Raw genomic sequence first — 72,089 nt, 5'->3', positions numbered from 1 at the left:
GAGCCCTAATCTACCCGCCACTCAGTCCCTGCCTACTTGCACGGCCCGTCCAAGGCGACAACGTACAACTGGGCGACGGTCCCTACGTTCAATATGTGCACAACAGACAAACAGACAAGGGTACACAGAAGCTAAGGGAAATGGGGCAGTTGCCCACGGCAACACCGTGAGCAACAAGAGTAGTGAACGAGCCGAGTCAAACCAGGAGTGTATGAGGTACCAAACGCAGAGCAGAATCGTAGTCAGTAAAGCCAGGGTCGATATGAAGCAGAGGTCAGTAGTATTAGCAGGAACAGCAGAGCCAGGAAACAAGAGAGAATCACAGGCAAAGACAAGAAGCAAATTAAGGTATAAATAGACCGAGGGCGGGAGCTAGAACCGTCTGGCCAGGCTGTGATAGGTTCTCCCACTCCTCAGCCTACCAGCCTTAGTGGTAGCAGATCGAGTCACTCTATCAGACCTAGGAGCAGATGCAGACTGATTAACCACGGGCGTCGACACAGAAGCTGTGTCAGGCAGATCCTTTAGAGCCAGGGTCAATATGAAGCAGAGGTCAATAGGTAAAGCAGGAACAGCAGAGCCAGGAAGCAAGAGAATCACAGGCAAAGGACAAGCAGCAAATGAAGGTATAAGTAGACCAAGGGTGGGAGCTAGGACCGTCTGGCCAGGCTGTGATAGGTTCTCCCACTCCTCAGCCTACCAGCCTGAGTGGTAGCAGAACGAGTCACTCTAGCAGACCTAGGCACAGATGCAGGCTGATTAACCACGGGCGTTGACACAGAAGCTGTGTCTGGCAAATCCTTTACAGCCAGCCTGTGGGAGTCAAAAGTTCTGGCAGGAACAAATGTGTGTTTTTTAGGTGTCAGGCGGTAGGCCTTACACCTGAAAATCTAGAGAGCTGTGAGGTTTAAGGCCCTATTACACCGGCCGATTTTGGCCAGTGCAGCGAGCGCTGATCATCGAGACAACTCGTTAATCGGCGCTCCTTTGCTCCTGTCACAAGGAGCTATGGATGAGGACGAGCGGTCGTTACTCCGATCGCTCTTCCCCATACATTATTATCATGTCAGCAGAACGTCTCCCTGTTTACACAGGGAGATGTGCTGCCGACAACGTTAATATTTTACTTTTTTAAAACGATACGACTAGCAGATGAACAAGCGTTTGCTCGTTCATCTGCTGATCGATGCCCTGTTTACACAGGGCAATTATCGGCAAGGAGTGTTCTATCACAGCTTGTCTGCTCGATAATCTCCCAGTGTAAAACCCCCTTTAGTTAGCAGCCAGACGGATTTACTTTATCTACTTGAGAAGAATAATGCTGGTTGATGTCAATTGAACAAGAAAATCCTTTGTGTTGGAGTGAACTTCTTGGTGTGGTGAATCTGTCAAACACAGGAGCTAATTTTCCCTAAATTGCCTAAGATATATATAAACTGGAACATAACATATTCACACATAATGAAATGATTGTTTAAGGAGTTTAACCCCTTAATGACCGCCTATACGTGTTTTCACGGCGGTCATTGAGGGTACTTATGCCAGAGCGCCGCCTTTTCACGGCGGTGCTATGGCATAAGGTAGCGCCCCCAGGAGGCACTTAAACTCTGTGGATTCAGCTACAGACACAAAAATAGGGGACACTTGATTGCAGTTATTCGCCGAATAACGGCGATCACTGTAAAAACAGCGGTGGTCAGTTTTCTCTCTTCTCTCATAGAATATATTCTGTGAGAGAAGAGAGAAATGGTAAAAATAAGGGCCAGCACCCCCTATTACACCCCTGATCAACCCCCGTGCGCCCCCCATAGATGATAATCAAAATGGCACACGCATGGCCGTTAGCAAATTGACAATGCTGCCTGTGGCAGCAAATGGCAAATAGTAACAGGCAGGGACCAATCTGAGTGGTCCCTGCTGACATAGTCACTGGGATATACCTATCACAGTGATCTATGTTATATTTTTAAAATACAGCCAGGACATGGGCTGTGTCTTCCTCTCCCCTCACTGTAGTTGATCTGTGAGAGGAGAGAGAGACACTATAACCAAATCCTGAGCTGTAATTGTGAAGTGAATTCAAAAATTACACAAACATCAAGTCTGTGCCCCCTGATCACCCCGTTTGTGCCCCCTGATCACCCCGTATGTGCCCCCTCATCCCCTGTGTGAGCACAAGTGATCCGTACGTTTTCTGGCAGCATCCGGTAATTTTTCCTGCACTGCTTTTCATAATCTATTTATCTACCTAGTGATAGGCAGGATATCCTTTTTTTTCTTTCTTTCTTAGTTTAAAAAAAAAATAAATAATTTTTTAAAATATTAAAAAAAATAAAATAAAAAAAAAAGTTACAGGTTAACGGTTACAATTCAACCTAAATAATGGATCGGAGAATGTTTACTGCGGAGCCAGCGTACACCTTGCTCTGCTCTGGCAGTTCAGGTAGTGACTCTGCTTCAGAGGTAGAACTTTTTTCAGACAGTGACGACTCTAGTTCTACCTCTGGATCCCACAGCCACTGGCGTAGCTATAGGGGTCACAGCGGTCACAATTGTGACCGGGCCCCGAAGCCAGGGGGGCCCACAGCCCCCCGCACCACATCAATAAAAAGTTACTATAGTAACTCGGGCCGCGGGCCCCTGTTACTATAGTAACAGACAGTACTTACTTTCCTGGTTCCGGATCGCAGCGGAGGTCCTGACGTCAAGCGCTGTGCGCAGCGCATGACGTCACAGCGCTATGCGCCGCGCACAACATCGAGAGGACAGAACTTCCGCCGCGGCTGAAGAAGAAGGTAAGATTAGCCCTGACTGGCGGGGTCCGACTCCCGGGACCCGCCAATCAGCTGTTTTGAAGGGGCCGCAGCACTCATACGAGAGCTGCGGCCCCTTCATTCCGGTCACACTGTGAATCGGTGTCGGCGATTCACAGTGTGAGCGAGTAGTGAAATGAAGGGGAAGCAGCTCTCGTACGAGTGCTGCGGCCCCTTCAAAAACAGCTGATTGGCAGGTCCTGGGAGACGGACCCCGACACATCAGCTATTGATGGCCTATCCTGAGGATAGGCCATCAATGTTTAGGGACTGCACAACCCCTTTAAGCCTACGATGTAGCAGGCTTAGAGGGCCCATTAGACAGGATTGTGTTATCCTGTCTGCTGGGCCCTGTATCTAAGCCTATCACATGGTAGGCTTAGATACATGGCCCATGTGTGATCCTGTCTGATGGGCCCTGTATGTAAGCCTACCACACTGTAGATTTAGATACAGGGCCCCAGCACACAGTAATCTTATACTGTATAAGATTACTGTCTGCTGGACCCTGTATCTAAGCCTACCTTGTGGTAGGCATATATACAGGGCCCATCAGACAGGATCGCATATGGGCCCTGTATCTAAGCCTAACACATGTGTTACTAATCGTTTTTTTTTGTGTGTTTTCTTACAGGTTTGGTCGTTGGACTACGTCGGATTCCAGGACTACTTCGATGACAGCTTTTTTTTTTATTATCAATAAAATGGTTAATGAGGGTTGTGTGGGTTTTTTTTTTTTATTTCAATAAAATATTTTTTCTATGTCTTTGTGGGTTTTTTTAAACTTTAATACTACCGCCTTAGTAATGGCCGCAGGCTGATTGACAGCGTCCATTGCTAAGGCGGGGCTTAGTGTTAGCCGGTGCAGAGGCTAACACTAACCCCCATTATTACCCCGGTACCCACCGCCACCAGGGGTGCTGGGAAGAGCCGGGTACCATCCAGTACTTGACCATCTGCAGTGATGGGCGGCCGCAGGCTGGAATTATCAGGAGGGGAAAGGCCAAAAACAGTGGCCCTTCCCACCCTGGTAATGCTAGGCTGCTGCTGCTTTATTGTTTCTGGCCGGTTATGAAAAATGGGGGGAACCCCACGTCATTTAAAAAAAATAAAATAAAAAATAATTGGAAAGAACGATGTCGGGTCCCCCCCCCAATTTTCATAACCAGCCAGATACAACACAGCAACAGCAGGCAGCATTACCAGGGTGGTAGGTGCCACTGTTTTTGGCCTTCCCCAGCCTAGTACTACCAGCCTGCGGCCGCCCCGGTGCCTGACCTTCACTACAGATGGTCGGGTACTGGTTCGTACCCGGCTCTTCCCAGTACCCCTGGTGGCGGTGGGTACCGGGGTAATAATGGGGGTTAGTGTTGGCCTTTGCACCAGCTAACATTAAGCCCCGCCTTAGTAATGGAGGTTGTCAATCAACCAGCGGCCACTACTAAGGCGGTAATAATAAAGCTTAAAAAGATACAAGCACATAGAAAAAATATTTTATTGAAATAAAAAAACACAACCCTCATTAACCATTTTAATGAGAATAAAAAAACGCCGTCATTGAAGTCCTCGTATCCGAAGTCCAACAACCGAACCTGTAAAAAAACACAAACACACAAAAATAATCAGTAACACATAAAGAAACAAAATTATTATTCTTACCTTTCCTGGGTCCAGCGCTGGAGCCGCAATGTCAGCGTGCTGCGTCCTGTATCTAATCTTATCATGTGTGATACTGTCTGCTGGGCCCTATATCTAATCCAATCATGTGTGATACTGTCTGCTGAGCCACTGTATCTAATCCTATCATGTGTGATACTGCCTTCTGAGCCACTGTATCTAATCCTATCATGTGTGATACTGTCTGCTGAGCCACTGTATCTAATCCTATCATGTGTGATACTGTCCGCTGGGCCCTATCTCTAATCCTATCATGTGTGATACTGTCTGCTGAGTCATTGTATCTAATCCTATCATGTGTGATACTGTCTGCTCAGCCACTGTATCTAATCCTATCATGTGTGATACTGTCTGCTCAGCCACTGTATCTAATTCTATCATGTGTGATACTGTCTGCTGAGCCAATGTATCTAATCCTATCCATAGTTTATAGGGTCGTAGTGCTATAGATATGCTTTCTCCTATACACACACATATTTTTTTTGGGTGGACACATATGTATTGGGGATATTTCCCCTGACATTTTAAGCCCTTAGTGACGCCCCCGGCTGCTAGTGCTGCATTGTTGGGTCACTTAGGAGACCCAGTGATGCAGCTGAAAGCTGCGGACCGTCGGCCATGAGAAGTTTGCGGGGGGGGGCCCAATAAGAACTTTTGCATTGGGGCCCATGAGCCTTTAGCTACGCCCCTGCCCACAGCCCTATGGTGGTGGAGTCAGTCGTCGCTGTCGAATCCCCAGGTGCAGGGTCTAGTGGTGCAGGGGCTAGTGGTGCAGTCCCTCCCGTGTTCTGGGATCCTGCAATTTCATTTTCCCCCCAGGTACCGCAACTGTCAGCAACCCCAGGAAAATATGTGGATGTTGCTAATTATACCCCTTTGGACTTTTGCCCACATATTTGTCAGTGACCAAGTTCTGGAGTTAATTGTCCAACAGACAAATATATATGCAAGACAATTCATTGCACATAAACCCACATCCATGTACTCATCATGGAACCCCACTAGTGTCCCTGAGCTTAATCTTTTTTTAGGCCTAATGCTAAATATGGGGTTGGTCAAAAAATCAACTGTCCGCTTCTACTGGGCATCAAGAGCTGTCCACGTTACCCCTGTATTTGCATCAGTTATGTCCCGACACCGATACGAATCTATAATGCGCTTCATGTATTATACAGATAACTCCCAAGTCCCCCAAAGAAATGACCCAGGCTACAATCGCCTTAATAAATTGAGACCATTAATTTCCCTCCTACAAGAATCTTTCCTCAAATCCTACACCCCAGATAAAAATTTATCGGTGGATGAATCCCTAATGAGCTTCAAAGGCCGTCTTTCATTCCGCAGTTCATCCCCTCCAAACGTGCCAAATATGGCGTTAAATTATATAAAGTATGCGAGAGCACCACAGGGTACACCTGCGGGTTCTTGATCTATGAAGGTAAAGACCGCCAAATTAATCCCCCAGGCTGCCCAGACACAATTGGCACATCCGGAAAAACTGTGTGGGACCTAATGGTGCCATTCCTGCACCAAGGGTACCACATCTACACTGATAACTTTTATAGCAGTGTCCTCTTTTTTAAATCCCTCCATGCTGCAAATACAGGGGCCTGCGGGACAGTCCGTAAAAACAGGGTGGGACTCCCAAAGCAATTGGTGTCCAGATGTGTGGAAAGGGGGGCGTCATTCGCACTGGCAAGCGAGCAGTTACTTGCAGTAAAGTGGAATGACAAGAAGGACGTCTATTTGCTGTCCACTCTGCATCCAGACACCACGTGTTAGGGATCTGCCAGGTACTTCATCTAGGTATACTCCTGGGATTAATCAATCCACACCTGAGGCCAGACCTGTTCGACTGACACCATCTCCCACCAACCAGGGTGGCAGGCTCAGGAGTGGGAGAGCCTATCGCGGCCTGGTCTGTCGGAGTTAGCTCCGCCCCCTGTCCTTTATTACCTGCCCTGTTCTCTCCCTCAGTGCTTGTAATTCTTTTGGATTCCTGGCCCCACTGCTGCTTGCTCCAGCCTGCTTCTGCCGCGCTTCTGCCTTGCTGCAGTTCTGCTTGACCTGTTTTGCTTTGCCCCTGGCTTGCTTCTGTCTCCGTGCCCGCTCGGGTGTACTCACTTCGTCCTGGTCCTGACTGTTCGTTTGCCGCTCCGTTTCCTCGTGGCGTTCCGTGGCTACTGCCCCTTCCCTTGCGTGTTCCCTGTTTGTTTTCCTGTGCACTTAGACAGCGTAGGGACCGCCGCCCAGTTGTACCTCGTCGCCTAGGGCGGGTCGTTGCAAGTAGGCAGGGACAGGGCGGTGGGTAGATTAGGGCTCACTTTCCCTTCACCTCCTTCCTGCCATTACATAATTACAAGCCCTTACCTAGTCTACCATTTCTCCTACGCTGACGCTATCATGGACCCCCTTGAGACCCTGACCCAGCAGATGCAGGGCCTCTCCCTACAGGTCCAGGCCCTGGCCCAAAGGGTCAATCAGGGTGACGCTGCTCTAGTAGTACCCCTCACCTCACCTCTAGAACCCGACCTCAAGTTACCTGACCGGTTCTCAGGGGACCGTAAGACGTTTCTCTCCTTCCGGGAGAGTTGCAGACTGTATTTCCGCCTAAAGCCCCACTCCTCAGGTTCCGAGAACCAGCGGGTGGGTATCATCATATCCCGACTCCAGGAAGGGCCCCAAGAGTGGGCCTTCTCCTTGGCTCCTGACGCCCCTGAACTTTCCTCTGTTGATCGTTTTTTCTCTGCCCTCGGACTCATTTACGACGAGACTGACAGGACTGCTTTAGCCGAGAGTCAGCTGGTGACCTTACGTCAGGGTAGGAGACCGGTTGAGGAATACTGTTCTGATTTTAGGAAGTGGTGCGTAGCTTCTCAGTGGAACGATCCGGCCCTAAGGTGCCAGTTTAGGTTAGGATTATCTGACGCCCTGAAGGATCTGCTGGTTAGCTACCCCTCGTCTGACTCCCTTGACCAGGTTATGGCCCTAGCAGTACGACTTGACCGACGTCTCAGGGAACGTCAGCTAGAACGCTTCAGTGTGCTCCCCTCTGACTTTTCTGCGATCCCCCCCGAGGTCACGTCTCCTCGCCCCTCCACGGAGGACTCGGAGGTACCTATGCAACTCGGGGCCTCCATGTCCCCTCGACAACGTAGGGAGTTTCGCAGAATGAATGGTCTCTGCTTCTACTGTGGGGACGACAAGTATCTACTGAACACCTGTCCCAGGCGCAAGAATAAGAAGCCGGAAAACTTCCGCGCCTAAGTGATCATCGGGGAGGTCACTTGGGCGCACAGGTATTTCCCGTTAATGTGAAACGCAATAAAATTTTGCTTCCCTTTCAGGTCTCGTTTGCTGGCCGGTCTGCCACGGGCAGTGCTTTCGTGGATTCTGGCTCATCTGCTAATATCATGTCTGTGGAATTTGCTATGTCTCTAAAGATGCCTTGTATTGATTTACCTTATCCTATCCCTGTAGTAGGAATCGACTCAACTCCCCTTGCTAATGGTTATTTTACTCAGCATACTCCTGTTTTTGAACTCCTGGTTGGCTCCATGCATGTGGAGCAGTGCTCTGTACTGGTGATGCAGGGATTATCGTCTGATCTGGTTTTAGGCCTTCCCTGGTTGCAGTTGCATAATCCCACGTTTGATTGGAATACTGGGGATCTCACCAAATGGGGTAATGAATGTCTTATGTCATGTCTTTCTGTTAACTCTATTTCTCCCCGGGAGGAGGTAAACACGCTTCCTGAGTTTGTTCAGGACTTCGCCGATGTGTTTTCTAAGGAGGCCTCCGAGGTGTTGCCCCCCCATAGAGATTACGATTGCGCTATCGATTTGGTGCCTGGTGCCAAGCTTCCTAAGGGTAGGATATTTAATCTTTCATGTCCTGAACGTGAAGCTATGAGGGTGTATATCCAAGAATGCCTGGCCAAGGGTTTCATTCGCCCCTCGACTTCTCCTGTAGGTGCTGGCTTCTTCTTTGTGGGGAAGAAGGATGGTGGTCTTAGGCCGTGCATTGATTATCGTAACCTGAATAAGGTCACCGTAAGGAACCAGTACCCACTTCCTTTGATTCTGGATCTTTTTAATCAGGTTCAGGGAGCCCAATGGTTTTCTAAGTTCGATCTACGGGGGGCATATAACCTTATCCGCATCAAAGAGGGGGATGAGTGGAAAACTGCGTTCAACACACCCGAGGGTCATTTCGAATACCTGGTCATGCCCTTTGGGTTGTGTAATGCCCCTGCTGTCTTCCAGAATTTTATTAATGAAATCCTGAGAGAGTACCTGGGTAATTTTCTTGTTGTGTACCTTGATGACATACTGGTGTTTTCCAAGGACTGGTCCTCCCACGTGGAGCATGTCAGGAAGGTGCTCCAGGTCCTTCGGGAGAATAATCTGTTTGCTAAGACTGAAAAATGTGTCTTTGGGGTACAGGAGATACCATTTTTAGGGCAAATCCTCACTCCTCATGAATTCCGCATGGACCCTGCCAAGGTTCAGGCTGTGGCGGAATGGGTCCAACCGGCCTCCCTTAAGGCGTTACAGTGTTTTTTAGGGTTCGCCAACTATTACAGGAGATTTATTGCCAACTTCTCGGTCGTCGCTAAGCCTCTTACGGACCTTACCCGCAAGGGTGCTGATGTCCTCCATTGGCCCCCTGAGGCCGTCCAGGCCTTTGAGACTCTCAAGAAGTGCTTTATCTCGGCCCCCGTGCTGATTCAGCCCAACCAAGAGGAGCCATCTATTGTGGAGGTTGACGCTTCCGAGGTTGGAGTGGGGACCGTTTTGTCCCAGGGTACCAGCTCCCTCACCCATCTCCGCCCCTGTGCTTACTTCTCTAGGAAGTTTTCGCCCACGGAGAGTAACTATGATATTGGCAACCGCGAACTTCTAGCCATTAAATGGGCTTTTGAGGAGTGGCGGCACTTCCTGGAGGGGGCCAGACACCAGGTAACGGTCCTTACGGATCACAAGAATCTGGTTTTCCTAGAATCGGCCCGGAGGCTTAATCCTAGACAAGCTCGGTGGGCACTATTCTTTACCAGATTTAATTTCTTGGTTACCTATAGGGCTGGGTCCAAGAATATTAAGGCTGATGCTCTGTCACGTAGTTTCATGGCCAATCCTCCTTCCGAGAAGGATCCTGCTTGTATTTTACCCCCTGGTATAATCGTCTCTGCCACGGATTCTGATTTAGCTTCTGATATCGCGGCTGATCAGGGTGCAGCCCCCGGGAACGTCCCTGGGGACAAACTGTTTGTTCCCCTGCAATACCGGCTGAGGGTACTCAGGGAAAACCATGACTCCGCTCTATCTGGTCATCCTGGCATCTTGGGCACCAAACACCTCATTACCAGAAACTATTGGTGGCCTGGGTTGCCTAAAGACGTTAGGGCTTACGTCGCCGCTTGTGAGGTTTGCGCTAGGTCCAAAACCCCTAGGTCCCGACCTGCGGGCCTACTACGTTCCTTGCCCATTCCCCAGAGACCTTGGACCCATATCTCCATGGATTTTATCACCGATTTGCCTCCATCTCAGGGCAAGTCGGTGGTGTGGGTGGTAGTCGACCGCTTCAGCAAGATGTGCCACTTTGTGCCCCTTAAGAAGCTACCTAACGCCAAGACGTTAGCTTCTTTGTTTGTGAAACACATCCTGCGTCTCCATGGGGCCCCAGTCAATATCGTTTCTGACAGAGGGGTACAATTTGTTTCCTTATTTTGGAGAGCTTTTTGTAAAAAGTTGGAGATTGATCTGTCCTTCTCCTCCGCCTTCCATCCCGAAACTAATGGCCAAACGGAAAGGACCAACCAATCCCTGGAACAATATTTAAAGTGTTTCATCTCTGACTGTCAATTCGATTGGGTCTCATTCCATCCCCTTGCTGAATTTTCCCTGAATAACCGGGTCAGTAACTCGGGGGTCTCCCCGTTTTTCTGTAATTTCGGGTTTAACCCAAGGTTCTCCTCCGTCTCCCCTGGTTGTTCCAATAATCCTGAGGTAGAGGATGTTCATCGGGAACTGTGCACTGTCTGGGCCCAGGTTCAGAAGAACCTAGAGGCGTCCCAGAGCGCACAAAAGATTCAGGCGGATAGTAGACGTTCTGCTAACCCCCGGTTTGTCGTTGGGGATTTGGTCTGGTTGTCGTCCAGGAACTTGCGCCTTAAGGTCCCGTCCAGGAAGTTTGCTCCCCGATTTATTGGACCTTATAAGATCATTGAAGTCCTCAACCCTGTATCCTTCCGTCTGGAGCTCCCCCCATCCTTTCGCATACATGACGTCTTCCATGCCTCCCTCCTTAAACGCTGCTCCCCGTCCTGGTCCCCCTCGAGGATACCTCCTGTTCCCGTTCTCACCCCTGAGGGGGTGGAATTCGAGGTGGCCAAGATTATGGACAGTAGGATGGTCCAGGGCTCCCTCCAGTACCTGGTCCATTGGAGAGGATACGGGCCGGAGGAGAGGACTTGGGTACCTGCCCGTGATGTTCACGCTGGGGTATTGATCAGGAGGTTCCACCTTCTCTTCCCCACTAAACCGGGTCCCCTTAGTAAGGGTCCGGTGGCCCCTCATAAAAGGGGGAGTACTGTTAGGGATCTGCCAGGTACTTCATCTAGGTATACTCCTGGGATTAATCAATCCACACCTGAGGCCAGACTTGTTCGACTGACACCATCTCCCACCAACCAGGGTGGCAGGCTCAGGAGTGGGAGAGCCTATCGCGGCCTGGTCTGTCGGAGTTAGCTCCGCCCCCTGTCCTTTATTACCTGCCCTGTTCTCTCCCTCAGTGCTTGTAATTCTTTTGGATTCCTGGCCCCACTGCTGCTTGCTCCAGCCTGCTTCTGCCGCGCTTCTGCCTTGCTGCAGTTCTGCTTGACCTGTTTTGCTTTGCCCCTGGCTTGCTTCTGTCTCCGTGCCCGCTCGGGTGTACTCACTTCGTCCTGGTCCTGACTGCTCCGTTTCCTCGTGGCGTTCCGTGGCTACTGCCCCTTCCCTTGCGTGTTCCCTGTTTGTTTTCCTGTGCACTTAGACAGCGTAGGGACCGCCGCCCAGTTGTACCTCGTCGCTTAGGGCGGGTCGTTGCAAGTAGGCAGGGACAGGGCGGTGGGTAGATTAGGGCTCACTTTCCCTTCACCTCCTTCCTGCCATTACACCACGGTGGCAGTTAGAGAGAGGAGGGCCACCGTGGAAAAGCATTAAGCCTGTCTGTGTGACAGACTACAATAAATTCATGGGGGTGTAGATCTGTCGGACCAGGTGCTTCAACCGTATTTGGTGAAGCGGAAGACAAGGGCCTGGTACAAAAAGGTAGCAATCTACCTAATTCAGATTGCTACATATAATGGGTTTGTTCTTTATAAAAAATCCCAAGGGACGCTCAGCTTCCTTCAGTTCCAGGAGGAGGTTATTGAGCGTCTCCTATTTTACTCCAATACCCCTGCATAACCCTACGAGTCTGAGGCTATGCGAAGACTTGCAGAGCGCCACTTTCTTCACCCCGTCCCTTCCACCGAGACGCAAAGATATCCCCAAAAAAGGTGCCGGGTTTGCAGTAAGCATGGAAGGAGGAGGGATAGTCGCTTCTACTGCCCGACGTGCCCATCTCAACCAGGACTCTGCAACTACCCTTGTTTTGAAACGTACCACACAGTTTACAATTATTAATTTTATTTAGGGAATGCCAAAATGGGGGAGGCTTTTGTTTTTTTTAGGAAGTCAATTTTAATTTATATTTTTATTTTAGTTTGTAGGCTTTCCAAGAGGGGAGGAATTATTTTGGGAGAGGTAGTAGAGTTAATTTTTTCAGAAAATATTTTACCTCTTTCATATTTTTGATCATTTTGTTTCTTTTGACTGTTTTTATGACTATGTTTTGCCGAACAAAGCTGTTATTTTTATTAATATTTCTGTATTGGAATACGGGCATGATCTTTTTTTTTAATTTGCAGGATCACTAATAATCGAGCTGTTCCTAATCAATACACTATGGGCTTTACTACATTCGGGGTTTTGCAGGACCTTTTGCACCCGACAATGCTTCTGGAAATACTGATATCATTTTGGGGATTAGTGATCCTTTACTGTTACTATAGATGGTTTTGGACACTGCCCCTTTAAATATACTTTAACCGATTGGTTGTTTTGTGCACATAGCGGTTCCTACCTTGCCGGGTAGGGGCCTGTTATGGAGTACCGCGTCACTTGGCACGTTCGTCCCTCATATTGGGATTGATGGAGCTAAAGAGACGTTGTTCAACCAGTCACTGAAAAAAACAAAAACCTTGTCATGACAGCCCTGCAGGTGTTCTTCTATCTAGTGAACAGACTCGAGATTGCAACATAGTTAGATGAATTTTCTTCCATTTTTTTTACAATATTGCTCATCACTCCAGTACAGTTTATTTTTTCCTCTCTGACTGATTTTATATTAGGACAGAATTCTGTCCACAATGACATCATAATGGCACAGGTGAGGGACAACGGCTTCTTCAGCAAGACATAGTCATAAGTACAGGCAAATACGTCTATAGCGACATGTATCCGTTATGAATACACGACTTCACTTCCCTTTTGTATGCCGCACAAATTTATTAATGTGGCATATTTCTAACAAAATAACCTTCTACCACGTCTCCTCTATTTCATGTGGAAATGTAAGAAGAATTTGAAGAAAACATTATATACCCATAGTGTCTGAAATAATACCCATTATTTCCTCCTTTAAAAATGTTTTGGTCAGCATGCCCACTACACCACTACATGAATACCTTTAGGGCTCTGATTTTTAAAATGGGGTCATTTATAGGTGTTTTTTTGTTTTTGTTCAGGCAGCTCAATGTCTCTAAATGCATGATGTGGGGCCTAATAAGCAGATTGGGGCAACAATGGGGGTATTTTTGAAAACAGGAGAAACAGGGTGATAGATTTTGGGGTGTGCTTCTGCATTCTCATGTTCTCTTTAACTGGTTCCCGACCGCTGGCTGTATATTTACGGCCTCCGGTCAGGGTCCTTAAAACCCGAGCCATAGACTTTTTACGGCTCGGGTTTTAACTTGCTGCCCGCGCGATCGGGCAGCTGAATGTCGGGTCTCCGGCTGTCAGTGACTGCCGGGGACCCTGAGGAGAGGATAGAAGCAGCTTTCACTGCTTCTGTCTTCTCCGATGTGTTTTTACACAGCGTTCAATGAACGCTGTGTATAGGAATAGAGACAGCAGCAGCGGCGCTGTCTCTATTCCTCCCGGTGATCATGTGACAGGTCACATGATCGCCGGGTGCCGTTAGTGACAGACTGCTGCTGGGTCTTACAAGACCCAGCACAGCCCTATTAGTGACAATCGTCACTATGAGAGGGCTGATTTCCCCTGTAACTGGGGTTGCTGTGCAGCCCCAGTTACAGTGGAAAAGATGGTGTAAAAGAAAGAAAAAAAATATATAAAGTTCCCCAAAGGTCTTTTTTGACCTTTTGGGGGACAGACCATAGTAATAAAAAAATAATAAAGTAAAGTGCAAAAAAAATGTAAATAATAAATACACATAAAATACCCACCCCCAAATAAAAACCGTTCCCCCCCCGCCAATCATTGTTGTAACGCTAGCGCTGACCCAATTACCCTAATATAGACATGTAATATATTAAAATTTACGGTAGACAATGACGATCACAAATAAAAGGTCTATTTTAGGTTAAAACTATGTTATTACCCAAAAAAAATAGCTGAAACGTAAAAAAGCTTATTTTTTTACTATTATTTTCAAACTTTATGAATAAAAATTCTAAAATAGCAAAAAAGGTGTGTATAAAAACGATAAAAAATGAAACCTGCATTGTCTACGGAAAAAACGTCGCAAAAATCACGTCGTTAGCCCAACAAATAAAAACGTTATAGCCATTTAACTAACACGTGCTAAAAATGGCTAAACGGTGTCTGGTCCTGAAGGCGCAAAATAGCACGGTCCTGAACTGGTTAAAATGAAATCAGTCTTCAAAGTGATACTTTTATGAAAAAAGTGACATTTTATTTTTTTCACCTGCTATGCATTCAATTTAGCAAAAACCTGTGGGGTCAAAATACTCACTACACCCATAGATAAATACCTTAAGGGGTCTAGTTTTCTAAATGGGGTAGTTTATGGGGAGTTTCTATCGTTCTGGCAGCTCAAAACCTCTCCAAATGTACAGTGGGGCATAAAAAATGTTCAAGTAAAATATGAGTCCTGAAATCCTTCGGTTGTTCCTTTCCTTTTGGGCCCTGCCGTGTCTCCAGGCAGCGCATTTTTGAAAACAGGAGAAACAGGGTGATAGATTTTGGGGTGTGTTTCTTCATTCTCATGTTCGCTTTACAAAGAAATCTGTCTTTAAAATGTGAAAAAAAAATTTAATTATATTTTTTTACGCCTGCTTTGCATGAATTCTTACAAAAAAAAAACCCGTGGGGTCAAAATACTTACAACACCCCTTAATAAATACCTTAAGGGGAGTAGTTTTCAAAATAGGGTCACTTATGGGGGTTTCCATCATTCTGACACCTATGAGCCTCTGAAAACCTGGCTTGGTGCCGGAAAACAAAATGTACTTCAAAATGTATAAAATTATTATTACATTTGTAAGTCTTCTAAAAAATGTTTTTCAAAAGTGCTACAAAAATAGAGTAAAAAGATGGAAATATATATTTAATTAAAAAAAATTGTACAGTATGTATGTACATATGGGACATATTGCAGTTTAAAATAAGGAAAAATGTTAATTTTTACAAAATTTCTTCAATTTTTCTATTTTTTAATTAATTTCCGCAAATCGTATCAGTCTACTTTTACCACTAAAATAAAGTACAACATGTGACAAAAAAACAATGTCAGAATTACTTGGATATTCAAAACTTTTGCAGAGTTATTCTCTGATAAAGTCCGACATACCAGATTTGACAAGTCTGGCTTGATCATTAAGCTTTAAACAAGCTTGGTCATTAAGGGGTTAAAGTATCTCTTATGTAAAAACTTATTTATAAAGACCATGACCAAGTCTAACCGTAATTAACTATTTTCCTAGCTTCCACCAACAACTAACAGCTCTTGAGATGAATTTTGCAGAACAGGTCAGGATAGATAAAATACTAAAATCAGCACTGCAAGTTTCATCAAAGTTTAATTAACATGGTATCTGAATGGAGGCAGATCTAAGTGCTAGACATATTCATCTGTACAGAGGACGTACATATCATGCAGGCAGACTACACAATTCATTGTCTCAATTGTGCAGGCTATAAGGACATATACACTGTACTAATACCTCAGGATTTCACAAGCAAATTCTATACTGCCTAGCCATATACCCAGCTGGGATTTAAAACCACAGAGGAATCGGAGCAGTGCTCAAGCCATGGGCCTCTATTTCATAACCGTTGATCAGCTCACATCTCCCTATTAACCTCTTGTGCAGTCCGCTGAAAGAAATCCAGCAAAGGGGTCATCATATTATCCATATTATACTGAAAAGACCTCCTAAAGCATACTTTAACCCCTTCATGACTGAGCCTGAAAATGCCTTAAAGAGGTGCTGTCACCACATTATAAGTGACCTATCTCCTACATAAGGAGATGGGCGCTGTAATGTAGGTGACAGTAATGCTTTTTATTTAGAAAAACAATCTATTTTCACCACATTAGGAGTGATTTTAGCTTTATGCTAATTCGTTTCTTAATGCCCAAGTGGGCGTTTTTACTTTAGAACAAGTGGGCGTTGTACAGCGGAGTGTATGACGCTGACCAATCAGCGTCATGCACTCCTCTCCATTCATTTACACAGCGCATAGTGACACTGGGTTGTTCACGATGTGCTGTCTTATACTGACATATTAACGTTACTGAAGTGTTTAGACTGTGACTAGACATTCCTTCCAGACAGGACGGGATGTCTATTCACAATCCCTGCACTTTGTTAACGTTTGTTTGGTACTTACAGCAGAGCAAAGCGTAATCTCGCTGTAACATGTCATTTACAGCGAGATCTCGCGAGATTACGCTTGCTCTGCTGTAAGTACCAAACAAACGTTAACGAAGTGCAGGGATTGTGAATAGACATCCCGTCCTGGCTGGAAGGAATGTCTAGTCACTGTCTAAACACTTCAGTAACGTTAATATGTCAGTATAAGACAGCACATCGTGAACAACCCAGTGTCACTATGCGCTGTCTAAATAAATGGAGAGAAGTGCATGACGCTGATTGGTCAGCGTCATACACTCCTCTGTACAACGCCCACTTGGTCTAAAGTAAAAACACCCACTTGGGCATTAAGAAACTAATTAGCATAAAGCTAAAATCGCTCCTAATGTGGTGAAAATAGATTGTTTTTCTAAATAAAAAGCTCTGCTGTCACCTGCATTATAGCGCCCATCTCCTTATGTAGGAGATAGGTCACTTATAATGTGGTGACAGAGTCTCTTTAATGACCAGCTGAATTTTTCAGTTTTTGCCTCTCTGCCTTTCAGCAGCCATAACTTTTTTATTTTTTCATTGACGTGGCTGTATGAGGCCTTGTTTTATGCGGGAGAAATAATATATTTTTTTTCGCAGTTTGGGGGTAGAAAAAAAATATTTTTTGTTTTTATGTACTGTAGGGGCAATAAAATATATTTTATGCAAAATATTGACCTTTTTTTGGGGCTTTTTGTAATAATTTTTTTTAATCCCATTAACCCCTAGGCGCACTGTAACACAACTGTATGTCCTGGTGGCCAGTGTCTTAGCGCACTAGGACGTACAGTTACTGCGCGGTTCCCAGTGCACACTGTTGGCAACATTGTTGCCGATAAGCGTCTCATTTCCGCTGATTTCGGCAGTTAACCGCTTAAATTCGGCGATCGATGGCAATCGCCACATTTTAGGGGTTTCTAGCACATCAGCAGACCTCACAATGAAAGCAATGCAAGCAATGGCCTCCGTGTCTGCCATGTACGAAAGCCTATCAGGACCAGCCTCCTGATAGGATTCCCGTCAGAGTGACAGGAAGTCACTGTGTCGTTCCCGATGCACACTGTCGGTGACAGTGTGGATCGGGAACCGGGAGGTCAGCTGTCCACGACAGCTGACATCCCACTGTTGCCGATCAGCGGCTCATCGCCGCTGATTTCGGTAATTTACCCCTTAAATGCGGTGCTCGATTGCGATCGCCGCGTTTAGGTGGTTTGCAGCACATCAGCAGCTCCCATGCAATTGTGGGGGTTGCTGATGCTTGTGATGGCATCCGAAGGCCAGACAACGGCCTCCGGGTCTGCCATGTATGGAAGCCTATGAGGACCAGCATCTGACAGTTGGAATACATGACACTAGTAGGTAGTGTAATGTATTCTAGCAGCGATCAGAGCTGCAGGTAAAAAAAAGTGTAAAAAGTTAAAAAAATTTTAAATGTTTTACAAAAATGTAAAAATAAGCCTCTTATAGGAAAAAAATGAAAATTTTAAAAAACAGTACACATATTTGGTATCACCGCGTTCGTAACAACCCAAACTATAAAACTATAATGTTATTTTTGCCGCACGGTAAACACCACAAAAAAAATAAACGAAAAACAATGCCAGAATCACTATTGTTTGGTTACCACCCCTCCCAAAATATAGAATAAAATGTGATAAAAAAGTCACATGTACCCCAAAATAGTACCAATAAAAATTACAACTCGTCCTGAAAAAAACAAGCCCTTACACCGCTTTTATGACTGAAAAATAGAAAAGTTATGGCTCTCTGAATTTAGTGACACAGAAAATTAATAATTTAATTATTTTATAAACAAGTAATTTTATTGTGCAAACGCTGCAAAACATAAAAAAACGATATACATATGGTATAGTCGTAATCCTACCGACCCGCAGAATAATGTAAAACTGTAATTTTTAGCGTATAATGAACACCGTAAGAAATAAAGAATTTAAAACGCCAAAATCACTGTTTTGTGGTCACCTTAGCGCTAAATAAAATGTAATAAAAAGTGATCAAAAAGTTGTATGTAACAAAAAATAGTACCAATAACAACTACAGCTCGTCACACCAAAAATAAGCCCTCACACCGCTCAATCGACTAAAAAATAAAAAAGTTATGGCTCTCAGAATGTGTTGATACAAAACATTTTTGTTTTTTTTAACTAAGAGTTTTTTCTTTGTAAAAGTAGTAAGATATATAAAAAACTATATACATTTGGTATCACCGTAATTGTATTGACCCACAGAATAAAGTTGAGTTGTCGTTTTTACCGCACGGTGAAAGCGGTAAAAACGAAACCCAAAAAACAATGGAGGAATCTCAGTTTTTTCCAATTTCACCCCGCAAAGAATTTTATTTTCGGTTTCCCAGTACATTGTATGGTACTTTAAATGGTGTCAATAGAAACTACAACTCTTCCCGCAAAAAATAAGCCCTCACACCGCTCTATTGATGGAAAAATAAAAACGCTATGGCGTTTGGAAGGCAGAGAGTGAAAAACTAAAATCGAAAAGCAAAAAAGGATCAGTCCTGCAAAGGGTTAATTAATTTCTATTAAAAAAAACAATTATTACCACATATGGGGTATTGCCGTACTCGGGAGAGATTGCGTTACAAACGTTTGGGTGCTTTTTCCTCCTTGATCCCTTGTGAAAGTGAAAAAATTCAACATTTTAGTGGACAAAAATGTTGATATTCATTTTCACAGCCTAATTCCACTAAATTCTGCAAAAAAACCTGTGTGGTCTAAATGCTCACTATACCCCTAGAAAAATTCCTTGAGTGGTGTAGTTTCCCAAATGGGGTCACTATTGGGGTGTTTCCACAGTTTTGGTCCCTCCAGGGCGTTGCATACGCGACATGGCACTGAAAACCAATCCAGCAAAATCTGCGCTCTAAAATCCAAATGGCACTCCTTCTCTTCTGAGCCCTGCGGTGGGTCCAAACATCAGTTTATTACCACATATGGGGTATTTCCGTAATCGGGAGAAGATGCTTTACAATTCTTGGGTTGCATTTTCTTCTTTATTCGTTGTAAATATTAAAAATTTCTATGTTTTTTCAGACTAACTCCAATAAATACAGCAAAATACCTGTGGGGTCCAAATGCTAACTATACCCATAGATAAATTCCTTGAGGGGTGTAGTCTCCAAAATCGGGTCACTTTTGGGGAGTTTCCACTGTTTTGGCAGCACAAGACCTCTTCAAACCTGACATGGTGCCTAAAATAAAATCTAATAAACAAGACATCAAAATCCTGTAGGTGCTCCTTTTAATTCTGAGGCCGATGTTTCGGTCCATTAGGATACTAGGACCACATGTGGGATATTTCTAAAAACGGCAGAACCTGGGCAATAAATGTTGATTGCGTTTCTCTGGTAAAACCTTCTTTGTCACAGAAAAAAATGTATTACAAATGAATTTCGTAAAAAAAAAACAGATTTGTAAATTTCCCCTCTACTTTGCTGTATTTCCTGTGAAACGCCTAAAGGGTTAAGAAACTTTCTGAATGCTGTTTCCAATACTTTGAGGGGTGCGGTTTTTAAAATGGGGTGATTGATTGGAAGATTCTAATATATAAGGCCCTCAAAACCACTTCAGAACTAAACTGGTACCTGTAAAAATAGCCTTTTGAATTTTTTTTGAAAATGTGAGAAATTGCTGCTAAAGTTCTAAGCCCTGTTACGTCCTAGAAAAATAAAAGGACGTTCAAAAAAATTATGCAAAAGTAGAAATATGGGAAATGTTAACTAGTGACTATTTTGTGTGGTATTACTATCTGTCTTACAAGCAGATACATTTAAATTTAGAAAAATGCACATTTTTGCAAATTTTCTCTCAATTTTGGTGTTTTTCACTAATAAATATTGAATTTATCGAGCAAATTTTTCCACTATCATAAAGTACAATATATCACGAGAAAACAATCTCAGCATCGCTTGGATAGGTAAAAGCATTCCCAAGTTATTACCACATAAATTGACACATGTCAGATTTGAAAAAATTGGCTGTGCCACAAGGCCAAAACAGGCTGCGTCCTAAATGGGTTAAAGAGAACCTTTCACCTACCCATACATGTGCAGCTGAGTGAATACCTATATAGAACCAGACCTAACTATAAACGTTATGGTAAACGTCCACACATATCAAAAAAGAACAGACAATAAATACCTATAACTGTATGTGAGGACAAATTAGTAACACCCCGTAGGGGAAAAAATAAACACCAAATAACTCAAGAAATTTTGCAAAAAATATATATCCTTTATTACAATAAATACAAGAACATGATGGCCATCAAGACCTAAAAACCACAAACAATTAAAATACGCTAAGTGGACAACACAGGGCTACTCAAAAGAATGGCATATATATAATAGAAAATATACCATAAAGGGTCATTGTAACAGTCAGGCCATAATCTTATATAGTGTAACAAATAACAGGCCCCTGGAGCTCAATCGCCAGAAGAATATACTGAAACAGAAAAATAAAGACCCTTATCAGAGATGATATGCAAATAGGGCTGAATAGCCAACACCGAATGAACAGTGTGAATATGGTTGTATAGATACCAGGATATCACCCAGAAATTTCAATAGGTCCCAGGAGCCATACCAACCAGTGTTTTGCATATCAGGCCAAAACAATGAATGTCCACCGCAAGAGCCCCGACGCGCGTTTCGCGGTAGCTTTTTCAAGGGGTGCTAGCTAGTGAGATGAACTACACTAATATTTGTACTAAGTTAAGGAAGAGGTGTGTTTGTAAGCAACGAATGGCAGCACAAATCACCGATACACAACACCTGAAGTGTGTCAGGTGTCATGTATTGACGAGTCGAGCCTGCACATGATTACCTAAATGTGGATTGGTAGGCAGCGTGACCGACGTCATTGGCAATATCAGGTACGTCCGAGAGGTGAGAGGTGCGCATGCGCATACGCGTCATATTAAGATCATCCCAGAATGAAGGAGATCATCACATATAGATGACACATCGTACAGTGGGGGCCATCTTAAGTCTGGGCAAAGATAAGGGATGCGGCTATGCAGACGGCCAAATCTCAAGATGCCGGAAGCAAACGTCAAAACATGTATGTAGAAATAAGTAATGACAATAAAGAGTTTAGGTTGAAGGATGAAGGTAGATTGCACATCAAAATACAATAAGACCGTAATATCTACACAGACAGATCATATATAGTATCACAATATCAATTCATATATACATCCATGTTAAATTGATCACAGGTCCAATCATCCATTATACACAATACATAATACATAATATTGGAAAGAGGGGGCAATTTGCATAAATATAATAATAAAAAAATATATATAATAAATAAAAAAATATAAATATACAAAATAACAAATTTCTTTATTTTACATATAAACATATAAACAAATATAAAGAGATAATATAATAATAAAAGTAAAAGTGAACAACACGTGCAGAGTGAAGTGATAAATAAAAGAAAGTAAATAAAGTGAACCACACGTGACAAATAATACCTTTAAAGATCTATACTACTGTTCATTAGTGTTTAAATACATACAAATAAATATAGGTATATTCCCAAAATGTGATACCAAAAAGTATATACACATAGTAATAATAATGTGTAAATGTAAGTGAATATATTTAATAAGTGTGACCAAAGTGTATATGACAAAAAATATATATGTAAATAATAAATATATATATTTTTATAATAGTGAAAATAAATGTGTGGAATTAGTATAAAGATTAGTGTATGAACTATAAATAGGTGTTTGTATATATATAAAATATAACAAATATAATCAACAACATGAAAAAACTCCATATATAGAGATTTTATATGTATGATATGTATACCTGGATGTGCAATGTATGCAAAAAAATTATATATATATATATAAAATATATATATATCCATATATAATAAATAAAAATAATAAAAATAAAGAATAAAAATAAGCACCCCATGAAAAAGCCTCCGGATAATCAAAATTAGAGATGTTCAGAAGGCAATTGATGAACGAAGTCCAAAGAGATCTTAGTTCGGAAATATAGCATATGATGCTAAGTGTTCACTTCAGCACAACAACAACATCTCACAACGAACATACATGTAGCCCCTAAAGGGAAACAAAAATAAAGATAGTAAACATAATATAAAATGCTACCGAGTATACATGCAGGCACACTGCACAAATGCTTAAACAGAAAACCACACCAAGTATCATCGCAATAGTATGATCAACCAAACTAGCAGAATGTATGCAGGTTAAAAAGTTAAAAGATTAATGATGCTATAGGACCCAAAATATAATGAAAATTACAGAAAAGAAGCAAAGGACATTTTCTCATTGAGACCCAGAGGCGAGCTTGTCTTTAGTTTCGTAATCCATTTACATTCGATCCGTTCTAGGTTTCGGAAAGTATCTCCTCCACGTGAACCAACAATGATCTTGTCTATGCCATGAACCCTCAAATCCTGCCACTTGTTGTTATGGAAATCCCGAAATTCCCAAGTTATTACCACATAAATTGACACATGTCAGATTTGAAAAAATTGGCTGTGCCACAAGGCCAAAACAGGCTGCGTCCTAAATGGGTTAAAGAGAACCTTTCACCTACCCATACATGTGCAGCTGAGTGCAGGATGTAATAGGCAGGGCTTCACAAACACTGTCTCACTTTAAAAAAAATGTCCTATTTTCCTCCGTTATTTACATATCGGTGCCGTTATATTTGGCGCCTGATATGTAAATAAGCCCCTGAACTGTCAATGGGGCATTTCTATCTAACTATTTGGCAAGGGGGCGTGATGTCTTCGCTTTGACACTGTCCGATCAGCTACAGACAGTGTCAGGGGGGCTTGCGCTGTGTTCCCTCCCGCGAGAACACACACAGACTGAGAGAGCGCTCTCTGCAGAACCACCAGTCTGTGTGTGTTCTCGCGGGAGGGAACACAGCGCAAGCCGCCCTGACACTGTCCGTAGCTGATCGGACAGTGTCAGAGTGAAGACATCATGCCCCCTTGCCATTAAGTTAGATAGAAACGCCCCATTGACAGTTCAGGGGCTTATTTACAAATTGGGCGCCAAATGTAACAGCACCGATATGTAAATAACGGAGGAAGTTATAAAAATTATTTCAAGTGAGACAGTGTTTGTGAAAACCTGCCCATTACATGCTGCACTTAGATGCACATGTATGGGCAGGTGAAAGGTTCTCTTTAAGGGATAACTTTATTTTTTACTTGTAATGTATTAGCATACTCCTGTGTGCTAATACATCATACTATGTCCCTATGACACATGCTGCTGTTAGGGCAGCACATAGTGTGCCCAAACAGCAGGCAAACTAAACAGACAGCCCTGGGGTCAATTCTAGGTCTCCAGGGCTGACTGCAGATCAATTCCCCGGTCTTTGATCACGTCACCGGGTTTCCAATGACGAGATCAAAGAGGGGAGTTCCCTTTGATCTTGCCGCGGTCACATACTGCTGTGATCAAAGGGTTAAACAGCTGGGGTTGGAATGTTTTCCGACCCCAGCTGTATTTAGCAGGCTGCTCTAAGATCAGGAGCTGTAAGTTACAGCTCCTGCTTAGAGGATGAGCGCTCATCAGTCTCTTCTACAGCGACGCCAAAAGACGTCGCTGTAGACTAAGCATCTGCACGGCCTGCCGTCAAAAGACGGTGGACGGTCATTAAGGAGTTGAATTATCTAAGCCATAAAAAATTTTTTAGAGGTTGGATCCAGGTGCCTTACTACCTGGGGCCTGTGGACTCCAGGGGACCCAGCTGTGGATTTGATCTAGTAGATAATGGCCAGTATCATTTATCACTACTTGCTCCAGGGTTCTTTTGGCTTCCGGGAGCCACAGCATCATGAGCCGGCTAGCGTCAGGACCTTGTGTGCGGTGGGAGGGAGTTTTCAATAAAAAATGTTTTCTTATGTCTGTGTTTATTTAATACTTTATTGCCGCCTTAGTAATGGCCGCTGTCTGATTGACAGGCTTAGTGTCCTTTCTAGCTAGGTGGCGCCGGCTGAGGCAGCAGAGTTGCCCTAGCTATAGTTACATAATAAAATTTTGGCTACCTGCAGCCACTACTATTGAGATCTCACTGCATTTAAATTTATACAAGTCTCATTGAACTCAGTACTAGTTGAATAAATCCATGTGTAATATGCTCCCCCTAGTGGCAACTAAAGGCAGAAAGAATTATATCGTATAACTAATGTTTGGTTACTTCTCCCATTGGAGGGGGAAGCCCTTTTTTGGGTACTACAAAACTCTTCTAAGTGTGCCCCTGCCCTTGGGTAACACCGTTGACCCTTGTCTTTCCCACCCTTTATGACTTAGAAATGCAGGATATATTATATATATCGTACGGGATTAGGTAGTGGAACAGTTGTCTCCTGAGGTAAACAGGCAATCCGCAGCAGGCACACAAGAAATTTGCAGTCCACACAGCAGGATTTTAGTACAACTGACCTCAGCCAGGTTGTAATAACAGGTATATGTTACTGACCTCGCCCTTCTCCATCGATGAATCCCGGCGATGCAGATGCAGTTTCTGCTGATAGCCACGTCCCGTCTTTAGCCGCGGCCCTGCTGGAACCAGCTGCGGCTCTGGATCGCAAAAGTTCTGCAATGTCTACACCCCTGCCAGTAGACATTTTTGAACTTGCTGACCAAATCACGCAGCATTGATTTAGACACTTTGCAACCCAGACACATTAGACACTTTGCAACCCAGCATTCCCTGCCACATCTAAAGAATCCCTGTTCCAGCAGACCTCTGTGGTAAAGGCCCCTCCTATGCCTGCCATCTCAGTACCATCACTGCATCTACATGCTCTTCCCCAGTTTAATTGTGTCAGTGAAGGGGTTAACTGGGCCCAATCGACCCTCGTCTATGTCTCCCAAAGTTCTGATCAGGTGATACAATGTGCGCGCAGAGAAATCAGACACGGACACGGACGTGCTATGAAACTGATATCTGCTTTATTGGAACTTGGGTTCCCAAATTATAGGATCACAAACAAAGAAGGCTTTATGCTAAGAAAGCGTCGGGTGCTCATGCGCAGTACAATATATTTCACAGCATAACCTTTGGCCTTGGTTATACAAAAATCTCATGACAAGGGCGGACATGCATCTGATAAGGTAAAGACTTTGTTATTTAGTTTATTTGCTGAAGTGGCAACTCTAAGGCCTCGTGCACACTTCCGACACCGTTTTTACGGCCGTTTGTGACGGATCCGTGTGCCCGTTTTAGCGGCCGTGTGCACTCCGTCTTTCCGTTTCCGAGCGCCGAGAATGGTACTGTCCAGGGTGCTGAAAGAGTTAATGGGCTGCACTGATCGGCGGTAACTCTTTCAGCACCCTGGACAGTACCATGCTCGGGGCTCGGAAAATACAATTTTAATGAAATAAAAAAAATAAAAAAATAAGTTCAAACTTACTTTCCCCCTGTCCGGCCTCCAGCGATGACGTTTCATCCATGTCACCGCTGCAGCCAATCACAGGCTGTAGTGGCAGTCACACACGTCGGGATGACGTCAGAAGGCCGGCCTCCAGGGATGACGCTTCATCCTACATGACCGCCTCTGCAGCCAATCACAGGCTGCCGCGGCCTCTGCAGCCAATCACAGGCTGCCGCGTCAGAAAGGAAGGTTGGACTGGAGGAAGAAGAGGGACTCGTCACCGAGACAACGACCGGGTACGTATGAACTGCTTTTTATTTTATTTTTAATCAGCAGCCTCTTTTCTCTGTCAGTGATTGATAGAGACAAGTGGCTGTCGATTAGTGTAATATTTCTGTAATGTATTTCTGCCCACCCGGCCGTTGCTAGGCAACGGCTCCGTCACACACGGACGGCACACGGATGCCTTCCGTGTGCCTTCAGTTTTTTTGACGGCCTCATTGACTTACATGGGCCTCACGGTCACGGAATCTCGGACCAAAGTAGGACATGCTCTACTTTGGATCGGAACAGAGCAACGGGACCGTCAAAAAAACTGAAGTGTGCATGGCCCCATTGAAATGAATGGGTCAGGGTGCTAGCCGTCAGAAAAACGGCTAGCACCCTGAAGAAAAACACTGAAGTGGGCATGAGGCCTAAGGCTTCATTCACATCTGCGTCAGGGCCCCATTCCGACGTTACGTCAGAGCTTGCTGTCGGAATGGAGCCCTTACTGACACAAACGTAAACCAGAGGTTTCCGTTTCCATCACCATTGATTTCATTGGTGACGGACCCGGTGCCAATGGTTTCCGTTTGTCTAAGTTGTGCAGGGGTTTCGTCATTTTGACAGAATCAATAGCGTAGTTCATCATGGAAAAACTTTGATTCATTCCTTAACATTTCCCTCCTTTTTGTAGGTATGATAATTCTATGTAATGTCTGATATTGTTTGTTTCATGTTCCCTTGCAATTGTAAAGTGCTGCGTAATATGTTGGTGCTATATAAATAAAGATTATTATTATTATGTTCAATGGGTATATAGATCAATATTAATTATTGCCTCGGGTCTTTCAATTATTCTCTTCACCTCAGTTCCCCATTGATTATAGATTATCCTACCTCAAAATTCTGACTGTCTCTGGAATACGTTGCTTGAAGTTTCTCCTGATCTTGTAGTGTACCCAACAGTTGACCAGTGGCATAAGAAGGAAACAAATAATACCAGAAGTGGGGAGAATACTCCTTTAACAATTTGATTGAATGTTGGAGAAAAACCGTCAAAGATATTATACCAATGATGAGCAGTTACAGCTCTTATTTTAGATGCAATATTAACAATTTTATCTTTGGCTATCAATGTATCTACTAGAGCATGCTGTAATGTCAAGTTTTGTTCTATGTTTTTCCTAACATGTTCGCTTTCATGCAATATTTTCTTTAATTCATTTAAAGGTACATGAAAATTTGGAGGAGCTATACTTTCATATCTTAATGAACCTGTTACTACTGCTTCTATGTCATTTAGGAATACATAGGTTTGATTTCCCCATACAAGGTGTGTTACATTTTTCAAACATCCTAAAAAGGGTACGTTATGGCCATATTCTTTCATAGTTTTACTATCATTGGTGACTATACATACGTGTCCGGGGGCCTACTTCCAAAAACATATTCTGCTTATTTACTGGCACACGGGTTAAGGGGCAAATATAAGTTTCATGATGGAACAAACAGTGTTCATGCAATCAGTTTTGCTGCTTACATACATATCCTGAACTGGTTAGTGCACCTAGGTTATATGTTGTGTTTTTGCGATCCATATATGTTCCTTCCATATGTGGGAACCAAAATTCACTATTGTCCGCTACTATAGGCATAATATAAAATCTACATACCGTGGTTTGATTAGTGACGTTAAACATAATAAACTTACCAGTACAATATTTGTCAGTACATAATACATGATCACCATCCAATTGTGTCCAAAACGAAAATATTTCCTCCATGCATTGATGTTACCTTGTTGCAGTTCCAACTGAGCTTTGTCTTTTTGTTGATTTTCATATTGTGTTTGCAAACTACAAATAGTCCAATTCATAAAAGCAGAAATGTTAGTGTAAGTTTGCCATTGACTTATGACTGATTGGTTATCTCTGCTAATTCGCTAGACAATTGTAGTTGACCAAATTGAGTTTTTACACCAGTTGGCAAGAAGGTGGAAGTGGGCTCAATAGACAATGCTGTGTGCCCTGTTAATTCTGATTGTCTATTGAGCATGCTTTCTACCTGTATGGAGATCAGTACCATACCATTTCCCACTCCTCCTAGTAAGGTATCATACCCAGGGCCGCCATCAGGGCAGTACTGGCGGTACTGCAGTCAGGGGCCCGGGCATCAATTTTAAAAAAAGGGGCCCGCACTCTGCCGCTGGAATTAATATACTCACAGCAGTGTGGCTCTTATGATTTCATTTTGGTGAAAGGAACAGGTCCCATCACGAAGTCGGGGCCCATACTTTACATCAGGACAAAACCATAAGGGTCCGCGGGAGAGTGAGATGTGCCCGCCCCTCCTCCTCCTCCACAACAGCGTGACAGCGTGTGGGGAGGAGACAAGGAGTGGAGACATCACGGCAGCGGGTGTTATGAGCTCAGCCTCAGAGGATACGTCCAGCAGCAGTCTTCTTCTTCTGACACAGTGAGTACTGAGTTATGTCTGTGTCCGGCTGCTGCTGCCCGGAGTCTCCTGAAAAAATCTCCTCCTGCCCCCATAGAAAGTAAATATCTTACCCACCTCTGTATTATATCCTAACACTGCAGCATAGAATTGTATCAGCTCTACGGCTCTTATCTCCCGTTCTGTGTAACATGTGACTGATAAACCTGTCTTCTCCCTCTGTTTACACAGGACAGGAGATAAGAGCCGTTGTAGAGCTGAGTGATACAATCCTATGCTGCAGTGTAAACTAATACAGACATGGGTAAGATATCTGCTTTATATGGGGGAGGTAGAGTTAGATGATATTGGGGGCAGGGAGATGATAATGGGGGCAGGGAGATGGTATTGGGTGGGGAGGGAAATTATGCTAGGGTGGGAAGGAGATAATAATGGAGGGAGGATAGCACTGGAGGAGGCATTATACTAGGGGGTAATAATTGGGGGAAAAGAGATGATATCTGAAAGGAGGGGAGAAATTATACATGGGGAGGTGTAGAGGAGGGAGAGAGTATACCTGGTTTGGGGGGGAGCTTATACCGGAGGCATAGTTGGCGACAGTCCCGAATTTGCAGGCACTGTCCTGAATCTACAGAGACAGTCCCGGCAAATTACTGTCCCAGACCTGTCCCAGCAACTGCCATATTCAATTGTATCTGCGTCCACAGGATGCAGATACAATTGAATACTATGGCAGAGCAAGAAACTATCAGCTTCCTGCTCCGCCATTCACCCATCGAGGAGCGGAATCCCCGGCCAGAAAGTTGCCGACTCTCTGGCCGGGGATTCCTATCCTAGAGGTAGCCCCTGAGGTCACTGTCAATATATGGACAGTGAGGTCAGGTTCTCCTCCTGGACTGGAATCCCCTGTAAAGTGTGCCACAAACACCCGACTGTAGATATTGGCACACTCCCCACTGTAGATATTGGCACACACACTTCTGTAGATAGCACCGCACATACCCCCCTGTAGATAGCGCCAAACATACCCCCCTGTAGATAGCACAACACCCGCCCTGTAGATAGTGCGACATACCCCCCTGTAGATAGCGCCGCACCCCCCCTGTAGATAGCGCCGCACCCCCCCTGTAGATACTGCCACACCCCCTGTAGATATTGCCACACCCCCCTGTAGATAGCGCCACACACCCCCTGTAGATAGTGCGACACACACCCCTGTAGATAGTCCCACACACCTCTGTAGATAGTCCCACATTGCCCTGTAGACTGTTCCATCCGCCCTGTAGATAGCGCCCCACACAGCCCCCTGTAGATAGTGCAACCCCCTGTAAATAGTGCCCCACACCCACCCCTGTAGATAGCTCCCCACACAACCCCCTGTAGATAGCGTTCCACACAGCCCCCTGTAGATGGCGCCACCCCCTGTAAATAGCGCTCCACACCCCTGTAGATAGCGCCACACACCCCCTGTAGAGAGTGCCACACACAGCCCCCTGTAAATAGCACCACACCCCCCTGTAGACAGCGTGCCACCCCCTGTAAATAGCGCTCCACACCCCCTGTAGATAGCGCCACTCCCCCCTGTAGATAGCGTGCCACCCCCTGTAAATAGCGCTCCACACCCCCTGTAGATAGCGCCACACCCCCTGTAGATAGCGTGCCAACCACTGTAAATAGCGCTCCACACCCCCTGTAGATAGCGCCACACACAGCCCCCTGTAGATAGCGCCACACACAGCCCCCTGTAGATAGTGCCACACACACCCCCCTGTAGATAGCGCCACATATAGCCCCCTGTAGATAAAAGTATAACTCGTAAACTCTGGCCACAGGTAGGGGTCTGGTGGAAAGGTGTCTGAATTACCTAACAGGTCTGGTCTAGGGTCTGAATTGATTCTGTTGTGTGATTTTTACACAGATAATGTGTGTGCGGCGTGTGAAGAGAATGCAAAAAATCATCCAGGCGTGCCCGTGGCAGTGGGAGATCTTAGGGACTGCAGCAGCCAGAACTACATTTTGGTGAGTGACTCTGCTGTGTATAGGACTTCAGCAGCTTCAGTGCAATGATTTTTGTTTATGTTGCCCCCCCCCTATACCCCGACACATTATTTGCACACACACACACACACACACACACACACACTGATTTTTTTGCCCCCCACAGAGCCGCTGTCTCTTCTCTGTCACTCCACAGAGGCCCTGTGAGGTTGCGTCTCCCCCCTGGCTATGACTGCTACTTTCAGTTCTCCCAGCCCTGGCACTTAGTCTCTCCCCTTTGCCCTCCGACACCCACCTCCTGTCTCTGCCCTGCTCCTCCAAAGAAACCCTTCTAGTTTTCTTTTCACTGTGCCCTACCTCCCGCCCCTTTACATTTCACCCCCTTCCTAATAATGAGGGGGGCCCAGACTCGTTGGCAGTATGGGGCCCAGAAATACCTGATGGCAGCCCTGATCATACCATTCCCTTCGGGCTCTACAAGGGAGGCCTTTGTGTGAGGGAAAGGTAAGATTAAATTTCACTACAATTTTCTTGACCTTAGTGGACATGGGCACACAGGTGCTGGGAATTGGCTCAAGTCCATTAGGGTTATATTGGGGATTAGTCTGGTTATTAATAACTGTTATAAAGGTAATCCACCAAGTTCTATTTGAAATTTAAGTCATATTAGCACATATACTGTAAACAGTCCATATTGTGGATTCAATATCACTGTAGAGCAGGGGTCTCAAACTCGGCCGGGTAAGTGGGCCGCATATAGAAAAAATGGGAAGTTGACGGGCCGCATTACTTAAATTTGATACAATACAAAATTATTGTTAATCAATTAGTTATTTTAACTAATATAAAACTATATTACTATAATAATAATACTACATTACTATAATAATTCCGCTAGGTTTAAAATTTGAGATATTTCTCCACGTGCTTATTTCAACAACCCAGCTTTCCAGTTTTAGTGTCGCTAAATGCAGTCCGGAGGCTCAGTTAGCACACATGTCAAGATTGGGCAGCCTCTTTTAAGATAGTGCCACAGTGCCCTCTGTGGATGCTGCCGCAGTGCCCTCTGTGGATGCTGCCGCAGTGCCCTCTGTGGATGCTGCCGCTGTGCCCTCTGTGCATGCTGCCGCTGTGCCCTCTGTGGATGCTGCCACAGTGCCCTCTGTAGATGCTGCCACAGTGTCCTCTGTAGATGCTGCCACAGTGTCCTCTGTAGATGCTGCCACAATGCCCTCTGTAGATAATGCAACACACCCCTAGATAAGGCCACAGTGCCCTCTGTAGATAAGGCCACAGTGCCCTCTGTAGATAATGCCACAGTGCCCTCTGTAGATAATGCAACACACCCTTAGATAATGCCACAGTGTCCTCTGCAGATGCTGCCACAGTGCCCTCTGTAGATAATGCCACAGTGCCCTCTGTAGATAATGCAACACACCCCTAGATGCTGCCACAGTGCCCTCTGTAGATGCTGCCGCAGTGCCCTCTGTGGATGCTGCCGCAGTGCCCTCTGTGGATGCTGCCGCAGTGCCCTCTGTGGATGCTGCCGCAGTGCCCTCTGTGGATGCTGCCGCAGTGCCCTCTGTGGATGCTGCCGCAGTGCCCTCTGTGGATGCTGCCGCTGTGCCCTTTGTGGATGCTGCCACTGTGCCCTCTGTGGATGCTGCCACAGTGCCCTCTGTATATTCTGCCACAGTGTCCTCTGTAGATTCTGTCAGTGTCCTCTGTAGATGCTGCCACAATGCCCTCTGTAGATAATGCAACACACCCCTAGATAAGGCCACAGTGCCCTCTGTAGATAAGGCCACAGTGCCCTCTGTAGATAATGCCACAGTGCCCTCTGTAGATAATGCAACACACCCCTAGATAATGCCACAGTGTCCTCTGCGGATACTGCCACACACCCATTTGTAGATAATGCCACAGTGCCCTCTGTAGATGCTGCCACAGTGCCCTCTGTAGATGCTGCCGCAGTGCCCTCCGTAGATGCTGCCGCAGTGCCCTCCGTGGATGCTGCTGCAGTGCCCTCCGTGGATGCTGCCGCACTGCCCTCTGTGGATGCTGCCGCGGTGCCCTCTGTGGATGCTGCCACGGTGCCCTCTGTGGATGGTGCCGCTGTGCCCTCTGTGGATTCTGCCACTGTGCCCTCTGTGGATGCTGTCACAGTGCCCTCTGTAGATGCTGCCACAGTGTGCTCTGTAGATGCTGCCACAGTGTGCTCTGTAGATGCTGCCACAGTGTCCTCTGTAGATGCTGCCACAATGCCCTCTGTAGATAATGCAACACACCCCTAGATAAGGCCACAGTGCCCTCTGTAGATATGGCCACAGTGCCCTCTGTAGATAATGACACACAGTGCCCTCTGTAGATAATGCAACACACCCCTAGATAATGCCACAGTGTCCTCTGCAGATACTGCCACACAAACTCGGCCGGGTAAGTGGGCCGCATATAGAAAAAATGGGAAGTTGACGGGCCGCATTACTTTCAAATTTGATACAATACAAAATTATTGTTAATCAATTAGTTATTTGAACTAATATAAAACTATATTACTATAATAATAATACTACATTACTATAATAATTCTGCTAGGTTTAAAATTTGAGATATTTCTCCACGTGCTTATTTCAACAACCCAGCTTTCCAGTTTTAGTGTCGCTAAATGCAGTCCGGAGGCTCAGTTAGCACACATGTCAAGATTGGGCAGCCTCTTTTAAGATAGTGCCGCAGTGCCCTCTGTGGATGCTGCCGCTGTGCCCTCTGTGCATGCTGCCGCTGTGCCCTCTGTGGATGCTGCCACAGTGCCCTCTGTAGATGCTGCCACAGTGTCCTCTGTAGATGCTGCCACAGTGTCCTCTGTAGATGCTGCCACAGTGTCCTCTGTAGATGCTGCCACAATGCCCTCTGTAGATAATGCAACACACCCCTAGATAAGGCCACAGTGCCCTCTGTAGATAAGGCCACAGTGCCCTCTGTAGATAATGCCACAGTGCCCTCTGTAGATAATGCAACACACCCCTAGATAATGCCACAGTGTCCTCTGCAGATGCTGCCACAGTGCCCTCTGTAGATAATGCCACAGTGCCCTCTGTAGATAATGCAACACACCCCTAGATGCTGCCACAGTGCCCTCTGTAGATGCTGCCGCAGTGCCCTCTGTGGATGCTGCCGCAGTGCCCTCTGTGGATGCTGCCGCAGTGCCCTCTGTGGATGCTGCCGCAGTGCCCTCTGTGGATGCTGCCGCAGTGCCCTCTGTGGATGCTGCCGCTGTGCCCTCTGTGGATGCTGCCGCTGTGCCCTTTGTGGATGCTGCCACTGTGCCCTCTGTGGATGCTGCCACAGTGCCCTCTGTAGATGCTGCCACAGTGTCCTCTGTAGATTCTGCCACAGTGTCCTCTGTAGATGCTGCCACAATGCCCTCTGTAGATAATGCAACACACCCCTAGATAAGGCCACAGTGCCCTCTGTAGATAAGGCCACAGTGCCCTCTGTAGATAATGCCACAGTGCCCTCTGTAGATAATGAAACACACCCCTAGATAATGCCACAGTGTCCTCTGCGGATACTGCCACACACCCATTTGTAGATAATGCCACAGTGCCCTCTGTAGATGCTGCCACAGTGCCCTCTGTAGATGCTGCCGCAGTGCCCTCCGTAGATGCTGCCGCAGTGCCCTCCGTGGATGCTGCCGCAGTGCCCTCCGTGGATGCTGCCGCACTGCCCTCTGTGGATGCTGCCGCAGTGCCCTCTGTGGATGCTGCCACAGTGCCCTCTGTGGATGGTGCCGCTGTGCCCTCTGTGGATTCTGCCACTGTGCCCTCTGTGGATGCTGTCACAGTGCCCTCTGTAGATGCTGCCACAGTGTGCTCTGTAGATGCTGCCACAGTGTCCTCTGTAGATGCTGCCACAATGCCCTCTGTAGATAATGCAACACACCCCTAGATAAGGCCACAGTGCCCTCTGTAGATATGGCCACAGTGCCCTCTGTAGATAATGACACACAGTGCCCTCTGTAGATAATGCAACACACCCCTAGATAATGGCACAGTGTCCTCTGCAGATACTGGCACACAAACTCGGCCGAGTAAGTGGGCCGCATATAGAAAAAATGGGAAGTTGACGGGCCGCATTACTTTCAAATTTGATACAATACAAAATTATTGTTAATCAATTAGTTATTTGAACTAATATAAAACTATATTACTATAATAATAATACTACATTACTATAATAATTCCGCTAGGTTTAAAATTTGAGATATTTCTCCACGTGCTTATTTCAACAACCCAGCTTTCCAGTTTTAGTGTCGCTAAATGCAGTCCGGAGGCTCAGTTAGCACACATGTCAAGATTGGGCAGCCTCTTTTAAGATAGTGCCACAGTGCCCTCTGTGGATGCTGCCGCAGTGCCCTCTGTGGATGCTGCCGCAGTGCCCTCTGTGGATGCTGCCGCTGTGCCCTCTGTGCATGCTGCCGCTGTGCCCTCTGTGGATGCTGCCACAGTGTCCTCTGTAGATGCTGCCACAGTGTCCTCTGTAGATGCTGCCACAATGCCCTCTGTAGATAATGCAACACACCCCTAGATAAGGCCACAGTGCCCTCTGTAGATGCTGCCACAGTGCCCTCTGTAGATGCTGCCACAGTGCCCTCTGTAGATGCTGCCACAGTGCCCTCCGTAGATGCTGCCACAGTGCCCTCCGTAGATGCTGCCACAGTGCCCTCCACAGATGCTGCCACAGTGCCCTTCGCAGATGCTGCCACAGTGCCCTTCACAGATGCTGCCACAGTGCCCTCCGCAGATGCTGCCACAGTGCCCTCCACAGATGATACCACAGTGATGTCAGGGGCTTGCCCAGAGCTGGAGTCCCAGAGCAGAGCCGCTTCTAGCACTCTGCCTAGGATTCCAGCTCTGCTCCTGACATCACTGTCCATATATGGACAGAGATGTCAGGGGCAACTCCAGAGCTGGAGTCCTGGGCAGAGCGCTAGTAGGCTCTTCCTGGGACTCCAGCTGTGCTCCTGACATCACTGGGACTCCTGCTCTGGGGAAGCCCTTGACATCATTGTCGATGTATGGACAGCGATGTCAGGGAATTCCACAGAGTCCCAGAGCAGAGCCTATACTAGCGCTCTGCCCGGGACTCCGCTCTGGGGAAGACCCTGACAAACTGTCCATATATGGACAGCGATGTCAGGGAATTCCACAGAGTCTCGGAGCAGAGCGTTATACTAGCGCTCTGCACGGGACTCCGGCTCTGGGGAAGACCCTGACATCGCTGTTCATATGTGGACAGCGATGTCAGGGCATTCCAGAGTCTCGGAGCAGAGCCGATACTAGCGGCTCTGTGTCCCGCGGGCCGCAGATGACAGCCCCAGGGGCCGCATGCGGCCCGTGGGCCGCGTGCTTGAGACTCCTGCTGTAGAGTTTGCATCAGACAGTTCATTAGTAGAATTTACACATTCTGTGGCCAGCCTTAATAAATCTGATGTTGACTCCAGATCAAGTCCATTTATCTTCTGTGGAGAGAGACAGCTTACAACAGGTTATATTTGTGGCTTTTTCTTTTTCAGTAGATAGTATTATGTTCTGTGGTTTTGACAATATTGCCATCATTCGTCCTCGTGCCATATAATACATGGCCAGTCCTCCTGTCCAAGTTATATTAGCTATGTCACACCCCTGATTCTAAACACAGGTGTACTTCCCTTGGGTTCGCTAAGTGGTTGCATTTCGCCTTCCCCATTGTGCCGCCCTTTGGTTTTATAGATATATCCTTGGAGCAGGAGTCCAGGTATGTATCCTTATCGTCAATACAGGGTCTATAAACACGTCATTGTTCCTCTGGCTCCTGGACCTTTTTGCAGTGACTGACGTGGATGCAATTAGTCTTTCCGTCATGTTTGACTGAAGTAGATGTAGTCAGCGGAACTTCATGACTCTTTATCACCACCCAATCACCAGGTTGCAGAGAGTGCACTCCCTCTACTGAATCAGGGTCTCGAATGGAGTCAAAAACTTGTTTATCTTTCACATTAAGACGTTTCTGCAAGGCCTGGACGTATTCAGTTAAGGCATTGTGTTGCATTTGCAGCACTTGTGGAAAGTACAAGCCTATTCTAGAAGCACAACCAAACAATATCTCATATGGTGAGAGACCTGTTTTTTTACTAGGTATGTATCTGACTGAGAATAAGGCCTTATTCACACGGACGTGTCCGTTTTGCGAGTGCAAAAAATGCAGCGTTTTGCGCACGCAAAAGGTCCGTGTGGCATCAGCATATGGTGCGTGGCTGCGTGATTTTCGTGCAGCCGGTATCATTATGACACTCTGGTTTTATGTTGACAAACAGAAAAGCATGTGTTTTCATTCATTTATTTTACTACTGTAGCGCGCATCATGTGCGGCACCCGGAAGTGCTTCCGTGTGCCGTGCGCGATTTGCACGCACTCATTGAATTCAATGGGTGCTTGCTGCGCAAAACACGGCCAAATATAGGACATGTCGTGGGTTTTACGCTGCGTGAAATTCTGACAGTCTGAACGGCCCCATTCACTAATATAGGTCCGTGCGATGCGCGTGAAAATCACGCGAGTTGCACGGACGTATAACACGTTCGTGTGAATAACGCCTCAGGCTAAGGGCAGACATGATGGCACAAAACACAATTCCAAAATAACATACCAATCATAATAAAGTAAATACACACAAGACAGAAAGTGTGGATAAAAAGGCTGCGATGCTTTATTAACCCCTTCCCGCACCTTGACGTAACTGCACGTCAATGTGTGCAGTAAGTTTGCGCACCTTGACGTGCAGTTACTGTACGTCTGTGCTTTGACAGTTAACCGCCGCGCGGCGCTACACCGCAGTGGCGGTTAACTGTGCAGGGCGTCTGCCCTGCATTCCCCGTTGCCGATCAGCGGCCTATCGCCGCTGATTTCGGCAGTTAACCCCTTAATTGCGGCGTTCGATTTGAACGCCACAATTAAAGTGTTTAGAGCCGATCGGCAGCCCCCATGTGAAATCACGGGGGCTGGCGATCGTACCCATGGCAACCGGACGCCAGACAATGGCTTCCAGGTTGCCATGTACAGAAGCCTATGAGGACCACCCGGAGGGTGGTCGTCGTAGGCTTCCTGTCAGTGTGACTGTCACGTCACAATGACAGTTAGAACACATTACACTACGTGTGTAATGTAATGTATTCCAGCAGCGATCAGAGCTGCAAGTCTAAGTGTCCCCTAGTGGGACAAGTGAAAAAAGTAAAAAAAAGAATAAAAATGTTTTAAAAAAAGTGTAAAAATAAAAGTTATAAGTGACATAAACATGAACTGCTTTTTTTCCTATAATAAGTCTTTTATTATAGGAAAAAAAATGAACATGTAAAAAAAAAGTACATATATTTGGTATCACCGCGTTCGTAACGACCCCAACTATAAAACTATAATATTATTTTTCCCGCATGGTGAACACCGCAAAAAAAATAAATGAAAAACAAAGCGAGAATCACTTTTTTTTGGTCACCACCCCTCACAAACTATACAATAAAAAGTGATGAAAAAGTCGCATGTACGCCAAAATTGTACCGATACAAACTACAACCCATCCCGCAAATAACAAGCCCTCACACAGCTTTTTTGACTGAAAAATAAAAAAGTTACAGCTCTCAGAATATGGTGACACAGAAAATAAATTATTTTCTAAAAGTTATTTTATTGCGCAAACGCATAAAAAAACATAAAAAAACCTAGATACATATGGTATCGCCATAATCGTACCGACCCGCAGAATAAAATATCACGGTCATTTATAGCCCAGGGCGAACGCTGTAAAAAATAAATACAAATCATTGTCAGAATTGATGTTTTTTGGTCACCCGGCTTGCCGAAAAATGGAATAAAAAGTGATCAACAAAATCGCATGTACCCCAAAATGGTACCAATGAAAATTACAGATTGTCCCGCAACAAATAAGCCCTCACATAGCTCCGGTGGTGAAAAAATAAAAAAAGTTCCGGCTCCCAGAATATGGCGATGCAAAATGTGCAGAGCGTTCCAAAAGCGGAAAAGATCGGGCGCCATTTATAATATAAGTGCAACACCGGCCACATATCTGCGGATTATTATTTGTTTACCCCATTATTATACCCTCTGATTATGCCCCTGATGTACTCTGCCCAACCTACATTTGCCCCCACATTATAAACTAAAATACCAGCAAAACGCCAGAGCTTCTACCAAGCAAAATCTGCGCTCCAAAAGCCAAATAGCGTCCCTCCCTTCTGAGCCCTACAGTCTGCGACAAACAGCCGTTTACGTCCACCGATATGGCATTGCCATACCCGGGAGAACCCTGTTAATATTTTATTTGTGGTATTTGTGGCACAAACTGGGCACAACATATAGTGCACTAAAATGGCACATCAGTGGAAAATTTTAATTTTCACTTTCCACCATCGGCTGCGCATTAAACCCTTCGCGCACCATGACTTAATAGCATGTCGTGGTGTGGGGTGTTATATATGGAGCGTCTCTCACGCGCTGAGCCCGCGCCATACGCTGCGGGTGTCAGCTGTGTATTACAGCTGATACCCGGGACTAACGGACAGAAACAGCGATCGCGCTGTTACAGGGGCCTGTAAAAATCACAATATACTGCAATACATTAGTATTGCAGTGTATTCTACCAGTGATCTAATGATCGCTGGTTCAAGTCTCCCAGGGGGACTAATAAAATATGTAAAAACAAAAGTAAATAGTTATTATTAGTGGAAAAAATGAAATAAATATTTAAAGTCCAAAAAGAAACCCTTTTCATATTTTTTCTCTAAAGTAATGTAAAAAAATACACAAAATTGATATCGCTGCGTCCGTAAAAGTCCAAGCTTTTACAATATACCATTATTGAACTCGCACGGTGAACGCCGTGAAAAATAAAGAATTTTAAATGGCAAAATCGCAGTTTTTTGGTCACTTTCGCTCTAACAAAAAAATGTAATAAAAAGTGCTGAAAAAGTCTTATGTACCAAAAAATGGTACTAATGAAAACTACAGCTCGTTCCGCAAAAAATAAGCCCCCACACCGCTCTATTGATGGAAAAATAAAGACGTTGTGGCTCTCGGAAAGCGGGAAGGAAAAACGAAAAAGAAAAAGCAAAACATGGATCAGTCCGGAAAGGGTTAATTTATTTTCTAATGAAAAAACATTTATGACCACATGTGGGGTATTGCCGTACTCGGGAGAAATTGCTTTACAAATGTTGGGGTGCATTTTCTCCTTTATGAAATTGAAAAAATTCAACATTTTAGTGGAAATAATGTTGGTATTAATTTTCACGGCCTAATTCTAATAAATTCTGCAAAAGACGTGTGGGGCCTAAATTCTCACTATACCCCTAGATAGATTCCTAAAGTGGTGTAGTTTCCCAAATGGGGTTACTTTTGGGAGGTTTCCACTGTTTTAGTACCTCAGGGGCTTTGCAAATTCGACATGACACCCAAAAACTATTCCAGCTAAATTTGAGCTCCAAAAGCCAAATGGTGCCCCTTCCCTTCTAAGCCCCGGTGTGGGTCCAAACAGCAGTTTATTACCACATATGGGGTATTTACATAATCAGGAGAAATTTTTTACAAATGTTGGGGTGCTTTTTCTCCTTTATTCCTTGTAAAAAATAAAAATTTCTAAGTTCTTACAGAAAAAAAGTCGATTTTTACCTTTACAGACTAATTCCAATGACTTCAGCAAAACAACTGTGGGGTCAAAATGCTAACTTTACCCCTAGAAAAATTCCTTGAGGGGTGTAGTTTCCAAAATGGGGTCACTATTGGGGGGTTTCCACGGTTTTCATCCCTCCAGTGCATTGCAAACGTGACACGGCACTGAAAACTATTCCAGCAAAATCAGAAATCCAAAATCCAAATGGTGCTCCTTCCCTTCTGAGGCCTGCTGTGGGTCCAAACAGCAGTTTATTACCACATATGGGGTATTGCTATAATCGTAAGAAATTGCTTTACATATGTTGGGGTGTTTTTTCTACTTTATTCCTTGTAAATATTTAAAATTTTTAAGTTTTTTCACAAAAAAAGTAGATTTTCATCTTCACATACTAATTCAAATAAATTTAGCAAAAAAACTATTAGTTCAAAATGCTAACTATACCCATAGATAAATTCCTTGAGGGGTATAGTTTCCAAAATGGGGTCACTTTTGGGGGGTCTTTACTGTTTTGGTACCACAAGACCTATTCAAACCTGACATGGTACCTAAAATAGATTCTAAAAAAAGGAGGCCCCAAAATCCACTAGTTGCTCCTTTGCTTCTGAGGCCGGTGTTTCAGTCCATTACCGCACTAGGACCACATGTGGGATATTTCTAAAAACTGCAGAATCTGGGCAATAAATATTGAGTTGCGTTTCTCTGGTAAAACCTTCTGTGGTACAGAAAAAATTTATTACAAATTAATTTGCTTTCATTCCTGTGAAACGCCTAAAGGGTTAAAACACTTTCTGAATGCTGTTTTGAATACTTTGAGGGGTGCAGTTTTCAAAATGGGGTGATTTATGGGGACTTTCTAATATATAAGGCCCTGAAAGCCACTTCAGAACTGAACTGGTCCCTGAAAAAATAGGCTTTTGAAATTTTCTTGAAAATATAAGAAATTGCTACTAAAGTTCTAAGCCTTGTAACGTCCTAGAAAAATAAAAGAATGTTCAAAAAACGATGCAAACATAAAGTAGACATATGGTAAATATAAAATAGTAAGTATTTTGTGTGGTATTACTATCTGTTTTACAAGTAGATGCATTTAAATTTAGAAAAATGCTAATTTTTGCTAATTTTCTCTAAATCTTGGTGTTTTTTACAAATAAATATTGAATTTATCGAACAAATTTTTTCCCTAACATAAAGTACAATATGTCACGAGAAAAAAATCTCAGAATTACTTGGATAGGCAAAAGCATTCCGGAGTTATTACCACATAAAGTGACACATGTCCGATTTGAAAAATCGGCTTCGTCCTGAAGGCCAAAACAGGCTCAGTCCTGAAGGGGTTAAGGGTTACCAATAATAATAATAATAATAATAATAATAATAATAATAATAAATTATCAAAATATAAAATAACCAAAAATATTTAAAAACAATAAAATATGTCACATATAATAATAAATCAGATTTAATCAACCCATCCACCCAGCAATAGCTAGGAGACAAAAACCCCACTAATAAAATATTGCGACAAAGGTATGAGTATATTTAAACAGGGAGGGAGGGTGGGGCGCTGGTCCTCAGGAAAAGCTGCTACTGGCATCGGACCCGCCGAAACAGGCTATTTTTAAATCCACTGAGGCCTGGTGGCCAATCAGGAAACAATTCCAGGTGCTGGGCAGAATATAGGAAAATTCCAGAAGCAGATTTTTCCCGCCACTGAGAGTAGCTGACCAATCCAAAGATGAATTCAAGTGCTGGGCAGAACAGCAGAAACATCTGGAATCCAAGGTAAGTACCACTGCAACAGAAAAAGGAGGGGGAGGAGAACATAACAAAAAACATATCCAGAAATAACATAAAAATTATACAAAAAATTTAATTTTATAATGTGTCCGTGCCATCATGTGTCCCCCGTGCAATACTGCTCTGGGGGATCCCTGACATTCTGTCCAGGGTTTTCCTGTCTCTGTGCATGCTTTCTGAAATTTTAACTTCAGAGTGCCATTTAATCTTTCCACCTTCCCACTATTTTGTAGATGGTAAGGTGTGTAAAAGGCCATTTCAATACCCAGGGCTCAGGTTACTTCTTTCATTACTTCCCCAGTAAAATGAGTTTGCCTATCACTCTCTATAATTTCTGGGACCCCATATCAACAGATTATCTCTTTCATCAGTTTCTGGGCGGTGGCTTCAGCAGTTGCTTTTGCTACTGGGAAGGCTTCAGGCCAACCGGAAAAGAGGTAAACACACACAAGTACATATTCATGAACACCTACCTTTGGTAGTTGTATGTAGTCAATCTGCAGTCGCTGAAAGGGTTAAAGTGGCCTTGGCTATGCTTCCTGGGAACCTTAACCACTTTCCCTACATTGTGTTGAGCACAGGTTATACATTCCTGAGGGAATCTGGCAGCCAGAGTACTGAATCCTGGTGCTATCTACCCTTTCTGTACCAAAGCACACATGGCTGCCTTGGATTGATGAGTCACACTTGTGCCATCATTGGGAATAGACTGCGTGGTAGACAGAATCGGTCCCCATTGCTCCACAGACCATCCTCCTTTTGTGTTGGCCCTTGCAGTTCCCAGCTTACCTGCTCATCCTTTGAGCTTTGTTTCTGCAGGGTTTTCAGTACATCCATTTTTACAGGACTAGAAGGACTTACCATCTGTGTTTGGATTGCAGTCGGTCCCCTAGGCTTTTTGGCAGCTTCTTTCGAGGCTTTGTCAGCTCTGTTGTTTCCCCTAGTTTCAGGGGTATCCCGTGAGGTGTGTGCTCTTACATTGATTAGCCCTGATTCTGAGTCAAGACTTTCATAAGACCACCTACACTTTCTTCATTCTTTATGGGCTTACCAGATGAGGTAATAAAATCCCTTGCCTTCCATATCGAGCCATAATCGTGTGCTATGCCGAAGGCATATCTAGAATCTGTATAGATATTTTCTCTCTTACCTTCAGCCACTTTACACGCCCCAGTGAGTACTTTCAACTCCGCCTTTTGCGCTGACATATGAGGTGGGAGTGGTTCAGCTTTTATTGCCTCATGCTGTGTGACCACTGTATATCCGGTGTAGAAGTGTCCATCCTCATGGTAGCGGGACCCATCTACAAACAACTCAAGATCTGTGTTATCAAGTGGCACATCTGTTACATGCTCAAAACCAGAAGTTTCCTGTTGGATTAAAGCTACACAGTCATGCGGGTGGAGAATGTCCTGTTCATTGATGGTTGTCAAAAATTTTGAAAATAGACTCGTTTACATTTATGTCCTCATTATCCCCTACTTTGGAAAACAGTGGAAGCAACATAGCTGGATTCAAAACAGTGCATCTCAGCATCTCAACAGTGCAAGTTGGACATTTGGAGGCATTAAAAGAGCACATTGGATCCTCAATTGTCTGGCCAGTGAAATGTGCTTGGGCTGTACTTGGGACAGAATGCCATGCACGTCATGGGGCATAAGGACCGTAACCTGATAATCCAGAATTATTTCAGAGGCTTTATCCAGCATGAGTTGGACTGCAGCCACTGCTCTTACACAAGAGGGGGCTCCTCTAGCCACAGGGTCAAGGCGGGCAGAGTAGTATCCTACTGGCCGCTGCTGTTGACCATGAAGCTAAATAAGGACTGACATAGCATGACCCATAATTTCTGTAACAAACAGAGAAAACAGTTTAGAGCAATTTGGAAGACCCAAAGCAGGTGATGACACAATTAACAACTTTAGAGAATAAAAGTTATTTTCTGCTTCTTCTAAAAAATTGAAAAAGGTTGGCTGGATAGACAATCATACAGGGGCTGCATAAGCGGAGATGCAGACCTGATCCAGAGACGGTAGTGGGAGACAAAACCCAAAAAGTTACGGAATTGGGGCGGTCCCTAGGGCGGAGGAATGTCCTGGATTGCCTGTATTCTATCTGGAGTCAGGTGTTTTACTCCATGAGAAATACAATGTCCCAAATAAGTAACTGTATTTAAACAGTACTGCAATTTTTCTTTACTGGCCTTGCATCCGCTTGAGGCTAGGAAATTGAGGACTCTTGACAATCCTGCAGAGTGAGACAACACAACAAAAGGTCGTCCACATACTGCAAGAGTACTACATTATCCACCAGAGGATTCCATGTGTGTACAGGGTGGGTGAATTTTGTGAATATTAGGTAATATTTCCATCTTCCCTAAAATTTATAGATGCCTGAAGGGCACTAAGTACTTTTGTCCCTATTAAATTCATAGGCGCTGTTTTGCTGACTATGAATCTTGTTAACAGTTGGTGGCTGGGGTGTACAGAAATTGGAATGGGAGTGGACAAGGTGGAGTCCACGGGCTGTCCATCCACTCCTACACAAGTCACAAAATCAGCACTTATTTCATAAGGAAACACTTCAGATGCGAGCACTACAGATTTGACTGCCCCAGTATCGACTAGAAAATCCAGTTTCCGCCCATTTCCCATTGTCACTTTTATCATTGGGGCAGGCCCTAGCGACTTGGGCATTATTGAAGTGGGCACGCCAACTGGGTTGCCTATTGGGTAGTGTCAGTCTCGCCAGTATGGTTGGGTGTGACTGAGTTACAGTTGCCTCAAATGTGTCTCTCCTTTCCACACCCAAAACAAATTATTGGCCCATTATTCCACCCACCTTCTCTACCAGAACCACCTCGTCCTCGTCCAACTCCTCTACCCCACCCCCGCCTCTTCCATTATACTGCTGATAGGGCATCACCCCTTTAGGGCGTGATGAAATGGTTCCTTGTTCTAAGCCCTTTGCTACTAACAGTAAGTCAGAGGGGTTTTGACGTCTCCATTCGGGGCGGGCAGCTGACACCTGATCCTTTAAGTATTTACAGAGGCCATCCATGAATGCCTGAGCTAGGAGTCGGGTGTCTAATTTACTCATAGGACTATATCTCATATCAGTCCAATTAAGCTGTAACCGAGAAAATTATTTTTCTACAGTCTCCCCTTTTTCTTGTGTGAAGTCAGACAAATTTACTGAATTCTCTAACTGTCTATTCTGTGCAGGATTCTATCAAATTGCAGTATTCTATACCCAATGGGAGGGTTTCAAAATAGTCTTGTCCGTCCATTCCGTTCCTATACATTTTTGTATTATTTGAAGTCTGGTCTATTATATTTGCCATCGGCTCCCCTGCCTTTTGTCACGATCTGTGGGTATGTGGACCCACTGGGCCGTACTGCCATAGCTGGCCAAACAGTGTACCAGGTCAATGTCTATATAGTCCAAGCACAAGGTCCTAGCAGTTCAGAAAGTAGTAACGGCTAGGTTCAGATGGGACATTGGCAGCAGACACCAGGCGTGGTGTAACACAGTAGGTGTGACCGGTGGCACAACACGACTCCAACTTTCTAAGGCACAGGAACAACGGTAGCATGGGATACAGGATTCAGTTAGCAGTTACAGGAACACTGAGAACAGGATAACACTAAGGGACAATTTGCAAGACTATAACACGGGTAAACACAACAACGCTCAGGCAATTAATGAAAGGGCAGAGCCCTTTTTATAGTCCAGGGTGATCATGGGCTAATTACAGATTTTCCTCATGTGTGTGTACTGGCCCTTTAAGGCTGGGCAGGAGTGCGTGCGGCGCACACTACGGGAACTTGTGCAGCGATGTGGAAGTGAGTGCTGGCGTCTCTCAGGAGGGAGATGCCGCCCAGCACTTACTTGTCTATGGCCGTCGGGGGGCACGTAAGCACAATGGTCCGCAGCTGTGGACGTTACAGTATCCCCCCTCTCACATCCCCTTTTCTTGGGACCAGAGCAAGAGAGGAACTTCTTAATGAGGGTAGGAGCATTGAGGTTCTCTTCTGGCTTCCAGGACCTCTCCTCTGGACCAAACACCTTCCAATCCACCAAATAAAAAGTTCATCCTTCTACTTTTATGAAGTCCAGGATCTCCTTAACCTCGAACACATCAGATGGGAGCCACTGCGGGACCACGAGTCTTACTGTAGCTGTTCAGGACCACAGTCTTCAGGAGGTACACATGAAAGGAGTTGGGGATTCTGAGGGTAGGAGGCAGCCAAAGCTCATAGGAGACAGGGTTTATTTGTTGTAGTATCTCAAAGGGTCCGAGGAACCTGGGAGAAAACTTGTATGAAGGCACCTTAAGACGGATAATACTAAAGGACAGCTAGACTTTGGTACCCGGCAGATACTGAGCCGGCTCTCTTCTAGTATCCGCCTTTCGCTTCATGCGATCGACTACCTGCAGAATAGAGGACTGGGTTTGCTGACATACCTGTAGAAAGTCTCCAAATGCAGAGTCAGCTGCGGATACCTGGAATGTAGCCGGAACAGGGATTTGTGGATGTTGGCCGTACACAATGTAGAATGGTGTAGAAGCAGTGGACTCACTTGTGTGGTTGTTGTATGAGAACTCGGCCCATGGAAGGAGCTGTACCCAGTCATCATGCCGCGTGGAGATGAAATGGCTATGGATAATTCTCCATAATTTGGTTAATCCTCTCAATTTGGCCATTGGACTGGGGATGGTAGGCTGAATAAAAGTCCAACTTCACGTCTAGGAGTTTACAGAGGGCTCTCCAGAACTTCGAGGTGAACTGCGGAAAATGTTTTGGATGAAGAGGTTAGCCAGTCGAGAAGCAGAAGGTAGGCCGGTCAGCGGAACAAAATGAGCCATCTTCGAGAAACAGTCCACCACCACCCGGACCGTATTGCATCCTGCAGAGGAAGGGAGGTCTGTGACAAAGTCCATTGCTATATGCTGCCGGGGATGGTGGGCACAGGCAGAGGCTGGAGCAGGCCGGCAGGCTTGGAGTGAGCACACACAGTGCAGGAAGCGAAAAGTCCACAACATCTTTGGGCAGCGTGGGTCACCAAAAATAACGAGTAATCAGATCTCGCCTCTTACGAACCCACGCGTGCCCAGCCAGTTCGGAGCTGTATCCCCAGTGAAGGATTCTCCTCCTGTCTGCAACCCACACAAACGTCCTCCCCGGAGGGATGTCTCTAACTTGCAGAGGGTTAGCAGAGATAATGCAGGACAGATCTATGATACATTAAGGGGACTCCACAGTGTCCTCTGTTTCAAATGACCTAGACAGGGCATTGGCCCTCACATTTTTATCAGCGGGATGGTAGTGGAGCACAAATTGGAACCGGGAAGAGCAGAGACCACCTGGCTTGACAGGAGTTCAGCCGTTGAGCCAACTGAAGATATGTAAGGTTCTTGTGGTCAATGTATATCAGGATGGGGTGAGCTGCGCCCTCTAGCAGATGTCCCCACTCCTCCAGAGCCAATTTAATGGCCAGTAACTCCTGAGCCCCAATTGAGTAATTGCGATCTGCGGAGGAAAAAAGTCTCGAGTAATAGTAATAGTAAGGGTATGTTCACACACCCTATTTATGGATGTAATACGGGCGTTTTACGCCTCAAATTACGTCCAAAAATACAGCTCCAAACCGCCGGCAAACATCTGCCCATTGAAATCAATGGGGTTACGATGTTCTGTGCACACGGGCATTTTTTTTATGCGCCGCTGCCAAAAGACGGAGCGTAAAAAGATGCCCGCGTCAAAGAAGTGCATGTCACTTCTTGAGACGTAATTGGAGCCGTTTTTCATTGGCTCCATTGAAAAACAGCTCCAATTACGTCCGTAATTGCCGCCGCGAAAAACGTGAGTACGAGATATTACGTCTGAAATTAAGGAGCTGTTTTCTCCTGAAAACAGCTCCGTAATTTCAGCCGTAATGGACGCTGCCGTGTGAACATACCCTAATAGTAATATCACTGTGTCATGTCCGTGGCTGCGGGCCGTCAGGTTCACTCTCCCCCTGACGGCCGCAGCCATGGGTCTGCGAGCGCTGGCCCCAGTCTCCTCCTCAGGAGTTGCTAGCGCTCACTTCCACTCAGCTCGGCCGGGTCCCGTAGGGTGCGCGCGCACCGGACTGTTTTATCAGCCCATGAGTACCCTGGACTATAAGAGGGGCCCAGCTCCTTGCTTCGATGCCTGAGTGATGTTTCTCACTTCCTAGTTTGTCTATGCAAATGGTCTCCCAGTGTTTTCCAGTTCCCAGTGTTTCCTGTATCCTGTATCCCGTGTTATCCTGGTCAAGTGCCGTGCTGTGCTGTAGTCATGCTGTGCTGTATTCTATGCCTGTCCTGCTATTCCACGCCTGACGTCTACCCACTGCCTAGTCCCAGCCAAGCCTGCCTTGCTACTGTCCGAGCTGCCACAGGTACCCTATATGAACTATAGACCTTGACCTGCGCCCTGTTGGTCAGCTGCCATTCCGCCAAGGCAGTACGGTCCAGTGGGTCCACAAACCCTACGTGACACACTGCCTTTCCTTTGAGGCCTCTCTGGTACAAAATTGCACCTGCACCAACAGAGGAAGTGTCCACCTCCAACGAGAACTGTCGAGAAATGTCAGGATGATGGCGGATTGAGGCTGAGGTAAAGGCATTCTTAAGTCTATTAAATGCAGATTCTGCCTCTGGAGTGCACACCTTGGTGCTCACACCTTTCTTGGTAAGGGTAGAGATGGGAGCTGTCAATGATGAGAAGTTTGGGATAAACTGCAGGTAGAAGTTGGCGAATCCCAAAAAATGCTGTATGGACTGCAGGCCCTAAGGACATAGCCATTCCAGGACGGACTTTACTTTCTCACTATCCATCTTGAGACCTTGATCCGAGATGATGTAACCCAGGAACGGCAGAGAGTTCTTTTCAAAGACGCACTTCTCCAGCTTGGCATACAGACGATTTTCCCTTAATCGCAGTAGAACGGGACGAACATGCCTCTGAGTTGTCGGATCTGGAGAGAAAATCAGAATATCATCGAGATAAACCACAACACAGACATAGAGAAGATCTCAGAAGATATCATTGACGAATTCTTGGAAGACCGCGGGAGCGTTACACAGACCATAGGGCATCACCAGGTATTCGTAGTTCCCATCTTGAGTGTTAAACGCCGTCTTCCACTCATCACCTTGACGGATTCGGATCAAATTGTAAGCCCCAAGCAAGTCTATGCGGTCAAATAGTTCAGAAATTTGTGGCAACGGATATTTGTTCTTGACCGTGACTTGATTGAGACCACGGTAGTCAATGCAAGGCCGAAGAGATCCGTCTTTTTTCTTGACACAGAAGAACCCGGCCCTGGCCGGGGAGGAGGATTTTTGTATGAAGCTCCTCTCCAGATTCTCCTTGATATAGGCCAACATAGACTAAGTCTCTGGCAAGGAGAGAGGGTATACCCGTTCACGGTGGAGGGGAAGCATTTGGAACCAGTTCAATGGAGCAGTCACAAGCCCGGTGTGGAGGAAGTGTCTAAGACTCCTTCCTGCTGAAGACATCCGCAAACTGAGAGAAATGAGGGGGTAATCCTGCCAATGACAGAGGCAGAGGAGGCTGGACAGGATGGATCTGTAACAGACAGCGGCTTCAACATTTTGAGCCCCATTGAAGAACCTCTCCAGAATTCCAGTCCAGGAACGGGGCATGTAGTCGGAGCCAAGGCAGGCACAGTAGAACAGGATTGACGGCTTTAGGCAAAACAAGAAACGAAATTCATTCGGACTGAAGGGCCCCAACTTGGGAGCTTCAGAGGCATGGTTTCAGATACGTGGGGCTGAGGCAGTCCATTCACCGAGGCAACAGCCAAAGACGTCTCCAGAGCAACTGTGGGCAACTAGGTCTTTTTGGATGAAGTTTGCTGCGGACTCTGAATCCAGATATGCAGAGACCCGGTGCGTCTTTTCATCAGAAACTATGGTCACGGGAATGGACAGTTTTGAGGAGAACTTTCTATCTAGCGCCGTTTCACCTAGGTTTGTCTCTCCAACCAATCCTAGGCATTGGAGTGTGTTTGGCTTCTGAGGGCACAAACGCACAACATGGCCTGCGAGGCCGCAATACAGACAAAGTCCTGAAGTGCATCTGCAGTGTTTCTCCTGGGCAGACAGTTTGAGCTGGTCCACCTGCATAGGCTCCTCTGGTGGAACAATTGGTGAGGGCAGCAGGGGTTGCTGTAATGTAGGAGCCAGCCTGGGCAATCTCCTGACCTGGTGAATCTCTTGAAACCGTTCCTGGATCCTCATGTCAATCCGGGTGGCTAGAAGGATGAGGTCATATTCTGTGCGCACGTTCGACTTTACATGAACGATTTATACCCAAAGCGACTGGCAGATCAATTTCACAGAGATTGCTCAAATCTTTGGCCAGCACCTGTTCAGGTATTCCTATTATACATATATTACTACGTCTTGAGCGGTTTTCTAAGTCCTCAATACGATCCCATAGCTTTTTATTTTCCTGCTGGGCAACTTGTATAGAGGAACGGAAATCCTCAATATCTGAGCACACGTGTTCTAAAGATTTATCAATAGTGTGCAGTCTTGTCACATGCTGCGTCACAGTAGCCTACAGCTCAGACATCGATGAAGCCACCGTCTTAGATAATGATTTCTGCAGGTCTGGTGATATGAGTGATGCCCCAATACTCGCCAGTTTTTTATAATGGTAGATGGTAGATTATTCACAGAGGCAACAGCCAGGGGTCTTTCCAGACGGACGGTGGGTAGACGTAAACGATCCACTAGATCCTGCTGGATGAAATTAGCAGCCACTCCAGAGTCAAGATAGGCAGAGGAAGGATGTGACATCTCTCCGGAGACGATGGCCACAGGAATCGATTATTTGGGAGAGGTTTTAACGTTTGGAGAAGTTCCACGTAGAGTTGCCTCTCCAACCAACCCTAGGTAACGGAGTTTCCCGGTTTCTGTGACCATTTTCGCACAAAATGACCTTTAAGGCCACAATACATACATAGTCCAGAGGAGCGTCTGCACTGCTTCTCCTGTTCAGATAACCGGACCCTGTCTACCTGCATGGTAGCGCACTAGGGGAAGGCAATAGTGGTCTCTGGACCGAGGGTGCTGGTCTGTGGACCCGGCTCTCCTGTCGAACCTCTTGAGTGCGCTCCCGGATTCTCATATCAACCCGGGTGGCTAACAGGATGAGGGAATCCAAGGTAGAAGGAAGGTCGCGGGCTGACAGTTCATCCTTAATGTGAGAGGACAGACCCTGCCAGAAGGTCGCCACCAGTTCCTCATTGTTCCATGCCAGCTCGGCTGCCAGGGTACGGAAGGAGATAGCATACTCCCCTAATGTGGAGCCCTCTTGCTTGAGGGTCAATAGAGTGACTGCGGCAGAGGATGTGCGACCCGGCTCCTCGAACACGGCACGAAAGGACTGCAGGAACAAGGCTAGGTCCGAGGATACAGGTTCTTGTTGCTCCAAGATTGGGTTTGCCCATGCAAGGGCCTTGCCAGCGAGGAGTGAGATAATAAACGCCACTTTGGCCTCCTTGGAGGGGAAGAGATGAGCCCGTAGCCTAAAATGAACCGTGCATTGGTTAATAAATCCTCTACATGCTCTGGGATCACCGTCGTAGCGAAGAGGAAGAGGCAGAGGAACTGTGGATCCGGAACAAACAGGAGGAGCAATGGGCAGTGGCACAGCAACAGCTTCGGGAGGAAGATACCCTAAGGCTTTTTTTTTTTTTTTGTAGGTTGTAGGTTTTAATGGCTCCATTTAATGGTCTGGGAGACTTTAAAAAAAACAAAAACAACTGTGAGGGGGGGGGGGAATAAAAAAAACAGTTATTCCTTTATTGGTTTATGGGTGTTTATTTGTATGGCATTCATGCAGTGGTACAAATAGCATGTTTTAAATTTTTTGCTACTTTTAGAAAATAAAATCTATTTGTTAAAAAAATTATAATTTTGTGTCGCCATACTCTGAGACTCAACTATTTTATTTTTACCTTGAGCTGTGTGAGGGCTTGATTTTTGTGCATAGAGCTGTAGTTTTTTTTATCAATACCATTTAGGCTCTGTTCACATCTGCGTTGGGGTCCTGTTCTGACGTTCCATCTGAGCTTTCCATCAGAACGGGACCCTGAACAGACACAAACTGACACAGACGAAAACCAGAGGTTTCCGTTTCCATCACCATCGACTATGCTATTGCCTCCGGCAAAACGACGGGTCCGGTGCACAACAGAGACAAACGGAAACAACGGGCACCGAATCCATCACCATTGAAATCAATGGTGATGGAAATGGAAACCTCTGTTTTCCGTCTGTGTCAGTTTGTGTCTGTTCAGGGTCCCGTACTGACGGAAAGCTCAGACGGAACGTCAAAACGGGACCCCAACGTGAACAGAACTTAAGGGGTACATGCAAATTTTCAAGGTGACTAAAAAACAGCAATTCTGGTGTTTATTTATTTTGTATGTTTTTTTACGGCATTCAACGTGCCAAATAAATAATGTTCTATTGTAATAGTTCGGACTATTACAGACACGATGATACCAGTTAGCCTGCTCCATACTCCCCCCTACAACTATGACTTAATACTTGATAAACTTGAAATATTGAAATTATTATATTTGATGTATTGGAGCAGAAATAATTAACTTTGGGCCTCCTTTGCATACCAGAAGCACATCTTTGTCTACTGAGTAAGGAATATGTTAAAAATTTGAATCCCACTCGTGCTGTCCCACATCCCTGAGATCTAGGACCAAATAGCTGATGAACAGACTTTACAAGCTGTGTAACTCGAAGAAGGTGGGCACCACATATAATGTATAAGGAAATAAGAGTACCAGTCGCTCTGTATATTGGGATGAATGTAAGCAAGTAAAAAAGAAAACATGTCTAAGAGAATGCAGCTCTCGCTTTAAGAATGTCTATTACAACATAAATGCTACAAAAAGGAAAAAACAAACCGAAGTTAAAATGACTTAAAATTGCCCGAACATATGCAGAACCCAAGTCCTAACGCCTGTTTGGGCTAGAGGAACAAACCCCACATGGAATAAGATAAATTCACATGCCATGGGAAACAAAGCATAAAGTTGTGAGGAAACCAAAGAAATTCATGCATATCCAACAAATAGTAGCTCCTAATGAAATATCAGACAAATGTTACAAAAGAATAAATAAATAAATGAATGAATGAATGAATGAATGAATGAAGGACCTCACAAATATTAAATGCACCTATGGTTCCATGTGGGTGGAAGCACCCGATGTGTCTTGCCGTGTTACCAGACTTCTCAGGGATAGGGTCCTAATACAGTACTTCTGCTTTTAAAAAGTTACATATACAAAGTAATAGAAAAAATACGGCAAATGAACGTTAAGTACATGTCGTACATTTCGATTTGCCTAATGGCAGATATGCTCCCAAATCCTTCCAGGATAATCACAATGCTCAATCAATGAAGCTAAGGAATCAAAGATTCCTGTGCAGGGTGATCCACATTTCCTATACAAAGATATAGATATTTACAAGCTGTGAGCACATATACTAGACTCATTTAAATGTACAGTATTCTGGCCTTGTCCACTGTATTTTTTTTTTACTATTTTTCTTTTTCCGGTTCCAGTTTGTGCTCCACTACCGTCCTGCTGACATAAATGTGAGGACCGATGCCTTGTCCAGGTCGTTCGAAACAGAGGACACTGTGGAGTCTTCGCAAAGTATCATTGATTCGTCCTGTATTATTTCTGTTAATCCTCTGCAAGATAGAGACATCCCTCTGGGAAGGACATTTGTGCGCCTGGCAGATAAGGAGGAGAATCCTTCGCTGGGGGCACAGCTCCAAACTGGTTTGGCATGCTGGTGCTCGTAAAACCCAAGATCTGATTGCCCATCATTTCTGGTCCACACTGCCCAAAGATTTTGTGGACTTTGTCTCTTCCTGCACTGTGTGCGCTGCCAACAAGGTTGCTCACTTCAAGCCTGCTGGTCTGCTCCAACCTCTGCCTGTGCCCAATGCTCCCTGGCAGCATATCGCAATGGACTTTGTCACAGACCTTCTTTCCTCTGCTGGTGCAATACGGTCTGGGTGGTGGTCGACCAGTTCTCAAAAATGGCTCATTTTGTTTTCCACTGACCGGCCTACCTTCTGCTTCTCGACTGGCTAACGCCTTCATCCAACACATCTTCCGCTTGCATGGCTTGCCTATTCATATCGTGTCTGATCGGGGGGTTCAGTTTACTTCAAAATTCTGGAGAGCCCTCTGTAAACTCCTAGATGTGAAGTTGAACTTTTCCTCAGCCTACCATCCCCAGTTCAATGGTCGAGTCGAGAGGATTAAACAAATCATGGAGAATTATCTACGACAATTCATCTCCATGCAGCATGATGACTGGGTACAGCTTCTTTCTTGGGCCGAGTTCTCATTCAACAACCACACAAGTGAGTCCACTGCTTTTACACCATTCTTCATGGTCTACGGACAACATCCACAAATTCCACTTCCTGTTTCAGCTACTTCCCAGGTGCCCGCAGCTGACTCTGTGTTAAGGGACTTTCTACAGATCTGTCAGCAAACCCGGTCCTCTATTGTTCTGGCGGTCTACCGCATGAATCGAAAGGCAGATACTAGAAGAAGGGAGCCACCTCAGTATCCTCCGGGTACCAAAGTCTGGCTGTCCCCAAGGAATAACCATCTAAAGGTGCCTTCATACAAGTTTGCTCCCAGGTTCCTCGAACCCTTTGAGATCCTACAGCAAATCAATCCTGTCTCCTACAAGCTTCGGCTGTCTCCTACCCTCAGGATCCCCAACTCATTTCATGTGTCCCTCCTGAAGCCTGTGGTCCTCAACCACTACACAAAAACGCCTAGCCCTGCAGTTGCTCCCATCGGTCCTTTCCTATGTATTTGAGGTTATGGAGATCCTGGACTTCAACAAGTAGGAGGAAGAACTATTTATTTGGTGGATTGGAAGGGGTTTGGTCCAGAGGAGAGGTCCTGGGAGCCAGAAGAGGACCTCAATGCCCCTGCCCTCATTAAGAAGTTCCTCTCTCGCTCTGGCCCCAAGAAGAAGGGGCGTAAGGGGAGGGATACTGTAGCATCCATGTCCGCGGACCGTCAGGATTACTCACCCCCCCCCAGGGGATGGAGTTTTTGCAGATTAATAAGGACCGCATCTAGAGGAGTTATTTGGGATACTTTTAAAGCTTATGTGAGATGATTCTATAAAAAGAGAAACATTGAGAAGAGACAGGTGGTAGTTTCTCTGAGGCAGATTTGAATAGAGCAGAGGAGGAGTATACGCTTTGTCCATCAGATAACACGGCTGTAGCGTCCATGGCCGCGGACCGTCAGGATTATTCACCCCCCGGCGGCCGCAGCCATGGATCTGTGAGCGCTGGCCCGCATCTCCTGCCCAGGAGACGCCAGCACTCACTACTGCTCCAGTCCACTGTGTCCCGTAGGGTGCACGTGCATACCCGGCCTTAAAGGGCCAGCACGCGCACATGGGTATTATCGTTAATTAGCCCATGATAATCATGGACTATAAGAAGGGCCTGCCCCTTTGCTCATTGCCTGATCGTTGTGTTTTCCTATGTTAGTCTTGCAAATGTTACTCTGTTCCCGTTGTTCCCGTGCCCTGCTACATGTACCCTGTATCCCGTGCTATTTGTTCCTGTGCCTTAAACCTGTTGGAGTCATGTTGTGCCACCTGTTCCGCCTGCTGTTACACCACGTCTGGTGTCTGCTGTCAAGGTCCCATCTGTGCCTAGCCGTTGCTACTGTCTGAACCATTACAGATACCCTCGTGCTTGGACTATTTATATATCGACTTGGTACTCTGTTGGCCAGCTGTTATCCAGCTACGGCGGTACAGCCCAGTGGGTCCACATACCCACAGCTCAGGACAACGGCAGTGGTATGCCAGCTTCTCAAAATCAGTACGAGGAGTTTCTATGGCAGGTTTCTTTGGAGAAAAATTGTATTGTCTCAGGTGAATATTATTTGGAAGGGGGTAGAGTGGGAAAATTTGTCATCTTGTGTGAAAAATCAGAGGCGGCAGTCGGAAATAGTTGCGGTTAGACGAATCTCGGGGGAAATTATTACAGATGCTGTGCGAATTGCCGAGGAATTTGATTCCTTCTATAAATAAGTTTATGCATCTGAGGACACTTGTACACCGGATTTGGTGAAATCCTATTTGGATAAGATAGTGTTTCCCAGAATATCAGAGGGTCAGAGGGAAGCTCTGGAGGTAAGTGTCAAGGGATGGCTATTAAACAAGCGCAACGGGATAAGCCCCCTGGGTTGGATGGAATCCCATATGAATTTTTCTCTAGGTACGGATGTAGCCATCTTTAACTTGATTCTGATAACTTGCTGCAGCGTGATATCACACAACAAAATCCATTGAAAAGTCATTGAAAAAGTCGAGGTAAGAGCTCTAGGTAGTGTTTATTTAATGCGTTAAAAGTCAAGGTAAAGACGCCTACATCTGTATCAAGAGCAGATTCTGGGGGAGTTTCTGGGGACTATGGAGGAGGCGTTCAGGGAAGGGGCACTCTCAGAATCTACGAATGTGCTTTAAATTGTCTTATCTTGAAGAAAGATAATGATCTGCTCCTTGTATCATCATACCGTCCGATCTCTCTTTTAAATTGTGATATTAAGTTGGTAGATAAGGTTCTGGCGAACCGGTTGGCCTCTGTTATTAAGGATATCATCCATCCAAACCAAACAAGATTCATTCCAGTAAAGCCATCAATTACAATTTATGTAAAGTCTTCACTAATTTACAGTATGGAGAGAATTATGAAGTGGAAGGGGGACTTCTCTCAACCGATGCAGCAAGGGCGTTTGATCTGGTCAATTTTCAGTTTTTGTGGGCAGTTCTCCTGAGGTTTGGGTTTGGAGAAAATTTTGTCTCCTGGATTAAGCTCATGTATAGGAGACCCCCCCCCCCCCCGGGCTAAGGTGTGGGTGAGTAAGATAAGTTCACCATTCTTTGTATTAGCTAGAGGTACCAGACAGGGATGCCCTCTATTCCCATTTTTGTTTGCAATTGTTATTGAATATCTTTCATTGAAGATAAGGGTAGACCCAGGTATTAGGGGGTTTTTGTTTGGGGGTAGGGAGGAAAAAATATCCTTGTACGCGGACGACATGCTCCTGTTTCTTAGGCACTCGTCGGATGTGGAGCATGTCGTTCGTGTTTATCAGGAGTTTGGGGCTCTGTCGGGCATCCAGATCAATTGGTCTAAATCAATTTCCTCCCCTTTTCGAGCATAGATTCAGCCAATCAGGTTCTAGGAGGTCTAAAAAAAATTTGAGGACTAGACATTTTTAAATATTCTCCCCCTAATGGGTGCCCTAAGAAGTAAGGTTAAGACATGGAATCGTCTCCCTCTGTCCAGGGCCTCGGGGATTGCCCTCATCAAAATGGTTATATTACCTATGGTGTTGCATATATTTGGCATTTACCCAGTTTGGATTCCGGGCAACATACTGGAATCAATTTTTAATGATCTAATATGGCGGGGCAAGAAAACTTGCATTAAATATAGTAAATTATACTGCCCAGTGATGGGAGGGAGGGTTTGATCTACCTGATGTAATGACAGGGATAGGGAAACAGACAAGTGAGCCCTAATCTACCCGCCACTCAGTCCCTGCCTACTTGCAACGACCCGCCCTAGGCGACGGGGTACAACTGGGCGACGGTCCCTACACTCAGTAAGTGCACGACAGACAACCAGACAAGGAAACACAGAACAAAGGGAAACGGGGCAGTTGCCCACGGCAACACCGTGAGCAACAAGAGAAGTAAACGAGCCGAATCAAACCAGGAGAGTACGAGGTGCCAAACGCAGAGCAGGAGAGTAGTGAACAAGCCGAGTCAAACCAGGAGTGTACGAGGTACCAAACGCAGAGCAGAAGAGTAGTCAGTAAGCCAGGGTCATATGAAGCAGGGTCAAATAGTACAGAAGCTGCAGCAGGGCCAGGAAACAAAATGAGAAGAATCACAAGCAAAGGAGGAACAGGAAAGGCAGGTATAAATAGACAGAGGGCGGGAGCTAGCTCCGTATGGCCAGACTGTGATGGGCTCTCCCACTCCTAAGCCTGCCATCCTGAGTGGTGGAAGATGGAGTCAGTCTCACAGACATAGAAGCAGGTGCAGACTGATTACCTATGGGCGTGGATACAGAAGCTGTGCCTGGCAGATCCTTAACACCTGATTTTAGGTTGTATTTCTTATCTTCACCGATTCAACAGCTCATTGATTGGGAATACTCAGCATTGACTTTGAATTTGGGGAGCCCTGTATGGAGGGAGAATATATTTGAAGCTTTGGAGGCAGGATGCCTTAGTAAGATGTCTTCTAGGTGTAAAGTCTTTAGCATGCTGCATAAGGTGTGGAGTGCGGTGAAACGTAAATTCGGAGTTAAGTATGTTTCCTTTACCCCTATATGGGGGTAATGAAGTACTTAACCAATTTATGAATGTACAGGATAGTAGATAGTAGATTTTGGGTGAAGTGGGGTATTACGCAATTATCACATTTATTTGTCAACGGGGTAATAAAAACCTCGGACAGCTTACAGAGGGAGTTCAGTATTTTATCCGGATCCCTGTATTTGCACTATTTTCAAATAGTTCACGGGTGGGAAGCGACACGCGATAAAGCATGTTTTTAGATTGGCTCAGAGGAAATATTTATAAAATTGTATAAAAGGGGGAAAAGAAAAGAGGTTACCTCTTTGGTTTATCAAGAGCTGAGTAGGTTTATGAATAGAGATAGCCCAGTAAGGGCAAACTTAAATAGAAAATGGGGCAAAGATTTGGGGAAGGATTACATAGTCACATGGAGGGAGGTGTTTGAAGGGGTCAAAAGTAGAACCATTTTGTTCAAAATTATTGCTATGACTTTTTTAACTCTTTGATAACTGCAGCTCTCTTTGAAAAACTAGCTGTAATTTTTTTTGGTCATTTAGCTGATAAAAACTTACAATATTCATGTACTAATACATTGTGGAAAAAATACTGCCAGGATAAATGTGGACATTTTTTTTTGTAGTGCCATAATTTACTTTATCAACAGAGCCTGTCAAAGAGAGCAATTGTTGCTACAGTGGTGACCTGGGACTTCGTGACCTGCTCACAAATATAGCCATTAGTAACAAAAGAAACGCTAAATAATGTGTTTCAGATAGACAATGTCCCAAAGTGCAGGTAGGATACACTAATGAAAAACTACTGCAGGAAATTCAGTAATCTCTGCTGTGGGGAACGTTCTTGCAAAATGATACAAGCAGGACACATATTATGTGCATTCAGAACGGATGGACCCCATTGACTTTAATATGGTCAGTCGAAGTTCCAGCATTTTTTACAACAAGATTAACGCTACAGACAGCAATATTCTTGCTGTTAAAATTTCTGGAATGCACATACGGAAGCTTCAGCTGAACCAATTAACACAATTGTAAGCAATGAACACAGATGTAGAACATTAACAATGGCACCAAACAATGCAGTCAGTCCAAGGAATCCAATTATATTACCTGCAAAATTAATTACTAGGGCTGGGACAAGGTATTTTGGTCCATAGGCAGATTAGTCAAATTGCACCAAGTCAGCCACAGGTGTACGCTACCACCAAAAGTGACCATTTAGTGGTAAATTACCAGTTCTACAAAGGTTCTATGCAGTGTAACATCTATGGCCACGGGCCGTCATTCTGACTTACCCCTCGACGGCCGTGGCCACCGGCACTCACTTCCTGGTATCGAGACTGTCTCCCAGAGGGCGCGCGACCGCGCGTGCATGGTCTTAAAGGGTCAGTGCGCGCATAATTGCAGGAAGTCTGCAATCAAGCCCAGAATGCTACTGGACTATAAAAGGGGCACTGCCCTCTTGTTCTTTGTCTGAGCATTGTTCGTTACCCAAAATTTGTCTTGCTAATGGTCTCCTAGTGTCTTCCAGTTTCCAAGTGTTCCCTGTTCCTTTATCCTGTTTCCCGTGCTATCCAGATCTAGTACCGTGCTGAGCTGTTGTCGTGTTGTGCTGCATTCCACGCCTGTTCTGCTACGCCACGCCTGACGTCTACCTGCCGCCTGGTCTCAGCCGAGCCTGCCCTGCTACTGTCCGAGTTGCCACAGGTACCCTTTCTGGACTATAGAAAATCTGTATTATACCTGTTTGGTCAGCTGCCGTCTCGTTACGCGGTACGGTCCAGTGGGTCCACACCCCACATTGTGACATGCAGCTTGTTATCACGCTGCAGACTATACAAAATAACACACCACTGATCAGATGCAGTCATAGGCAGAATACATAACAATTACATCCAGAAACTCACAGGTGACATCTTTTCTTATCCATCTGGCCCAGATTATCATGACGACTTCTCCTGACAATTACTTTGTTTTTGGGGATGACTTCTTTTTGCAGCGTTGGGGGACAGCTATGGGGTCCAATGTGGCCCGACATATGCTAACATCTATATGACAGATACGTGCCTCAAAATACTGGGGACATGTTCAATGCTGGCTTAAAATACATTGATATTTTCCTGGTATGGCAGGGTGCAGTTGAGCAACTCAATTTGTTCCATGACAAACTGAATAGTAGATATACTGAGTTGCAATTTACATTAACATGGTCCATTGACCGGATTCAGTTTTTGGAGACATCAATATACAAGGAAGAAGATAGGTAAGATCTGACCTTTATGTGAAGGAGATGGATAGGAACAATATGCTACACTACCAAAGCAGCCATCCAAGAAATATGGTTGACTCTCTACCGAGGAGTCAGTTACTCAGAGTTATGCGTATTGTAGATAACGAAGACATAGTTGATGTCAGGCTTGACACTATGTGTAACAAATTTATTTGTAGAGGCTACCCGATGGATCTGTTGTCTAAACATAGAAATAGTGTTAGGAATACAGAACAAGAGACACTGTTTAATTGAAAGAGAAGGACAAACAATAAGGGGAGGATTCCTTTTGTGTCCACATATGGACTGTTAAAGGGAATGTGTTGCCAGAAAAACATGTTTGTTTTTTTTTAATTAAACATTTAGTGTGTAGGTGATTAAACATTGTTCAAATTTTTTTTATTTTTTTCACGAGTCAGGAAATATTATAAATTAATTCTAATTTATAATATTTCCCATTGCTGGTCACTAGATGGAGCTATTCCCAAAATTGCAGCATTGCAAAATTGGGTAAAAAGCCCTCGCTCTAGTGAGCTCTCAGCATCCCCCCCCCCTCCTTTATCCTGGCTAGTGCCGGGATAAACGAGGGGTTTGAACGGTCTAACCTCCTACACTGTGTGTCGCCATTTTTTGAGCTAACACACAGTGTAGTAGGTTTACATACAGTAGTAAATGTACACAAACACGAACATACATTGAAATCTCTTACCTGCTCCTGCCGCCGCGGCTCCCTCCGGCCCGTCCGCTCCATCTGCTGCCGCTGGTCCAAGTCCGGAAGCCGCGACCGGAAGTAGTAATATTACTGTCCGGCCGCGACTTCCGGTCCACAGGAAAATGGCGCCGGACGGTGCCAATTTCAAATTGGACTGTGTGGGAGCGGCGCATGCGCAGTTCCCACACAGACGGCGTACACAGAAGTGGATGGGACGGGACCCGTTCGCAGTCTCTATGGGACTGTGGCTGCCGTATTCCATGTCTGTATGTGTCGTTAATTGACACATACAGAAATGGAACAAAAAATGGCAGCCCCCATAGGGAAGAAAAAGTGTAAAAATAAGAAAAAGTAAAACACAAACACACAAATAAATATAAACGTTTTTAATAAAGCACTAACATCTTTAACATATTTAAAAAAAAAATTGTGATGACACTGTTCCTTTAAGTGGCAGGATTTCACAGGCCTTCAAAAACAACTGACTAATAGCCTATATATATTTCCTGAGCTTGTATCAAAAGCAAAACACATAAATATATCTATCACAAAACCAAAAAATGTCTATTAAAACCTAATCACAACACAAATATTCCAAAATAATATTTGTAAATAATCAGGACAAATTACCCCCCTACAATTATTACCAGACATAGTAAAAGACAGTATTAAAAAGCATTTATATTCAAAACAGTCTCAGGTGAAAAGAGCCACAACAGTCTGATATGAATTATATATATCTCAATAGATATTCACCAGGGGACAAGTACCTGGGATCAAGTCCAATTGAGAGAAACACCGGTACAGTTTAACAAAAGTGCAAAGGTGCAAGAAAGTACAACAACTAGAGCATCGTCAAATACCTGCAGTGGACATGAAGGTAGATAGAGAAAATCTACACCTGAGGAGACACCTCGACGCGCGTTTCGCATACTTCGTCAGGAGGTGATAAATTCTGGCCCCACCAGGGGTTTAAATACTGAAATAGATGCGGCGACCATAATCGGCGCATGACGTCTCCCGCGCCCATCCGGTCCCATACCTTCCGTGTCACATCCGTCCATCGATGCAGGTAAAACTGCCCACATTCATTGTCCGCCCGTACTATGACAACTTCCGGCACGCGTACTGACCGCATATAAAATTCTATCTTATATAGAATAGAGGAACCTACAATTCAGTGTCGGTCAGATGAATAGAAATACCACTCGCCATCATGTCACTCACAATGGTACAGCAATCCAAGTATTTGTTTTAACAACATTATAAAGTTATATAAAATATATGTAGATATATATATGTTACCAATAGTCAAATTACAGCACTCAATAATAACATTCATAAAAACAGAACAGTGATATCATACAAAGTTTCTTGTTGCTTCATAATAAACACATATTGTAAATCGTATAATAATAAAAAATATAAAAAGATGAAAAGAAGAGGAAGCAAATGGTGACAGGGACCATGAGAGGGAGAAAAACAACCGTGCCCAACACGGATGGTGCAAGTCCTGTGCAAAGACCTATCACCAAAGGCCCCTCAAAAAATATATATATGTCATTACATATTATCCCATGTATAATGAATGTATAAATAACATACAGACACGAAAAAGGACAGCAAATATCATCCGCCAATGCACCATAACGTTGCAAAGTAAATCAGGCAAGTCAAATATTGTCCTGCTTTATATTTTACATAGTGTACAAGTGAAAGGAGAAAAGAACAGAAGGTAAGAAGGACCGTGAGAGGGAGAACACCCCCATGCCCCACACGGATGGAGAAGGCCCCCCGCAAGGACTCAACCCCTCGATAAATAACTTAATAAAAGAAACCCCTAAAAAAGTGTCTATATAGTGTATATATGATTAATCTATTAGAGTGCATATGTGAGCAGAGTGCATCACCATACAATTGTATGGCGATGCAAGTCGGGCAAGCCCACCCAACACCCATCACAATAACCCTACAGAGTTAGTAGAAAATACATATATATATATATATATATATACACTACCGTTCAAAAGTTTAGGGTCACTTAGAAATTTCCTTACTTTTGAAAGAAAAGCACAGTTTTTTTCAATAAAGATAACATTAAATTAATCAGAAATACACTCTATACATTGTTAATGTGCTAAATGACTATTCTAGCGGCAAACGTCTGGTTTTGATGCAATATCTACATAGGTGTATAGAGGCCCATTTCCAGCAACCATCACTCCAGTGTTCTAATGGTACATTGTGTTTGATAACTGTGTTAGAAGGCTAATGGATGATTAGCAAACACTTGAAAACCCTTGTGCAATTATGTTAGCACCGCCGTAAACAGTTTTGCTGTTTAGAGGAGCTATAAAACTGACCTTCCTTTGAGCTAGTTGAGAATCTGGGGCATTACATTTGTGGGTTCGATTAAACTCTCAAAATGGCTAGAAAAAGAGAGCTTTCATGTGAAACTCGACAGTCTATTCTTGTTCTTAGAAATTAAGGCTATTCCATGCGAGAAATTGCCAAGAAACTGAAGATTTCCTACAACGGTGTGTACTACTTCCTTCAGAGGACAGCACAAACAGGCTCTAACCAGAGTAGAAAGAGAAGTGGGAGGCCCCGCTGCACAACTGAGCAACAAGACAAGTACATTAGAGTCTCTAGTTTGAGAAATAGACTCCTCACAGGTCCTCAACTGGCAGCTTCATTAAATAGTACCCGCAAAACGCCAGTGTCAACGTCTACAGTGAAGAGGCGACTCCGGGATGCTGGCCTTCAGGGCAGAGTGGCAAAGAAAAAGCCATATCTGAGACTGGCTAATAAAAGGAAAAGATTAACATGGGCAAAAGAACACAGACAGAGGAAGATTGGAAAAAAGTGTTATAGACAGACGAATCGAAGTTTGATGTGTTTGGATCACACAGAAGAACATTTGCGAGACGCAGAACAACTGAAAAGATGCTGGAAGAGTGCCTGATGCCATCTGTCAAGCATGGTAGTGGTAATGTGATGGTCTGGGGTTGCTTTGGTGCTGGTAAAGTGGGAGATTTGAACAAGGTAAAAGGGATTTTGAATAAGGAAGGCTATCACACCATTTTGCAACGCCATGCCATGCCCTGTGGACAGCGCTTGATTGGAGACAATTTCATCCTACAACAGGACAATGACCCAAAGCACACCTCCAAATTATGCAAGAACTATTTAGGGAAGAAGCAGGCAGCTGGTATTCTATCTGTAATGGAGTGGCCAGCGCAGTCACCAGATCTCAACCCCATAGAGCTGTTGTGGGAGCAGCTTGACTGTATGGTACGCAAGAAGTGCCCATCAAGCCAATCCAACTTGTGGGAGGGGCTTCTGGAAGCATGGGGTGAAATTTCTCCCGATTACCTTAGCAAATTAACAGCTAGAATGCCAAAGTTCTGCAATGTTGTAATTGCTGCAAATTGAGAATTCTTTGACGAAAGCAAAGTTTGAAGGAGAAAATTATTATTTGAAATAAAAATCATTATTTCTAACCTTGTCAATGTCTTGACTATATTTTCTAGTCATTTTGCAACTCATTTGATAAATATAAGTGTGATTTTTCATGGAAAAGACAAAATTGTCTGGGTGACCCCAAACTTTTGAACGGTAGTGTATATACAGTGAAGGAAATAAGCATTTGATCCCTTGCTGATTTTGTAAGTTTGCCCACTGTCAAAGACATGAACAGTCTACAATTTTTAGGCTAGGTTAATTTTACCGGTGAGAGATAGATTATATTTAAAAAAAAAACAGAAAATCACATAGTCAAAATTATATATATTTATTTGCATTGTGCACAGAGAAATAAGTATTTGATCCCTTTGGCAAACAAGACTTAATACTTGGTGGCAAAACCCTTGTTGGGAAGCACAGCAGTCAGACGTTTTTTGTAGTTGATGATGAGGTTTGCACACATGTTAGATGGAATTTTGGCCCACTCCTCTTTGCAGATCATCTGTAAATCATTAAGATTTCGAGGCTGTCGCTTGGCAACTCGGATCTTCAGCTCCCTCCATAAGTTTTCGATGGGATTAAGGTCTGGAGACTGGCTAGGCCACTCCATGACCTTAATGTGCTTCTTTTTGAGCCACTCCTTTGTTGCCTTGGCTGTATGTTTCAGGTCATTGTCGTGCTGGAAGACCCAGCCACGAGCCATTTTTAATGTCCTGGTGGAGGGCAGGAGGTTGTCACTCAGGATTTGACGGTACATGGCTCCATCCATTCTCCCATTGATGCGGTGAAGTAGTCCTGTGCCCTTAGCAGAGAAACACCCCCAAAAAATAATGTTTCCACCTCCATGCTTGACAGTGGGGACGGTGTTCTTTGGGTCATAGGCAGCATTTCTCTTCCTCCAAACACGGCGAGTTGAGTTAATGCCAAAGAGCTCAATTTTAGTCTCATCTGACCACAGCACCTTCTCCCAATCACTCTCAGAATCATCCAGATGTTCATTTGCAAACTTCAGACGGGCCTGTACATGTGCCTTCTTGAGCAGGGGGATCTTGCGGGCACTGCAGGATTTTAATCCATTACGACGTAATGTGTTACCAATGGTTTTCTTGGTGACTATGGTCCCAGCTGCCTTGAGATCATTAACAAGTTCCCCCCGTGTAGTTTTCGGCTGAGCTCTCACCTTCCTCAGGATCAAGGATACCCCACGAGGTGAGATTTTGCATGGAGCCCCAGATCGATGTCGATTGACAGTCATTTTGTATGTCTTCCATTTTCTTACTATTGCACCAACAGTTGTCTCCTTCTCACCCAGCGTCTTACTTATGGTTTTGTAGCCCATTCCAGCCTTGTGCAGGTCTATGATCTTGTCCTTGACATCCTTAGATAGCTCTTTGGTCTTGCCCATGTTGTAGAGGTTAGAGTCAGACTGATTAATTGAGTCTGTGGACAGGAGTCTTTTATACAGGTGACCATTTAAGACAGCTGTCTTTAATGCAGGCACCAAGTTGATTTAGAGCATGTAACTGGTCTGGAGGAGGCTGAACTCTTAATGGTTGGTAGGGGATCAAATACTTATTTCTCTGTGCACAATGCAAATAAATATATATAATTTTGACTATGTGATTTTCTGTTTTTTTTTTTTAAATATAATCTATCTCTCACTGGTAAAATTAACCTAGCCTAAAAATTCTAGACTGTTCATGACTTTGACAGTGGGCAAACTTACAAAATCAGCAAGGGATCAAATACTTATTTCCTTTACTGTATATATATATATATATATATATATATATATATATATATATATATATATAAAGTGACAGCAATCCAAAACAAATAGTGATAAAAAACATAATTAATGAATTTTATAATTAAATAAAGCCATCAGTCATCTGTCACTGTGGGGGGAAAAAACGGAAGGCAAGACACCCGCAGAGGCACATGACCCAGGGACTAAAATAAGTGAAAAAAAATATAAGAAATACTAATCACACAATTAATCAGTAGTGTATTTGACCAAAAATAGATTTAAAAGACAGTGTCAAAAAGTGAAAAAATGTATCATAAATAGGCAAGATGTATTAATCAGTATTAAGCAGTTCGTTAAAGTGTAGCTAAACGTTTGACAAACTTCTGATATGTCATATTGACTTGTCAGAAGTTTGGATTGGTGGGGGTCCGAGCACTGAGACCCCCACCAATCTCTAGAACGAAGCAGCTGAAGTGCTCGTGTGAGCGCTCAGCTGCTTCGTGCCTGTTTAGCTTTTTCCAGAAAGCCAATGTATCGGTGTACGGGCTCATAGACATTCTATTGAGTCCGTACACCAATACATTTATTTCTGGAAATAGCCGAACAGACATGAAGCGGTTAAGCGCTCACACGAGCACTACAGCTGCTTCATTCTAGAGATTGGTGGGGGTCAGACCCCCACCAATCCAAACTTCTGACATGTCACTATGACATGTCAGAAGTTTGTCAAAAGTTTTACTACACTTTAAAGCTAAAGATCCCATATCCATGATTTGAAGTATGTTCCCCAAGTATCCTCATAAGGTGACAGTCCATAGAGGGGTTCAGTATTCAAAAAACTAGCAAAAAATTAAAATCAATTATATTAGTATCCACATAGCAAATATAATAATTACAGAAAGGATGCAAAGCTCTGTGATTCATTTATACCCTTTGGGGATATAGTGTCAAGTGTGACAATCCACTGCATCTCTCTACGCAAGAGGCTGTTAAAGATGTCACCTCAACGATTACCCTGGTATATTCGGTTAATCTCCTTAACCTCAAGGCTATGTTCACACTGAGTTTTTTCAAGGCGGAAATTCTGCCTCAAAATTCCGTTTGGAAGTTTGAGGCAGGTTTCCTCTCCCTGCACGCCGAATTTCGCTGCGTTTTTTATCCGCGGCCATTGAGTGGCGCGAGCATAAAGCGCCGCAAAATACGCTTTTTCTGCCTCCCATTGATGTCAATGGGAGGTCAGAGGGGTAAATGCCCGAAGATAGGGCATGTCCCTTCTTTCTCCCGCGAGACGGTTTTACCGCTCGCGGGAAAAAGAGGCCTCCGCCTCCCATTGAAATCAATGGGAGGCATTGTCGGCCCGTTTTTGACGAGTTTTGCGGCGCGGTTTCCGCGTCAAAAAACTAGTAAAAAAACTCTGTGTGAACATAGCCTAAGAAGCCTCCAGTTACTCCCATAGTAATCCCTAAAATGTCTTGTAAAGGATTTGCTCCTATCACCAAAATCCTCCTCATGGTCTCCACTATTTTTATTTTTATTTTTTTATTTTATTCTTTTACAAAAACAAACAATCCAAAAAGGTAACACTCAAGGACATCAACATATCTGTGGTAGGCATCCACACAGAGACCCACCCTTTGTCGGCGCACCTCACACCCAAACGACTCAACCAAAAATAAAAAAATAAATGAATAAAAAATAAAAATAAATAAATTATAAAAAAAATAGAAAAAGTAAAGAAAAAGAAAACATGGAGGAGAGAGAAAGTAAATAAATAAAATAAATAAAATAAATAAATAAAACAGAGAGAATAAGGCCTCATTCACACGGCAGGGTTTCCCGGCCGGGTGCCGGCCGTTCATAAATCGGCCGGCACCCGGCTGCATTAGGAATAATAGACCCCTAATGGGGCTATTCACACGACCGATTTTTGGACGGCCGGGAAATCCGGCCGTCAAAAAATAGGACATGCTCTATCTTCGCCCGGGTACCCGGCCGCCCGGCTCCCATAGAAGTCTATGGGGCCGGGTATTACACGGCCATCACCGGAATGTGTTCCGAGTGATGGCCGGGTTTCCCGGCGCTTGCGCTCTATCTCCTCCTCACAGCGCAGAGTGCATGTGAGGAGGAGGAGTTGATGCCATTCTGACGAATGGCATCGCTGCACATTGTGTCAGGGCCGGGGTGTACAGCAGGTGGAGGGCTCCCTTCCCCTGCTTGTTAAAATCACCCTGGCCCGGCGACACCTTCGATGGCGCCACTAGCAGCTGCTGCTGCTGCGGCTGCTACTACTGTAGCGACGCCACTATAGCAGAGCGGGGAGGTATCTCCCCGCTCTATGTGCTAGCCGCACTTTAGCTCCTTGAAGGAGCGGAATCCCCGTGTTTTCGGGGATTCCGCTCCTGGACAGAGCGCTTGATGTCTCTGTCCATATCTGGGCAGTGACAGGGGAAACTCCTGAAGCGGAATCCCCGAACACATGGGGATTCCCCTTCAGGAGTGGCCGCTGATGTCACTGTCCGGATCTGCCCGGCCCGGCACGGATGCAAAACTTTATGCAAACCGGCCGGGCAGAATGGACGATTTTACCGGCCGGCACTCGGGCTCGGGAACGACCCGTTCGTGTGAATCCCGCCTAAGGAGTTGATATTACTCCATCTCACAACCCTCAAAAACCTCCTCTCAGCCCATCCCATGGACTACCATAGAGCATATCCCCTAAATAGACTTGGGTCTGTCACCCATGTGTCCCGTCTCTGGTGGAAGGTTTCCTTCTTAGTTTCGTTTTCGATCCCAACTCCATACTCATATCTCAGGTATATATTCACTTTATCTCTGACTTCCATCATTTTTGGGACATTAGGGGATTTCCAACCATATAGGATTAAAGAGGCTCTGTCACCAGATTTTGCAACCCCTATCTGCTATTGCAGCAGATAGGCGCTGCAATGTAGATTACAGTAACGTTTTTATTTTTAAAAAACGAGCATTTTTGGCCAAGTTATGACAATTTTTGTATTTATGCAAATGAGGCTTGCAAAAAGTCCAAGTGGGCGTGTTTAAAGTCAAAGTCCAAGTGGGCGTGTATTATGTGCATACATCTGGGCGTTTTTACTACTTTTACTAGCTGGGCGTTCTGACGAGAAGTATCATCCACTTCTCTTCAGAACGCCCAGCTTCTGGCAGTGCAGATCTGTGACGTCACTCACAGGTCCTGCATCGTGTCGGCCACATCGGCACCAGAGGCTACAGTTGATTCTGCATCAGCGTTTGCAGGTAAGTAGCTACATTGACTTACCTGCAAACGCTGATGCTGCTGCAGAATCAACTGTAGCCTCTGGTGCCGATGTAGCCGACACGATGCAGGACCTGTGAGTGACGACACAGCGTGATCTCTCGAGAACACGGCTGTGTCTGCACTGCCAGAAGCTGGGCGTTCTGAAGAGAAGTAAATGATACTTCTCGTCAGAACGCCCAGCTAGTAAAAGTAGTAAAAACGCCCCGATGTACGCACATAATACACGCCCACTTGGACTTTTACTTTAAACACGCCCACTTGGACTTTTGCAAGCCTCATTTGCATAAATACAAAAATGGTCATAACTTGGCCAAAAATGCTCGTTTTTAAAAAATAAAAACGTTACTGTAATCTACATTGCAGCGCCTATCTGCTGCAATAGGAGATAGGGGTTGCAAAATCTGGTGACAGAGCCTCTTTAAGCTTCGGGCAGCATCTAAGATTGGGGAGAACACCCATCTGGCCTGCCTATTCACCTTTTCCTGATTTATATTCAACAACGCAGTTTCGGGGCTCGGAGTTATCAACTATCAAAACTGTGATGTAGCCATCTGTATCAGGTCAAAGACCTCTGCCCAGAATTGCTTGATTCTGTCACACTTCCACCACATGTGGAGCAAATCCCCCACCTCACCACATCCTCTCCAACAATGATTTGTGTCAGGGGATCAAATTTTGCTATATTTGCTGGATGGAATTGAAGCCTCATCTGTATTTTTTTAGCAAACTCCACCTTATTTATACTCCACCTGATTTATACTCCACCTGATTTGGATTCAAGATCTTTTTCCCACTCTTGCATATATTTTAATTTACCTCTGTCTCTTGAAGAGATAAGATCTCTATAAATCAAGGACAAACCTTTCTTCTTGTTGCTTGTTCCTCTCATATATCTGATGGTTTGGGAAGGAGCATTAAAGAGGCTCTGTCACCAGATTTTGCAACCTCTATCTGCTATTGCAGCAGATAGGCGCTGCAATGTAGATTACAGTAACGTTTTTATTTTTAAAAAACTAGCATTTTTGGCCAAGTTATGACCATTTTTGTATTTATGCAAATGAGGCTTGCAAAAGTCCAAGTGGGCGTGTTTAAAGTAAAAGTCCAACTGGGCGTGTATTATGTGCGTACATCGGGGCGTTTTTACTACTTTTACTAGCTGGGCGTTGTGTATAGAAGTATCATCCACTTCTCTTCAGAACGCCCAGCTTCTGGCAGTGCAGACACAGCCGTGTTCTCGAGAGATCACGCTGTGACGTCACTCACTTCCTGCCCCAGGTCCTGCATCGTGTCGGCCGCATCGGCACCAGAGGCTACAGTTGATTCTGCAGCAGTAGCAGTAGCCTCTGGTGCCGATGTGTCCTCGCTCGTCCGACACGATGCAGGACCTGTGAGTGACGACACAGCGTGATCTCTCGAGAACACGGCTGTGTCTGCACTGCCAGAAGCTGGGCGTTCTGAAGAGAAGTAAATGATACTTCTCGTCAGAACGCCCAGCTAGTAAAAGTAGTAAAAACGCCCCGATGTACGCACATAATACACGCCCACTTGGACTTTTACTTTAAACACGCCCACTTGGACTTTTGCAAGCCTCATTTGCATAAATACAAAAATGGTCATAACTTGGCCAAAAATGCTCGTTTTTAAAAAATAAAAACGTTACTGTAATCTACATTGCAGCGCCTATCTGCTGCAATAGGAGATAGGGGTTGCAAAATCTGGTGACAGAGCCTCTTTAAGCTTCGGGCAGCATCTAAGATTGGGGAGAACACCCATCTGGCCTGCCTATTCACCTTTTCCTGATTTATATTCAACAACGCAGTTTCGGGGCTCGGAGTTATCAACTATCAAAACTGTGATGTAGCCATCTGTATCAGGTCAAAGACCTCTGCCCAGAATTGCTTGATTCTGTCACACTTCCACCACATGTGGAGCAAATCCCCCACCTCACCACATCCTCTCCAACAATGATTTGTGTCAGGGGATCA

This window comes from Rhinoderma darwinii, chromosome 1 (assembly GCF_050947455.1).
Source record: "Rhinoderma darwinii isolate aRhiDar2 chromosome 1, aRhiDar2.hap1, whole genome shotgun sequence".
Classification (NCBI taxonomy): domain Eukaryota; kingdom Metazoa; phylum Chordata; class Amphibia; order Anura; family Rhinodermatidae; genus Rhinoderma; species Rhinoderma darwinii.
The sequence above is the reverse complement of the archived record's forward strand: the minus strand, read 5'-3'. Positions refer to the sequence as shown.